The sequence below is a fragment of the Primulina huaijiensis genome, chromosome 13 (genome assembly GCF_012295235.1).
Source record: "Primulina huaijiensis isolate GDHJ02 chromosome 13, ASM1229523v2, whole genome shotgun sequence".
Classification (NCBI taxonomy): Eukaryota; Viridiplantae; Streptophyta; class Magnoliopsida; order Lamiales; family Gesneriaceae; genus Primulina; species Primulina huaijiensis.
Window position 1 is genome coordinate 1137686 of NC_133318.1, and position 71441 is coordinate 1209126.

The window sequence follows — 71441 nt, forward strand, 5'->3', positions numbered from 1 at the left end:
TCTCATTTAGCAGCGACGGGTAATATGCAATTACTCTTTCATTCTCAATCTTTAATTTAGTCACTTCAGCTTTGAGATCCTCATAGCCATCTTTTTGTGAACAAATGAACTTATTAATCTGATCAGTCAAGTTCATATTTTCAGTTTTGACTTCTTCGAATAATTAAGACAACTTCCTGTATTCCTCAATCATGTCTTCCAATGCATTAACAAGATTAGTACGTGTAAATTCTTCGGAATCAAATTCAAATACCTCAGTAGTGGATGTATCAAGTTTAACATCAGCTATCTAACATTGAATTTTTTTAGCATCACTTTCATTGGATTGGCTTTCCAAGTCAGAATACTCAAAGCTGGAATCTACCCACTTACTTTTACTTTCTTCAACGACCATTTTCTTTCTATTCTTGCCAGACTTCTTGTTATATATTTTGTGTCATTTCTTCTTGTAATCATCTTTCCTGTGATTGGAACACTCAGTAGTGAAATGTCTAGTCTTTCCGCAAATAAAACAGGCCACGTCATCAGAGGGCGCTACTTACTGTAATTCCTATTAGGCTTATGAATGGTTCAGTGACTATTATTCTTAAACTTGGAAAACTTCTCGATGAACAATGACATCATATCAATTCTAAGTTGTGCAACAGTATTTGATGGATCTGTTCTGGCACCTGTGAAGGTGATTCAAGCACAATATTCTCCATGAGCTTTAATAGCTCGTGTTCTCAGAATGTAAAGACCGATGAATTAAATCGAGTTTGGTGTTAAACTAAGCAGAAAATACTCGAAGTAATCCTTCGTTAAGAAAGCTGAATAATTTGAAAGCAATTTAACTTGTGTAAACTGATTAACTGAAATAAGGGAAATCAGTTCTTGCATGTATGAGTTCAGTTATGGTGAGAACTGAACTGATAACTGCTTGAATGAATCAAATCAGTTTGAAAACAAGAGTTAAACAGTTAAGTACACAAGATATGTTTATGGATGTTCGGAGACTTCAACTGCTCCTACGTCACCCTTTCTACCACCTCGGGTAGGATCCACTAGAAGACTTTGATTTATACAATGCCTTGTACAAACCCACTCAGCTTAGTGCTTACCCTACTGCCTAACTGAATTCCTAGCATAGATTGAAGGCAGTACCTTCCAGCCAACACTTGTTTAACGACTATGTTTTAAAGACTACATACACAAGTTTAATGTCTTTGTGCGAGACTCACTCAGCTATTCAATAAGCTTAACTCTCTGTATATGTGAGTGATTGTGTGTGCGTGTGTGTGAGAACTGATATGAATACAACACGAAAGTGTTCTCACACACTGAGAGGAAAATATTCCTAAACTAAGCTGATAACACTTTGGAGTGTTCTCTTCAATCTGGGCTGATTGCTTCTGTAAGCAGATATGAGTTGAGCATGCCCTTCTTCTTCTCTCTTATTTTTCTGCACACATGTGTATTTCCACACTTATTGATTGTTTTGTCGATATTCTTGATATTGTATTTACAGTGGCAATGTATGACCGTACACCAAGACTCATCAAATATGTTCGTTGCAATTTGAATCTTTTCCTCGAAATATGACTGTATTTTCCGACAGCCATTCTGAAACATTTTGGCTTTAAGCTCTGCTGCAACGTCCATTATTGTCCTTTGACTGGACAAAATCTTTTTCCTTAATGCGCACAGCTGGATTCCATTGAATAATCTTGTCGTGTTCTGCAAATTGATTGATTCCTAACTGATGTTCTGAACTGATTTTGAGCTGGTTTGGTGAAATCACTTGGCTCGTCAGCTGAACTGATTTCCCTACTTCAGTTGAACTGGTCAACTGGACTCTTCATCAATTGAGCTCTTCATCAGCTGGCCGGGCTTCTGAAGGTCTTCTGCTGAAATGCCTATCAGCTGGACAATCAGTTGAATTGATCTTTGATATATCAGTTCTAACTAATTCAGTTTGGGAAATCAGTTGATGCTTTCAGTTTGCATCTCGATAGCTTCAGTTTTGGCTCGATAACTGATCAGTTCGAATCCTGATCAGTTCAAGTTACTGCGCACTTAGGTAAATTAATTAGAAACAAAATAACAAGTTTTGTTAACATAAAAATCAAGATTGAGAACATGAAATGTTCCAACAGTATTTTCTTGAATGGGTTTAGGAACGATGATAGTAAGAGCTTTGGTCCTATTATTAGAGGTAGATTAATCTCCGCTTCTAGTTTCTAACTCAAACTCATACGCCTTTGGATAAGCAAACAAGTCGTGCAATTCCAACATGTTCCAATCTTTAGATTCCTTCATTGCAATCGTTTTTAAGGCACATTCCCTCGGAAAAACTCTCATCACTTTCAATTCTATTTCTCTGTTGGTATACTCTTTTCCAAGAGTTGCCAACTCAATGTTAATACTATTGAATCTCTCACCAAAATTATTTAGAGATTTTCTAGGCTTCATTTCAATGTTCTCAAATTTATGTGTTGCCATCGTGAGTTTATCTTTCTTTATCTGATCATCAAGTCTCATATAGCTGAATCAGATTTTCTCAAATCTCTTTTGTTGTGTCATACATCTTGATCTTATAAAAAATTGTAAGCATTAATATATGCTTATGACATAGACAAAACAGTTTCTCCTTATATAGCGTACTGAACATCCTCGAATGTTTGATTTGCTAAATTAATTATTCACCTTTTAAAGAAATAAATATGAGCTCATAAATCACCATTGACACAATTCAGCGGAGAGTGATTATTTAGTAAAGGTTGTTCATTCGATTCGGTAGACCTTAGATAGCTTCCAGATAAATAAGCGGGTAGTTTTCTGAACTTTTTGGCTACTGAAGTTGCTTGGTAAGCTGAATTTTAGTGCTCTTGAATTAATAACTTACATTAAGACACATCATCAAAACTTATAATTACTCAACAATAACGTATCCTAATGAATATTTTTATCTTTATCTATATTTTGAACTTTTAAAATTAAATAATCATTTAACTTGTAACATTAAAAATTACTATAAAAACGTTTTTTAAGTTTTAAATTTTAATGTAATCTCTCAAATTCCAAAAAAAAAAAAAAATTTACCCCAAAAGTTTTAAATTGATGCGTGCAAAATAACACTAGTACTTAATTACATTTCTAATAAAATAGAGAGAGAGGAGAAAAAGAATGTGAAAAAAATAAATATGAAAAAATAATAATAATAATAATTTTTATAATTATGATATCATTTTTATTAAAATAAAAATCAATTTAATTATAAAAACCAGTCCACTAATGCGTGTATATATATATAATATAAATATTATATAGTCACTTGTCGAAGTAGTTGTGGGCTTATGGTTGCCCATCCTCCACGGCGGCACCACCGTACAACCCTCCCTCCTCCACCACACACACAGCGGTCCTTTGCCTTAGAAAGTCGTACTTCTCAGTTGGCATGCCGCAACAAAGCGTCAGTTTTGTAGGTTTAAATAATTTAATGGCCCCCCCACCAATTATATATCTCCGTTCATTTCTCCAATTTCATATACATAGAATATATACATTTTTTGCTCAATTTATATTTTTGTATTAAAAGAAGAATCATTCTTGAAAGTTCGTTCAACGATAATGATTTTTGTCCGTTGTGGTAGATCACCGTCGCAAATAAAAATAGCAACGGTCGTTATTTCTACCCGTCGCTAATTTTAAATTAGCGACGGTTTAATTTAAAATTAGCGACGGTAGCAATCACGACCGTCGCTAAATTTTAGCGACGGTCGTCTTTCAATAGTTTCGCCGCTAATTTGTTTCGAAAAATAAAAAAAATACTTTTAATAAATTAATAAATCTAAAAGAAACTAATAATCCAAACTAAAATCGTGTAAAAGAAAAAAATTTTAAGTGTTATGAAGTAGTAAAATCGTGTAAAAGATAAAAATTTTAAGTGTTATAAAGTGGTTAGAAAAATTTTACGTGTTGTGTGAAAATGATAAAATTGTGTAAGATAAAAAAAATTTTAAGTGTTGTGTGAAGTGATAAAATGGTGTAAAAGAGAAAAATTTTAAGTGTTGTGAAGTGTTGAGGAGGAATTAAAACCGTCGCTAATTTAAACTTAACGACGGTTTTAACAAACCGTCGCTCCAATTGACGACGGTTTTTGAAGTAACCGTCGCTAAATGTTGCAACGTTTTCCAAAATCGTTGTTGTTTGTCAAAAAAACCACGTTAAAGTTAACGACGGTTTTTGAAATAACCGTTGCGAATTTAAACTTAGCGACAGTTATTCAAATTTGCGACGGTTTTTGAAATAACGGTCGCTAAATATTGCAACGTTTTCCAAAACCGTTGTTGTTTGTCAAAAAAACCATGTTAAAATTAGCGACGGTTTTTGAAATAACCGACGCTAAATATTGCAACGTTTTCCAAAACCGATGTTCATTGTCAAAAAAACCACGCCAAAATTAGCGACAGTTATTTTAAAACCGTCGCGAATTTAAACGTAGCGACGGTTTGTCAACAGTTCATAGAACCGTTGTCGTTGACCCAAAAAAACGCTCAAATACAACGTTTCTATATAACCGTTGTCTTTGATCCCAAAAATCATTGTCTTTGACCCCAAAAAGACAACGGTTTTCGATAAAACCGTTGTTAAAAAACATACGACAACGGTTTTTGTGAAAAACCGTTGTCGTATGTGCATTGTTGTATGCAGAATTTCTTCACAAAAACCGTTGTCGTATGTGTATTGTTGTATGCAGAATTTCTTGTAGTGAATGCGAGTTTCATGGCTCCGTCGAGCACGAGCTGGCTAACGTCGCGAGTCTTCTAGTGATCACAAAAGGTAGAATGAGCTTCAAACTTTCGGAACTGTACGATGGAGCTTGGTAATAAATTAGTTATATATAGAAAAAAAAAGAAGGAATAATAATAACAATAATTAGCCTTCCACATGCATTTCTCGTGGTTCACACACACATTATTTTTTGTTCCAAAAAATATATAAACATTATTTTAAACGGAAATTATAGAACTCGTACTTTTTTTTCTTTTGTCATTTATCTCAAGTTTTATGCTTTTACAATTTTTTTTTCTTTTGTCATTTATCTCAAGTTTTAGGCTTTTACGTACTTTTTAAAATGGATATTTTTAAAAGTTGGGTAGGTAGCTATTAATTTTATAATTCACTTTCTTTTCATTATATCACTAAATCATATATTATTCTCGAGAAGTAAACTACTTAATTACAACAAAAACCTAAGCTAATCCAATTCTCAAAAACTTACAAACCATGGTTGATGGGTATAAGATCAATTATTTGTTGGGTTAATAAAATCAATTGGGTTTAACACTATTGAGGTCCAAAATATTGATTATGCTTGCAGAAGTCCAAGTCCATTAAACGCTTTTAAAAATCTATAAATAGACGAATTTCTGGACAATTCAAGATATGCTATCATTTTTTTTATAAAAGTTATGTAGTTTTCTGAGTTTTCTTTGAACTGCTTACTGACTTAAGTGTCGGAGTATCTACGCCGAGAATCCTCCCGGCGCCCACTTAACGAGTGTTCATGACGTAGGTGACGCCCAGCAAATTAAATGTATTATATATCCTACGTGGATCCGTTTATCAGCCAATTGAGCTCATTTACCGATCAAGTGGACCAGTTTACTAACCAATCGGATCTCACGTACGCAATCTACGCGACTCATTATTATTAGCCACTTTAATTGTAATGATTTTTTTGAAAAAAATTATCTTAAAAGAAGTGTAATATTTTGATGTTTTAATTTAATAATAATTGAATATCGAATTATATCTTGCAAGTGATAATTGTGTATCCCGCGGGAATATATTCATTCAATAAAGGTTGGAATTTTGAGGGTATTCTGAAAATTTGGTTCGTTGATTGGAGCCAATATATTATCATATTACAATGATAAGTTATTTTCAACTATCTCATTTAAAAATTAAATGATTAAGACAAAAACTGAAAAACAACTAGGTCGTCAAATGCATTTCTCTTGTCGATATTAATTCAACAGTGATATTAAACTATAAAAAAGTTAGTGTAATCATTTTTAGAATGTGAAGACTAAGTCAGATTATACAAAAGCTAGTCGATAACATATAGTTCACCATCTAACATCAAAGTTTCAAATTTTAGACGATTATCGGATTCGAGACTCTCATGATATAACAAATCACTCCCCAACTCAATATATACATGTGTGTGCGCGTGATTATCCTCTCTCAATTGAATTTCTTGATATCGAGATTTTAAAACGATTTTTTGAGGTACACTAATGAAAATTTACTGAGCTTTTTAAATGTGAAAATTATTTTGGTAGGTTTTAAAGAAACTTGTGACCAACGTCCGATGAATTCAATAATTGCGTACCTGATTTTATGAAATAACGTAGATGGAATTGTGTGTTTAATGAATCCATGTAATAATAATTAATGTCCACAGATTGATTCCAGCGAAGATCTTTGAAACTTCAAGTCTTATCTTTCTTTTGTTTTTATATCCTTAATTAATTTTAAAGACACCCCACATCTGTCACCGCACACACGTAGTACCATACATTATTACAATCTTTCAATAATTCGTGTGAGACAAAAAGGTGCATGGATATAAATTTTTTTAAGTATTACTATTATTAATTATCATAATAATTATTATTATTCGATTTTAAATATAATATGTTAGTTAACAATTTTTTAAAATAGTCTTTTATAACTTGAAAATCCTAAATGTCTTTATTTTTATTTTATATCATTTTCAACACCTCAAAAAAGTATAAACCACGACTCATTTTTCAAAATAATTGACATAAATTTATTTCATTATGCATTATTCTTTTTCTCAATGAAAATCAATAATAAAAATAATTTATAATAATACAAATTGTTAGATTAATTAAGTTTTGGTAAATAAAAAACAACTGATTTTAAATATGACAATTAAAAAGGCCTAGCCGGACTAAATTCATAAAAGAAAAACTGATTATTCATATGTTAACGTTTTTCTAAACCAAACTGATCACTAAGCCAAACTGAAATTGAGTGTAACTGTTTATGAGAATATAATTGATTATCAAAGGTCTCTGATTCAAGGCGAATTGATCATTTATCTTATTGAATTAGTCAGACGTTTTAACAAACATTATCTGAAGATTTCCATAACATTCTTTTGAAGAACAGAGCCCTGCAGACATATCGAATAATATCTTCATTGCACTTCTTCAGTCCGTTAGAATGTCAGAATTCATGTGCATTACCAGAGTACTATATGTCAGAAAGAACGATGACATAGCACAACGATATCTCTATTTGGAAACGATAATCAGATTTAAAGAGTCGATTGTTGGAACTTTTGCCTATAAATAGATCAGTTGTTTGGAACTTCAGCTCTTCGAAAATTATGAATCACTTACATTATTATGAATTCTTGAGATTTCAACTTATCAAAGTATCTCTAGCTCGTGCTTAAGTTGTTTTATCTTATCACTGATGATTAATTTGTGTTAGAGTTTTATATTAGAAAATCGTTGCAATTGACAGTCTTACTACTCATTTTTGTTTAAGTTTTGAGATATTTATGAGATTTAGTACGCCAAAGATAAGCCATGATGAAGTGAATTGTTAATTATGTGTAACCATCAAAGTCTTCTAGTATTCTTCTTGAGTGGAAGAAGATGTGACGTAGTAGTTGTTCAAATTTTCGAGCATCCAGAAACAATTGTTTGTATACTTATATTTAATTTAAGTTTTGTTAGCCTAATTGATATTTAGCCTTGTAATTTTTGGTGTTCAATCATTTCAGTGAGCCTATTTCCGCATAGTACTCAACTATTGACATATTAAATATTAATCGACAAGAATTTCAATTCAATGTTGATAACTTAACCGAATTAATTAGAGAATTGTTGAGATTATTTATGCACTCCTTCTAAATCAATCTCCCGATCCTAACAAATGGTATCAGAGCGGGTCGATTCATGTCTCTGAACATTATACATAAAATGGCATCTTTCAGTAATATTTCAACAAGATTAAAATACACTCAACTGTCAAAGATATTTGATAAAAGTTGATTAAGTTATATGAGTGTCATGATCAAACAAAAAAAATATTGTCAGTAGTAATACAGAAATTTGATAGTATCAAAATTAAATTTGGTGAATCAATGATGAGAGAGTCAGTAACACAATAATTGAATCGTATGCTCTCAGAAAAGAATATGAAAATAGAGAGATAATCTTGAAAGTTATTAGAGAAATTTCCAAAAAAAAAAGAAAAAAGAAAAAAGAAAGAGATGTAATACGAGAATCTAAAGACATGAACAATCTTGAGTTACGTTATCTTTGAAATTTCAACTCTTCTCTCTCTTTGCATTTTAAAAAAAAAAAAAAAAAAAAAAGGGTCTTATCTCTCTTTTGTTTTTATATCCTTAATTTTAAAGACACCCCACATCTCACTGCACACAAATAGTACCATACAATTATTACAATAATGAGACAAAAAGGCACTTGAATATAATTTTTTAAGTATTATTATTATTAATTTAATAATTATTATTCGATTTAAAATATAATATGTGTTGTGAAAAAGTAAAAATTTACGGTAAAAAAGTAAAAATCTCAAACTCTCAAAATTATCACACTACACACTTTATAATATTTTTCTCTCAACTCAATTGTGATTTTCTTCACAAATGAGAGATCTATTTATAGAAAATTTTTACAAATAATCCAAAAATAAAATACATCATTACCTACATCATCACACACTAATTTTCAATATTCAACACCTAATTTTACCTAATTTTCAACATTCAACATTCACATTTTCAACACAAATATTTAACACATTTTTAAATAATTTTTCAACACTCCCCCTTGTGATGATGATCATAATGATTGTATACATTACGTGTTTTTATACTGCCTCGTTAAAAACCTTACTAGGAAAAACCCATTGGGATAAAAACCATAGTAAGGGAAAAAGAGTGCAGTCACGTAAACTCCCCCTCATGTTGACACGAACAATTCTTCACAAATTTCGTAGATTGCGCATCCCAATATTATATATGTGCTTTCTGAATATTGTCGTAGGAAGTGCCTTTGTGAAGAGATCTGATGAGTTTTCACTTGATTGAATGTGACGAACATCAATACATTTATTCTTCTCAAGCTCCTTGGTGAATGCGAAGAACTTAGGAGGAATATGTTTAGTTCTGTCGCTTTTTATGTATCCTTCTTTCATTTGAGCAACACATGCAGCATTATCTTCATATAGTATCACAGGCTTCTCGTCGAATGATAATCCGCATGAGATTTGGATATGTTGAGTCATTGATTTTAACCACACACATTCACGGCTTGCTTCATGTAGTGCAATAATCTCGGCATGATTTGATGAAGTTGTTACAAGTGTTTGTTTCTGTGAACGCCAAGAAATTGCAGTGCCTCCACGAGTAAATACATATCCAGTTTGAGAACGTGCTTTGTGTGGATCAGATAAGTATCCAGCATCGGCATAACCAATTATACTTGGATTAGCATCTTTTGAATACAAAAGTCCCAAGTCTGTCGTTCCTCGTAGATAACGGAATATATGTTTAATTCCGTTCCAATGTCTCTTTGTTGGATATGTGCTAAATCTTGCCAATAAATTTACGGCAAAAGATATATCAGGCCTTGTACAATTTGTAAGATACATAAGGGCACCGATAGCACTTAGATATGGTACTTCTGGACCAAGAATATCTTCATCATCTTCACATGGACGGAATGGATCCTTTTCTATGTTTAATGATCTAACAACCATTGGAGTACTTAAAGGATTTGATTTGTCCATATTAAAACGTTTAAGGATCTTTTCTGTATAATTTGTCTGGTGAACAAATATTCCACATTCTTTTTGTTCAATTTGTAAACCCAGACAATACTTGGTTTTTCCAAGATCCTTCATTTCAAATTCTTCTTTCAAGTATGACACAACTTCTTGAATTTCCTTATTTGTTCCAATGATGTTTAAATCATCAACATATACAGCAATAATTACGCATCCGGATGTTGTTTTCTTAATGAAAACACAAGGGCATATTGAATTATTTACATATCCCTTTTTCATCAAGTGATCACTTAGCCTATTATACCACATTCTGCCGGATTGCTTCAACCCATATAATGATCTTAGTAATTTCACAGAATAACATTCTCTGGGTTTTGAACTTTGTGCTTCAGGCATCTTAAATCCTTCAGGGATTTTCATATATATATTACTATCAAGTGATCCATATAAGTAGGCTGTAACAACATCCATAAGACGCATTTCTAAATTTTCAGATACTGCCAAGCTAATCAAATACCGAAACGTAATTGCATCCATCACAGGAGAATACGTTTCTTCATAATCAATTCCAGGCCTTTGAGAAAAACCTTGTGCAACAAGTCGAGCTTTATATCTTACTATTTCATTTTTCTCATTTCGCTTTCGAATAAAAACCCATTTGTATCCAACAGGTTTTACACCTTCAGGTGTAAGGACTATAGGTCCAAAAACATTACGTTTATTTAGCGAATCCAATTCAACCTGGATGGCATCTTTCCATTTTATCCAATCCTGCCGATTTTTACATTCACCAAAAGATTTTGGTTCATGATCTTCATTATCATTTATGATGTCGATTGCCACATTATAAGAAAATATATCATCAATTTCTTCTATATCTTTTCGGTTCCATATTTTTCCAGTATTAATATAATTGATAGAGATTTCATGATTCTCGTCAGTTTGTGGTTCTGACAAAACATTTTCATCATCATGTGTTTCTTCAGGAACATCATTCTCTATTTTGTGATCATTATGTGTTTCTTCAGGAACATCATTCTCTATTTTGTGATCATTGTGTTTCTCTATGAATTTTCTTTTTCGAGGATTTTTATCCTTGGAACCAACTGGCCTTCCACGCTTCAGGCGTTTAATGACATCATGACTATCTTCAATTTGTTTCTTCGGAATTTCAATTCGAGCAGGGGCATTTGCAGCATGTATATATGATTTAGTTACCCCTTTTGTGTCTGCAAATGCATCTGGTATTTGATTTGCTATTCTTTGCAAGTGCACAATTTGCTGTACATCTTTTTCACATTGTTTTGTTCTTGGATCCAGATGTAACAATGATGATACATACCATGTAATTTCTTTTTCGGTATGTTTCTGTTCTCCCCCTAACATTGGGAAGATTTCCTCATTAAAATGACAATCAGCAAAACGTGCTGTGAACACGTCGCCTGTCTGTGGTTCAAGATATCGAATGATCGATGGACTATCATAACCAATATAAATTCCAATCTTTCTTTGAGGTCCCATTTTCTTTCGTTGAGGTGGTGCAATAGGCACATACACCATACATCCAAAAATTCTCAGATGAGAAATGTCTGGTTCTTTACCAAATGCAAGCTGCAATGGGGAGTATTTATGATATGCACTTGGTCTGATGCGAATTAATGAAGCAGCATGTAAAATTGCATGTCCCCATATAGAAATAGGGAGCTTTGTTTTCATAATCATTGGTCTAGCAATCATTTGCAGACGTTTAATCAATGATTCAGCCAATCCATTTTGAGTATGTACATGAGCAACAGGATGCTCAACAATGATTCCCATAGACATACAATAATCATTGAAAGTCTGGGAAGTAAATTCACCAGCATTATCAAGTCTAATTTTCTTGATTGTATAATCGGGAAATTGATTCCTCAATTTTATTATTTGAGCAAGTAATCTTGCAAATGCAACATTTCGAGTTGACAATAAACATACATGTGACCATCTGCTGGAGGCATCAATCAATACCATAAAGTATCTGAATGGTCCACATGGTGGATGGATTGGTCCACAAATATCACCCTGAATACGTTCAAGAAACATTGGTGATTCAGTTTGGATTTTGGCTGGTGATGGTCTTATAATAAGTTTTCCAAGAGAACATGCTTTACATTGAAACTTATTATTCTGAAAGATCTTCTGGTCTTTCAATGGATGACCATGTGTATTTTCTATAATTCTTCGCATCATTGTTGAACCAGGATGTCCTAATCGATCATGCCAATTGGTTAATATTGAAGAATTATCAATTACCATGTTTGATTCAATGGGACGTATATGTGTATAATGCAATCCAGTAGGGAGCATTGGTAGTTTTTCAATCACATATTTCTTTCCTGATTTATATGTGGTAAGACACATATATTTCTCATTCCCTTCATTCATTGTTTGAGTATCATACCCATGGGAATATATATCATTAAAACTCAACAAATTTCTTTTCGATTGTGGTGAATATAAAGCATCATTGATCAAAAATTTTGTACCATTAGGTAACAAAAATTGTGCTTTACCACATCCTTTAATCAAGTCTACAGGACCTGATATTGTATTCACCGTTGTTTTTGTTGGTTTTAGTTCCAAGAAATATCTTTTATCTCGGAGGATAGTGTGCGTTGTACCACTATCAGGTATGCAAACTTCAGCTTGGTTCGTAGCATTTTCCATATTTGAACTTCAAAAAAATATGCAATGAAATAAAATTATTGACAATAAAATACAATACAATATAACACACTATAAAACATTATCATACGAATACATAAAAAATAAAATATTTTACATATTTATTCCACCATCAAATTGATCATTATCTGAGAAATCAATCAGAAAATCTCCAGCATCAAAATGAGTTGAACCACTCAAAGGTTCACTGTGTTCAGTAAAGTTGGTCTCCTTTTCTTTCCCCTTTATTGATTCTTTATAAAGTTTACAAAGGTGCTCAGGGGCTCGACAAATACGGGACCAATGTCCTGGAGTACCACATCTGAAACAAGAACTTTCAAATCTTTTTGAGTGATTCTCATTAACACTCATATTCTCTTGATGCCTTTTCGGTGGGTGGTTTGGGACGTTCTTTTGAGATGAGTTATAGAAATAACTATCTCGATTATTTTCAAAACCACGGCCGCGTCCACGACCACGACCACTTCCACGTCCACGTCCACGTCCACGACCACGACCACGACCTCGATTTTGTCCTCGACCAAAATCTTGTCTGTAACTTTGATTTTGGTTTCCAGGTTTAAATTCATTTTTGCTTACAGCATTTACTTCTGGAAATGCTGTTGATCCAGTGGGTCGGGACTGATGATTTCTCATTAATAGCTCGTTGTTCTTTTCCGCCACAAGAAGACAGGCGATGAGTTCAGAATATCTCGCAAATCCACGCACTCTATATTGTTGCTGTAGTGTTATATTTGATGCGTGAAACGTGGAAAATGTTTTTTCAAGCATTTCCGATTCTGTAACCTCATGTCCACAAAATTTTAACTGCGAGATTATTCTATACATCGCTGAATTGTAATCACTGACTTTTTTAAAGTCTTGGAATCTTAACATATTCCATTCATCACGGGCGGTCGGAAGTATAACTTCCCTTATATGTTCAAATCTCTCTTTTAATCCTTTCCACAGAGCCATGGGATCTTTTTCGATGAGATATTCACATTTTAAACCTTCATCAAGGTGTCGTCGTAAAAATATTATAGCTTTTGCTTTTTCTTGTGATGAAGATATACCATTTTCTTTAATGGTCTCGCTTAGACCCAATGACTCAAGATGCATTTCTACATCAAGAGTCCATGGCATATAGTTTTTCCCAGTAATATCAAGAGCGATGAATTCGAGCTTTGCCAAGTTTGCCATGGTGGTACTAAAAATTACGATGCATTTTATTAGTTAATGAATATTGCAATACAAAGTAATGGATAAACAACAAGTACAAGTATTCGTAAAAATAAAGAAAACACACGAGGAGGATATTCTCCGATAAATACAAGACTGGTGAGTATGATAACCAAAATAATTAAAAATAACCTCGTGAAAGCCATCTTCTTTTTTTCTTCGAAAATTTGATGAAGAATAATTTTTAGAGAAGAAGAGAAAGTTGGAGTGATTGAATGTATTTGTGAGATTGTATTTATAGAGCAAAAACTAGCCGTTTTGTTACCGTTTATTACCGTTGGTGTATAAGAAAATAAATGTATGTATTTGTATAATTTTATGGTAATAATATGGTGTATATAATATTAGTCATATTTAAATAATTATGTATATCATATCACATTATTATAATTAGGTGTCATAAGTTATTTTGTTTAAAAAACCTTATAGGCTTTTATACTTGTCGTATCCCTTACCGGGAGTGTGGGATGTCGTCTTAACATCCTCCCAGGATTTATAACAAGTTTTTGAAAAAATTATTTTTATTATTTCTAACAATAACATTATATTATATATTACATATATAAACAATAAATAAATAACAGTAAAATAAATATTATTACTTTTGTTACCTTTTTCTTCTGTTCGGAGCTTGGAAAAATATGGAGGACTTTTAGAGCTTCGTGCTGATAACGTGTTGTGAAAAAGTAAAAATTTACGGTAAAAAAGTAAAAATCTCAAACTCTCAAAATTATCACACTACACACTTTATAATATTTTTCTCTCAACTCAATTGTGATTTTCTTCACAAATGAGAGATCTATTTATAGAAAATTTTTACAAATAATCCAAAAATAAAATACATCATTACCTACATCATCACACACTAATTTTCAACATTCAACACCTAATTTTACCTAATTTTCAATATTCACATTTTCAACACAAATATTTAACACATTTTTAAATAATTTTTTAACAATATGTAAGTTGTCAAAAAAGGTTTTTTCTTTTTTCAAAATCACAGTATGTTATAACTTGAAAACCCTAAATGTCCTTTATTTATCATTTTCAACATCTCGATAAACGACGACTGATTTTTCGAAATAATTGAAATAAATTTTCCTCATTGTGCACTGTTATTTTTTAAATTAATAATCGATAATAAAAATAATATGATAATAAACAATTATAAAAAATAAATTATTAATAATAAGAACTAGTTATAACAATAATACTTATGACAAAAGAATAAATCAATTGTTAGGATCAGTGAATGTTTTTAGAGAGTGATGAATAAACAACTAACAAAATTTTTATTATTTTTTGAGTATGATATCAACTTGTGTTAGCAGTCGAAATCAAATCTCGATCTTCTAGGTTCAGTGGACAATTAAAAAATCGATGCGGAAAAAGTTCAACCGAACTTATCAAAAACAAATGAAATCAGTAAACCATGATCAGTAAATGGATAAGAAAAATTATAACAATTGAAAATAAATGGCACAAAGATTATTTATGGAAGTGAGAATGATAAATCTTTTGTACGTCTCATCTTCTTCTGTTTACATAATAATTTCACTAAAAAACGTAACCCACTTCAATAAAACTTACCATTGCCTAATTGAAACTATCAGTATCAACTTTTCACTGTCCGGAAACATGTAGATTTTTTGAGAATCTTCTTATTCAGTATCTTCAAATATTAAAATAATATTTTGGTACCAGATCTAGCTGAGTCATGTTCGGATTAGTCTTTTCAAGACCCACACTTGAATTAGCCTTATCGGCTTACTATTGTGTGCATCCAAAAGAGTACGAACTTGTGCATAAACTGGTGAGTTTGTGTGATGTGCTCTCTCTCACTGTCATCGATTGTTGTTTGAGTCGTTCATTCTCCATGTTCAGTCTGTATCTCTTTGGAACATGTTTGCAGTTATGGTAACAGTTGGACTTCCTCTTCACATAGTAATGTTCAGTTGGACATGGTTTTCTGCATAACCCGTTCGAGCCATTGTGAGCGGCTAGACTTGGTTTGCATTTAATCTATGTTCGGTTGGACTTATAACTATCCGGTTCAATATAGCCTAAACCAAGATAATTTCCCCTGTTTTCAAAATTTACAGTGGGACTGGGTTGAACTTCGGGCTGATCATGTTCATATATCGTGCTAGACCAAAATTTATCATTTTAGATTTGCTTTTGTCCAGACACGATTGAGTTTTTACCGCATAAGTAATACATTCATTGTTGTCAAACCCAAGCCCAATTATGTCATCGGGTGATTTTTGCAACTGATGTATCTTCTTGGTGGAGACAGAATATTTGTTCCAAGATTTAACAAAAAGTGTTAATCGTTAATCGTTATTTTCATTTAAAGTTATTGGAACAATCTATGCATATCATCAATTTCACCAGCTTCCAGACTGATTTTCACTTTCAGACTATCAATTTTCTTTCTCTGTAAAAAGCTAGAGTTGGTCGACTTATCTGACAACTTTTTACTTTCTGCTTTCGATTCATCAAATGATTGCAAGTGTCTTTTAAACTCAACAATCATGTCATGCAGTGCCATGATAAGATCCTTCCGTGTAAATTCATCTGAGTTAAAGTTAAATATCATATCATCGGTAATTTCCTGCTCAACACCTGAAGTATCCGGATCAACATCTGCCATCAGACACTTGACTTTCTCATCATCACTTTCACTAAAAGATGCCTCTGAACTGGACTAACATGAATTTGAGTCAGCCCATTTGTTCTTTGACTCCTCAGCAACATCTAAAGTACTATTTGGTCTATTTTCTTAATTTTGGAATTCTCGAACTTCTAGATTGCAACGGTCATCTTGTTCTCATTAGTTTGATCATTGCTCTCGCACAGTTGGTTCGGTTTCTCTCAGATCTCTTTGACTGTTGTACAAGTCTTGAACTTGTTAAACATGATTTTGTCCAGGATTTTATATAAAATATCATTGGCCATGTTGTCAAGGTTTTCTTTCATCTTGTCATTAGTCGTTTACTCTGACTAGTGTTTCTCGATCATTTGTGGAGCACCATCAGATAATGCAATGATTGTATTGACTTGGAGCATTTTTATTGGACCGTCAATGATGATATACAACATATCATCATCCTTAGCAGCTAGATGTACATGCATACATATTTTCTAGTCGTCAAAATCTTCTTTAAAAAACATAATAATTTTGTTAAATGATGTCATTAAAAAAATATAATTATCATAGTTCAAAAAAACATTATCTTATACAATTTATTGGGATCAGATTAGCGTTTAAAGGAGAGATGGATAAACTCTTTTAATTTTTAATTTTTGTTTTTTGTTTTTGAACCGTTCTTAACTGTTTTCAGGCTGTTAAGAAATATTTTTGAACGATTTGATATTTTGAACCACTAAATAGTGTAAGTGTGAAAACGATCCAACTTGACTAGTGATATATTATATTTGGCAATTTAATAATAAACGGATTGAAATGAGATTTGCAGAAATATAAGTACGTAATTTAACACAATTATTTTTATAAATGTTTGAATATAAAATTTATGTGTCATCATTTCTTCCACTTATTAAGATTTTCACTAAAGACTTTGGTTTTACAATGTTTTGTAATAACTCATTTCGATTAGGATTTATCATTGTCTAACTTAAACTCTTAGTGACCAATTTACGCTTCTGGATATTTAAGAATTCTCAGTTCACCAGACAACAAATACCACACTCAACCGTCAAACTTGATGGTTAGAGTTGTTGGTGAGACACAAGTTGATCATTGATGATCTGATATAATTCTTAACAAAAAGTTGCTTTGACTTTGGACATTATTAAATTTTTTGTCATATCGAGAGTTGGTTGGATATTGTTATGGTGGTTGAATAACTAGAAAATGAAAGATCTCTCGTGCAATGGAGCGGCTGGATTTGAATATGTCATTTGAGCGGTTAGATATTCCATCAGATGTCGAAAACCAGAAATACAAAATAATATAACGATTGATTTCCTATAATAACTTGATGCTATTTTATCAATCACCAAACCATAAATTTTGTAAATATTGAATTTGAAATGTATAATATAATATCTTATTTTGATAAATATTCAATAGTTAAATTGTTCATGTCATCTGGTAAAGTATTGAAAACTACGTGCATATGTCAAACTTGTTGTCAGATATAAAAACATAAGAAATGGTCCCCAACCACAAGGGGAATCATCTTAATTCACAAGAAATGAATCAGTGATTATGACCTTTATCACGTATCCGACTATGGCTGAAATTAAAAGTCAAAGATCTTATAAATCTTATCAAAGAATCTGTGACTTAGTATATATACTGTGTGCCTCTACATGTATTTCATGTTTGTATAATCGATTTTTTTTATAAATATTTTTGTTTAAAAAAATTAAAAATTAAATTCAAAAATTTCTAATTTTCAGTAATTTTTGATTTTTTTTTTTACATAATTTTAGTTTTCATGCAGTAAAACAATAAAAATGGAGATATAAGCGTACTTTTACTTTGATGTAATTCGACGATATTAATAGGGACATGTGGCTTAATAGATATTAGTGATTGAGCATGTATTATGTAATTTTTGGTTTTGGAATGATAATTCGATAACGTAATCCAAATCCAACTGCATACAAATATAAGGAAAATGACTAATTAAATGGTTCTAATTGCATGAATTAAATATGGTATACATGTTTAAAATGTAGTTTTATATTAGAATGCATAAAACCTTGTTTTTAAAGGTTATTCGAGACGCGATCGAGGAACGGAGACAAGGGACCATATGAGGGAAAATATTTTATTAAATAATTATTTTTAATTGTTTAATGTGTGGTATATTTTAAATGAAATTTTTGAAAATGAGGTGTTTTGATGTGTTTTTATACGCCAAGTCGTATTTTAAACCAGTAATCGATTTTCGATGAAAATAGAGACTTTTTGAAAGCTCGGCTAATATTTTCACAAACTTTCCTAAACAAAATATTTTAAACATTAACTAATGAGCTTAATGGGCCTATTATACTAGGTTAATGGGTTTAAACTTGCACTATGTATTTTATATCAAATTTTAACAAAAACCCTAACCCATAAACCCTTCAAACCCACGCCCCTCACCCTAAAATAATACTAGGACTCTTCTTCTCCATCAGTAACACACACTACACGGGATTTTGAGAGATAAGTCACGAAATTTTGAAGGAAAATTCAGCAAAGATCCATCTCCGCCAACATTCCTTGCATCGCAAGCCGTTTTCCGTGTGTTCGCCTTAATATTCTTTCAAACATCTTTCACACCATATTATGTTGCATGAAAAACATGATGCGCCACTTGTATGTTCGATTTTATGGCTTTATGTGCATAAAATTTGAGTTTTTTTTATAAAAAAAAAAACTCTTTCTAACGATGCATGAAGGGGCTGCCATGGTAGGGATGCCAAAATGGATGAATTTCAGAGGGTTTAGGAGGCTTAAGTGATGCTGTATAAGGGCTAGACGCTAGGGCTTCCTTAGGGGGGCACGACCTTAGCTGCTGTTAGGGCGTAACCAGGGGATTTAATGGGACTGCAGGATGGTCCTAAGGTGTTAGCCTGAGGGTTGGCTCGAAGGCTAGAGTGATCGCGTGAGGCTTGGACGCGAGAGACCCCTAGACGACGGGTTTGAGGGCTGCAAGGGTATAGCTTGATGGGACTGGTCCAGTAGGTTGTCTAAGGCTTGGTCATGGTCCTAGGAAGGTGGTCTAGGGGCTGGTCATTTTGGTTAGTGGCTGAGACCGAAGGTTTCATGGGTAGGGGACTAGGGTTTCGAATTTTGTGGAAAAAAATTCAGCAGGTGCCTAGTTTTGGTTCTATGGGTTTTAATTGGCTTGGGTTGGGATGAAAAAGGTTTAGATAGGCGTTAATAAGCCATGGTTCAAATTTGGTAAGTTTTGGTTAAGTTTCGAGTCCATTTGGGTCAAAACTAAGATGTACGTCTAAGTTTAAATACGAGTTGGGAAACTAGTCGAGAAGCGTAAGTTTACGTCTAAGAAATATTTATGGGTGTATTTTAAGATGTCATGTTAAGTTTTGAATGATTTGGGTCGTCGTTTTAAGGTCTAAGGATAAATTGAGAAAGTTAGGGTTTCATGGGCAAAACGGTCATTTTATACCTGAAAATTGTTAGACGTACTGCAGTGCCCTGAATGCTGTAATATATGTTAAAATGTTTATGGAATTTTATGATGAAACGTTAGTGCTAAAAGACATGTTGCATTATTGGTTTAAAAGAAAAATGATTTATATGTGCATGAATTTTTATAAGTGATGGAAATATGAGAAGTTGAAGGAGGTGAATTAATTATGACTAATACGATGATACGATGATATTTAAGGCCAATACTCAGTTGACGGGTGAGAGTGTCGCTCGCCGCCCGGTACCGTGATGATACGTAGATGGATCCATCGACCTACAGCTAATACGAAGTCACAATTGATGATCTGAATTCAATAAAAAGATAAACGTATAAGTATATGATTAAAAAAAAGTATATGATGAAAGAAAATATGTTTAAATTTATGTTCATGAAAAGCTATTTTTCTAAAAGTATTTTTACTGTTGTTTGTGAATGTATATGTATTACTTGTTATCATGATTAAAGTTTGCTGAGTCAATAGACTCACTAGGTGTGATCGATGCAGGTGAGCATGATATTGATGGAAGACTTGATGGTTGAACTAGATGGACTGAATGTGCACACAACCCGAGGACCGTCGCTATTTTTCACAAAATTACGTTTATGATTTAGGATTACTTCAAAGATTTTATGAATTTTGTGCTTTTGAGAGATTTTTGAGAGGACGTCAGAGTTTAGTTTATTTTTGAAAATAATGTTAGCTTAGGGATGGTTAACGTTTACGCTTTTATGTTTTAACTACATTCTTTTGGATTTTCAAATAATATTTGATTGGTTTATTTTTAAATGATGTCAATATATATATATATACACACACACACACACACACATTTCAGTATATAAAATTTTTAAATTTTAAAAAGAAATTCTAATACATTTTAAAGAAAAACGAGTAGTTGACATTTTAGATAGTATATTTATATATACATTTCAGTATATAAAACTTTTTAAAATTTAATATTATTAGATCATACACTTTATCATTATGTCAAAAATTACAACTTGTTAACGGAGATATAATTTTATTTCTTTATAATATGTCTGTATCCATGCTACGTGATGGGTGAACATGTGTATGTGCACCACGTGGAGGTGCAGTCGTGCAGACACACCCGTCTACGAGCGGCTTCATCGATGCTGCCCCATGGGGTACTGCCCTTAACCATTTATTAGCTGCCAAGTGGCAATTAATTTCAAACTTTTTAAATAAATAAAAATTTATAAAAACTTAACCATGGTTCAATTTTTTAAAATGATTTATTTTTAAAAAAGCATTTGACCTTCATTCATTCTTCCGCCGTCATCTCTCAAAAAATAAGAACAAGACTTCCACCACTTTGCTCCATTTTGCAACTTTCTGCACAAGATTAGGTTTTTATTTTTTATTTTTTATTCTTTATCCTTGTTAATCTAATTTTGTATGTAGGTAATTTTTTGACTTATTATTGCTTCTTGCTTTTTGCTATATTCGATGATTTAAGGACCAAATAAGGGGATTTTTTTATGCATTTCTTCATTTTATATTATATTATATTTTGCTAATTAAGTTTTAATGATTGTAATTTTTTTAAAGTAAAATACAGTAGATTAAGCTCTTGTTTATGTCCATATTTTTGTAATATGTGGTGCTTGAATACATGTATGTTTCCTTCATCTAATTTGTTTTTTTAAAAAAAAAAATTAGATCCAGTTAGTTTTTTTTTTGGAAATGGAAGATGACAAATCAAAGGCACTTGAAGAGTTGGAGGAAGACTACGGGGAAGAAACGGAAATTGATCAGATTCCAAAAATGTAACCTCGACCCCGTAATTTTTCTATGCAAGAAAATGGAGAGGTACAAATTGAAAACTTCATTGTCGATATTTTGAAGAGCAAACTAGAAGTGGGTAAGATTGTGAACACTCTTGAAGAAGCTTATTTATTATATTGTCAATATGCACATGACAAGGGATTTAGTGTAAGGAAGGGTGAACAACGATGTTTTTCCCATACTGATGAACTTCAATCAAAGGAATTCAATTACTCATGTGAAGGTTTGAAAGATGAAAAAAGATCTAGTAAAAAGATTTCAATTTATCAAAAACTACTCACTAGAACTAATTGTAAAGCGAAATTGAAGATTTCAAGAGAAAATGGGGGTCAATGGAGAGTGAGTAGATTTGTGGAAGAGCATAACCATGAGATGTTTGCACGCAATCAAACTCACTTGTTAAGATCGGCACGCAATATATCACATGCAAAAAAGTCTACTCTAGAAGCTATGGTAAATGCTGGAATATCTGTCTCTGCTGCTGTTTCTTTCATGGAAAATGAAGCATGTGGGTCAGAAAATTTGGGTTTTACTAGAAAGGATGCATATGATCATATGAGTCAACTAAAAAAACATATCAAAGTTGAGAATGGAGATGCCACTGCGCTTATTAAGTATTTTATAAATACGGCGAATAAAGAGAATTACTTTTACTGGAACGTGCAATTGGATGATGACGATAGGGTGATGAACTTTTTCTTTAGGGATTATAGAAGTGCGGTTGATTATGAAAATTTTGGTGATGTCTTGTCGATTGATACGACATATAGAACAAATAAGTATAATTTGATATGTGCTCCATTTGTTGGTATAAATCACCATATGCAGAATGTGATGTTTGGCTTGGCCTTTATGTCAGATGAAACCGAAAGTTCGTTTGAATGATTGTTTACAACATTCCTTGATTCTATGAATGGAAAGCAACCTCAAACTATTTTTTCAGATCAATGTCAAGCTATGATGAATTCCATTGAAACAGTTTTTCCACATTCACATAATCGTTTATGTCAGTGGCATATAAATCAAAATGCTCCTTCACACTTTGGGAGTTTAAATGGAAATTTAGCTTTTAAACAGTTATGGTATAAATACATGACTTATTGTGAATCTGAAGATGAATTTGAGGCCACATGGAAACATATGATTGATACATATAATTTGGATGATCATATATGGTTGAATGGGATGTACAGACTCAGGGAAAAATGTGCTACTGCCTTTAGTAGTGGAAGGTTTAGTGCGGGACTTTTGGCTACTTCGAGGAGTGAGGCCACAAATATGACTTTGAAAAAGGCATGTAACAAAATGAGTTCTTTGTATGAATTTGTGATGAATTATGCAAAAATTCAAAATAATTGGCGGAATAAGGAAAAGACAGAGGATACTCGTTGTCGTCATGGTAAGCCTGCACAGATTTTGAAAAATCATCCATTGTTGATTAATGCTGCTGAGGTTTACACGATTTCCATATACCAGTTGTTTGAAATTGAATTGGTTAATTCTTTGAATTGCAAATTTGTTGAACCACCATCTTGTTTTGGCAATGATTGGAATTGGCTTGAGGTCAAAGTAAAATCTCATGATGAAAACTAGAGGGTTAAACATGTGTTGTTCAATAAGCAGAGTCATGAAATAAAATGTAGTTGTCATAAGTTTGAGACAATGGGGATTTTGTGTAAGCATGTTTTGATGATGTTTAACTGTATGGATGTAACTGTTTTGCCGAACAGTTATATTTTGAAAAGGTGGATGAAGAATGTAAGAAATAGAGTTAAATATGATTTTGAAGAATGTTGCAGTGGTGGTGGTGGTGATCATGTATCTGAGATGGTGTTTGTCAACCAAATAATGAGATCGATGTATGATCTAAATCAACTGAGCAAACCTCATGAGGATGCGAGGAAAATATTATATAGATTGGTTGACATAGCAAAAGATGAAATCTCTAATCTTGTCCAGAATTTGAGTGTCGATGATGAGACACCGTGTGATGATATTACAAGTAATGGTTATATAGATAAAGTATGCGTACGTAACCCACTTACTGTTAAAGCAAAAAGAGTTACAAATGCAAATATCACACGACACTGGGATGCTAAGAGAAACAAAAGAAAAGAAAAGAGAAAAACTAAAATTTCAAGTAAGTTTTCATTTCATATACTTCTTATATAGTTAATCTACTTTTAAGTTTGTAATTTTCTTCTATTTGCTAGGCACAAAAGGAGCCAAAAGAAAGGGGCAAAGTTCACAAGATGCCATCAACATACAGGAAAGTAAATCTATACCATCACAACAATATTCAAATGTCTCACTATCACAATATCCGTTTGCATATCCTCAATTTCCATCTCAATTTGGGCACGATCAACATTTTTTCCAGTATTCAAATCAAATGATAACCGAGTTTTCTTTAATTTTTATTATTGAAGAAAAATGTGCATTATATCCTTTTTTTTTGTATTTGAATTGCAGAAAGACAATACAAACTTCTATTCAAATGGTATGATGAATTTATTTTCGTATCAATTTGGGAGTCATCATTCATCACAAGTAAGATATTTTTTCAAGAAAATTAAACGTTTTTACAAATTGCTTTCTCATAAAAAAAATTTATATTGTGCAGGGACATGATCGTGATAATTGAAGGAGCATGAGATTATTGATGCGCATACTATTGCCGAATATGATTGTTTTTGTGGCATTCACAATTTTTTTTGGATTTTCGATGAATGATCGGTCCACAATGAGGTAAACGAAATGAAAATCTGTTTGACAAATTAGTGGAAGATCGGAACTATTATAATTAATGTTTTATAAAATCGTTAGCAACAATTGAGCATTTTGATAGTAGACTTAGAAGATAACTATCTAAACTGCCACACCATCATCTAAACTGCCACTTGATCGACCATGAACAACCTGAATAAAAGAAAGAAAGTTAAAAAGAAGAAAGAGCACGTTATTTTCTTGTGGAAATTGAATTTTTAGAAAATTAAACATTTGTTTATAAACGCAAAAGATGTTATTCGAAGAAAATTTTGATTGTTGAACAATAATATAATCATATTTTGTGTCTATTTTCCCGATGAAATCTGTTTTCTTACCAATCAAAATCTTAAGGTTCAAAAAAACAAACCTTTCATTAAAAATTATTGAATTTGTCGTCATAATTATTTTGCCTTATTTTATTTTCTTTTTATTTATATATTAATATTAACAAAAAAAAGATTGGGAAAAAACGTGAAAATAAAGGTGGAAAAAGGAGCCTCGAATTTGAAGAGTTTTCATTTTAAAAAATTGAACCATGGTTAAGTTTTTATAAATTTTTATTTATTTAGAAAGATTGAAATTAATTGCTGACAGCTGATAAATGGTAAAGGGCAGTATCGATCAGACCTCTGGGAGCACACAGAGAATAGTTCGACGGCGACGATGGACACTCCAACAAATTTTATCCCTTCACACAAAAATTTTGGGTAACTTTCAGAAGTTTGACAACAAGAGGAGTCGGGTTTCCCCGCAAGGAAAAATCAGCATCTTTCTTTTGTTCCATGCTCTTAATTAAAAGACCCCACACCCTGTTGTCATTTTCTTTATCACCGTGACTGCTCCAACAAACAGTCTAATAATACTGCTACCTTAAAAAGAATACTAAATTACAACCCCCATTCTAACACCAAATGCCTTAAAAAAAGAAAACAAATCGACGTAAACCTTGTAATGAAACATGTCGAATTCTCCCAAATCTCATCATGCCAGAGATTTCCTTTCCACTCCACACCTCTCCCTTTCTCTTGTATGTGTACTCATTATTTTTCTTGAGTTTTCATACATTTGTATTCCACTGTATATATATTTCTTGTTCTTTTGCATGAAGCTGGTTTACTTTTTTGACCCTTTTTCTTGTTTTGTCTGGTTTGCGAAAAAGGCTGGGATTTTCAGGGATGCTGCAGCGGCTGAGGAGGTGGGGGATAGGGAGAAAAGGGGCGGCGGAGGGAGGAGGGAGGAGACGTTGGAGATTATAAGCAGGGAAAATTCCAGCCCCGGGAACGATGATTTTGAAATGGCGGAAGGGGAGCAGCAGCGGCATATTGAAGAAGACGATGAAAGCAAGGAGAAGAAGAGGAAGAAATATCACAGGCACACTCCCAGCCAAATCAGAAAAATGGAAGCGTATGTTTTTTTTAAAAAATATTATTTATTTTTATTTTTTTCTTTTTCCCTGCTAAACAAAATTGAAAAAAAAATCTACATTTTATAAATTATTATTATTTTTTTCAAAAACAGGGGGAAAAAATGAGTTGTTTACAAAGTTTGAGGTACAAGAATGGATTACCTTCTGAAATTAACCATTTTTAAGGATAAGAAAACATCAAATTTGAGGTTTTTGTTAAATTTGTAGCCATAAATCCAGGGCTACCACAAAATTTTATACTCTTTCTCCCCCCTCGAAATAAAGGAATTTTCATTTAATAAACATTTCTTCTTAGAACAAAATTAAGTTTAGTTTTAATTCAAAAATGAAGTGTACATAGTTCCTAAAAATGTTTCTACGTATGTAACTATTTATATTGCATCATATTACGTATACACGTAAGTATGTATATTATATTGTATGTATTAGCACATTTTTCTTGTGTATCGTATTATTTTATATTATACTGCATATTTTATCAAGTGATTTGTCTTAAATGGTAGAAGGTACATCACTCATGAATTATTGAATCTCAACTTGTCCGTTATTGATTGAATGAATGAATGAAGACACATTTTTGGGTGGCTAAGAGGTTGGTAGAGTAAGTCTCACGGATTTTTATTTGTGAGACGTGTCAATTCTATCAATATTCACAATAAAAAGTAATACTCTTAGCATAAAAATTAATACTTTTTCGTGGATGACCCAGATAAGATATTCGATCCACGAATTGATCCGTGAGACCGTCTCACAAAAGTTTTTGTGGAGATTGGTACGAGTTGGGTCTACTGGTATTTGAGCTCCATTTGTAACACATTACCGACTCGACTTATGATTAAAATTTAATAGATTTGATTCATTAGATCTCTCAGATAATTATATTCAGAATATTTTTGATATGTGTTTTTTTTTTAAATTTTTAACTGAACATTTATGAAGAAGATCGAGTTAAAATAAATCAAATCAATAGATTTGAATTAACGTTTTTCCTATAACAAAACCAATACGATCAAATTATTTTCATACAAGTCTTCTTCCATATCAATTATAGATAAACAAGTTGATAAATTAGTGATATTTGAATTTCATGTTAATAAATAAAAGAATTATGTAAATTTTTTAGAATGGCATATTCTAACATATTGTAATAAATGTAGAACGCAATTATAATTTTCTTTTACTCATATTTAATATTGTGTTAGAAAATATAACCTTACTAAACATGTCAAGTTTCAGTCTGGTTCTATAAGATTCGTTACCCGATCCATACGCACACAGAGTAGAAAAATCAAACTACATGAAACTAACATCTCTCTTTGACGATATTTTCAAATGTTATTTTGACAAGTTGATTTAGTTGCATGTAATAATTTGTAGTTTGTTTAAAGAATCGCCTCATCCAGATGAGAAGCAAAGGCTCCATCTAAGCAAGCATTTGGGCCTTCATCCTAGGCAAGTCAAGTTCTGGTTTCAAAACCGTAGAACCCAAATCAAGGTAATTCGTTATATCTTCTCTACTCACAGTTGTTCGAAGTGTATCATGTAACTTGTTGACTTGTTCAAGTTATGGTAAACTACTCTAATTCTGAGTAGCTTAGGAATTGAACCAGCTCAAGAGATTTCGAGTCGACTCATACGTAAAATGAGCTTGCGTCGGATAAAAGATTTTGTGTTCTAGCTTAAACATTGAAAAAATAAGTGATGTTCAGTCTGATTCGGTTTGCTTGCACCCGTAGAGGAGATCATTGAGCAGTTGGTCTCGAGTTTGGTTCCAGTGATTTGCTAAATCTTCGAGATAGAGTCGAAATATGACCAAATTGCTGGCTTGTTTATCTTATTCGGTAATCTTATGAAACTGGTATTTTCTTCTTTGAAATTTTACTTGCACATGGTTTGTTATATTTCTTGCAGGCCATACAGGAACGCCACGAGAGTTCTTTACTTAAAACAGAAATCGAAAAGATTCGACAAGAAACCAAGACATTAAGAGAAGCCGTTAAAAAGTCATGTTGTCCTAACTGTGGATTCTCTAGCTCCAACAAGGATGCTACAGCAGCAACAGGAGAAGAGCAAAAACTAAGAAATGAAAATGCTAAACTCAAAGCCGAGGTTTCTAATAAATTGGTACTTATCAAATCACAATTATAGGTTATGAAAAATTTACCTAAAGTTGTTGCAAACATGACCGTGATATGTAGGTTGAAAGGCTAAGAATTATGATCGGGAAATACTATGGCGGGACATCTCCGAATAGCTCTTCACATACTTCGGAAAATGATCAGGGAAACAGAAGCTCGTTGGAGTTCCATAAGGGTATTTTTGGCTTTGAGAAATCAAGAACTGTGGATGCTGCAAATCAGGCGATGGATGAGTTGCGAAAAATGGCTACTTATGGAGAACCATTGTGGGTTCGAAGCTATGAATCGGGGCGTGAGACGCTTAATTACGACGAGTACAGGAAACAGATTTGCCCCGAAAACTCCAGCAGCAAAATGCAGGCAAAAAAATCAGTAGAGGCATCAAGGGACAGTGGGGTTGTGTTTGTTGATCTTCCATGGCTGGTTAAGAGTTTTATGGATGCTGTAAGAATATTTATTTTGTACGTTATGTTTTATTAATACCCAAGTGATATATTTTTTAATGCCATTCTATTCATTGGCAGAATCAGTGGAAAGAATTGTTCCCAAACTTGATCTCTAAGGCAGCCACAGTGGATATTATCTGCCATGGAGAAACTAACAAAGATGGTGCAGTTCACTTGGTAAGATGAATTATCATTTTTCTTTGATTTTCTATGCCTTAATTGATATCTCAAACCGAGCCCCAAAACCCACGACATCCAACTTTTTTAAGTTCGGCTACTTTAACAACTAGACGTTTCACAAAACTTTCCATTCATATTCTATATTTGAATTTTTATAGCAGATTTTTGCAGAGATCCAAATATTAACACCAATGGTGGCTACTAGAGAAATGTATTTCATTCGATACTGCAAACAGTTGAGCGCTCACCAGTGGGCTATTACAGACGTCTCTATAGACAAAGTTGAAGATAATACAGACACCTCTGTACTGAAATGCAGAAAATGCCCATCTGGCTGCATCATTGAGGATAATTTCAACGGCCACTGTAAGGTCGTACTTGAATATCTAAAGTTTTCTTGTCTATAAATTCATGAATTCACCAGGCATTTTGATCCTCGGCTGCCAATACAGTATACACACAGAAAGATATATCCTGATTAATTGAACATTTCAAGAAAAAATTACTAACCTCTTTGATTTTCATTTTCAGGTAATTTGGGTAGAGCATTCGGAATGCCAGAAAAGCACGGTCAATTCTCTGTATCGTTCCATAGTTAACAGCGGCCAAGCGTTTAGCGCAAAGCATTGGATTTCAACGCTGCAACAGCAATGTGAGCGACAAGTGTTCTACATGGCCACAAATGTTCCCACAAAGGATTCAAGTGGGTATTAATCCTTTAGACTTCTGCACTTCTAAATATCTTCTCAAATATGTCAAATCAAGATTAAAAAGTTGTTGAACAAAACAGGTGTTACAACACTTGCTGGGAGAAAAAGCATTCTTAAATTGGCACAAAGAATGACAGCGAGTTATTGTAGAGCACTCAGCACATCTAGCTATAACTCATGGAATAAGATAGCTAGTAAAACAGGAGAAGATATTTGGGTAGCCTCCAGGAAGAATGTTAACGATCCTGGAGAGCCTAATGGTGTAATCTTATGTGCAGCTACTAGTGTATGGTTACCTGTGGCTCACCATGTGTTATTCGACTACTTGAGAGACGAAAATCAGAGGAAAGAGGTCTGTTAAACATGCTCCTCCCTAATATACAACACCCTACCTTGTTATGTCAATGGATAAAATCCTATTTATAGACTTTAATACCATATTTTCTGTCAGGGAGCAATAATTGCTCCCTCGATCCTCTGGCACACGGCACTTCTATATGGTAACAACAATCAAAGTGTGTCGCTTGGTCTGCTGCACAATTCAAAAGATTTGAGTTATATGGTGGACAGACATTAGATACACTTTTGATATTGTGCAGCAAGCCCTTTTCCCTACATTTTCACTCACTTTCTTGTATGAAATTGCAGTGGGATATCATGTTTAATGGAAACTCAGTTCAATCAGTTGCAAACATAGCTAAAGGGCAGGACCGAGGAAATGCCGTAACAGTCCTGGTAAGTTCTACCCTACCAACACGAAGCAAATCTTACCAAAATCTTTAAGCGTCGATTTTCAAATTCCTTCAGTTCTTTTTAACCGGAATACAGGCAAAGAAAGATCATGAACTCAACATGTGGGTACTTCAAGATAGCGGCACAAATGCATATGAATCAACAATAATTTATGCCCCTGTGGACATCAATGGCATGCAATCAGTAATGACAGGATGTGACTCAAGCAACATAGCTATTTTACCTTCTGGTTTTTCAATTATTGCTGATGGGGTTGAATCTAGGCCTTCGGTAATCACTTTTATGCCAGAGGAGAAGTGCACAGAAGGTGGATCGTTACTAACAATTGCCTTTCAAATCCTATTAAGAAACTCTCCCACAGCGAAACTTTCGGCAGAATCTGTAGAATCAGTTAACACCCTGATATCTTGCACATTGCAGAACATAAAAAGAAGTCTGCAGTGTGACGATTAACAACATTTTCTAACATTATCGTTTAGGTATAGGTTCAAAGACTTGATTTGTGTTTAAAGCATTCTTTCTTTCTTTTTTTCCCTAAAAAAATTGTAGTAGTAGGAAGATAGGTGAAGAATCAGTTTTTTCTTAGCCGTGGGCAAAGAAAATGTAAAAATATTATTTTGATAACATTGTTACATTTGTATTTGTTGGCCATGGATTGGAATATAGCAAGAATATGTTTAAACCTTGGAAAGCTTGATGACGAATCCAGAGTGTCTCAGCAACGTATAAGCCTAAGACGCATACATTCACTAAAAGCACCTCCCCCTTTATGATCGATTAACAAGAAACAGGACAAGGCTTAAAAGTTTCATAAGAGAAAAATGATCAGAGAAAAAATTATAATAAATCTCAGTTATCTTAATCGCTATCATGTAATGAGATCTTGACAAATACCGCAACTCATATGAAGTTGTAGTGCTGTGGCTTCTAGCATTAACAACAAGAATTACATTTGTCTGTATGGAACCAAGGAACGTTGAATATTTCAAACACGAATACCGTTCATGTTCTATCTCATGGTTGAGTTAGAATCGACCATCATAACAAACTATCAGACTATCGAGCTCAGACTTGAGCTCCGGTGCTCGAGCTAAGGCAGCTATCTTCCAATATAATAACATAGACTATCGAGTCTGTGCTCGAGCTAAGGCAGCTCATGCTCGTCTACTATTCGAACATAGAAAACATATACCGACGAATTTCACAGCCAAGATGCAATGAAGAAATCCAGTTGTCCTAAATTCGGTAATTTTGCACCTGAATAGAATGGTATGCTCAGATTAAGTTGTATGCCACATTCAGATTCCACAAATATCCCCAAATCAAGATTCTGCCTTTACGCAGTGAAATCACACACGCTAATGAACCATAAACAGTAACCACGTATGTGGCCATGAATCATATGAAACAAAATTATATCCCATCACAATTGACATGACAAATCAATTCAAAATACCAAAACAAAAAAACAAACAGTTTTACTTCGTTCAACTCTCAGACTCTAATGGAATCACCAGTTCCTGCGGCGCTTCGGCGCCATCCTTGGAGCCAGACCGGCCAGGTACAGGGACGGCCCAAAACGTCTTGGTCTTGCTAATGGGGCGGCTTTTTTCCAGTTGAACTAAGTCCCCAACTTGGAACTGGTTCAACGGGTCATGGGCCTGGAATGTCTTCTTCTTCCTCACCCGGCGCTTGTACTTTGGGTGTGGGGCTAAACGCAAAACCTCCACGGCCACAGTCCTGTCGCTGGCGTTGCACACGACTTTCCCTTGCATCGTTCTCATGGCTCTGATTAGAGGCAGCGTGGCGGCGGACGGCTGAACGGAGGGCAGCGAGCTGGGCTTTCTGCCGAGTTGGGTGGTCGCAGCGCCGGCCCCATGGAGGAACGGAGTGGCAAGGGTGAGGGATTTGATTTGGAGAACCGGTGGAGAGATCAGAGACATTTGTATTGAAGTGAGTTTTCGGATAGGAAGAGGATGCAAGTTTGTATATTGTACAGCGGGCACGTTGCAGTTTTTTATGCCATTGTTTTTATTAAAAAAAAATTCATTTAATATAAGTTTGAGGAAATATGACATTCTAATTAATTAAACATTAATTAAACTTCAACTGTTATAAAAATTGTGAAATGAATTTTTTACGAAAAAGTATGAAATGATAATTTTTTAAAGTCCAAAAATTGAGTAATCAAACGGTGGAATGAATTTGTTTTGAGTATTTATAAATTTAACCAAAAAAACCCAGTATTTAATTTAAATTTTTTAACCACCAATGGATTAATAACACCAAACAATGCTACTTCAAGGGTCAATGTTGATACTAAAAATTATTTGAATATTTTGGCCACTGATCCTCCCTTGCTATCACATTTATTTCATTTGTAAATTTCATTTGTAAGTGATTTTTTTTTTTTAGAGTTTCTCGATTTTTAAAATTTTAGAGGGTTTAAATGTTATAGTGATATACTTATCCAACTATGATCCCACGTGGCATGATCTCACGAGGCTAAGATAAATTGTTGTCCACGTGGCAGGCCGAGAAAATCAACCAACTCCAAACACTAATTCAGGGGATCAAGAATCTGAGGAAATTTTAGGAGCTTAAAGAAAACTATACTAATTGAGAAATGGCATCCATCGCAACCTTTGTCGCGGTCGGCCCACCCCACCGCGGCCAATGGCCTCGCCGGAAGCTCTCTCGGCAATCTCGTTTTAAATTCAACAGGTTAATTTTCAATCTTCCAAATTTATTGCATTTGTCATGATATAAAAATGTCTGTAATTGAATGATCTAATAATACATAATTATTGTTATTCTCTTAATAGTGTAAGAGATTGTAATTGAAGCAATATTAAAGTATAAAAGTGTCAAACCAACTCTCACAACTTTTGGGTTGTATCATTTGATTTCAAGATGCATCTATATCAATTATTTACTAAAAGTTGCATTGTTAATGGATGTATAATTCATGGAAAGACACATTCATTAATGGAAAGACACATTCATTCATGAAATGAAACAACTCGGGATCAAGAATCTGAGGAAATTTTAGGAGCTTAAAGAAAACTATACTGATTGAGAAATGACATAACTTTGGAGGATTTGCAAAAGCATTTGAGGATCGAAGAGGAGACTAGATCTCGTGACTCTAAGGGAAATATCCATGAATCCTCTAAATTTAATGTTGCTGAAGCAAGTAAGTTCGAAAAGAATTTCAAGATAAACAATGGTAAAAATTTCAGAAGTCGGGAAATGGCCAGAAAAAGTTCTTTGGAAAATGTTTTAATTGTGGAAAGAAAGGTCATAGACAAAGTGACTGCAGGTAGAAGAAAAGAGGTCAATGTCAATAAAGACAATGTTGTTGAAAATCAACATGAATATATTTGTAATATGATTTCGGAAATAGAAATTGACATGATTACCGAAACCAACATGGGTGCAACAAAGTCCAATGATTGGTGGATTGATTCAGGTGCTACCATTCATGTTTGCAATGAGAAGAAATTATTCTCACCATAGAAAATTGAAAAGCAAGAGCAAACATTTCTCATGGGGAATAATAATGCAGCAGTGGTTGCTGGAAAAAGGAACAGTGCAAATTGAATTTTCATCTGGAAAGAAAATGACTTTAAAGAACGTCTATCATATTCCTGACATTAGAAAAAATCTTGTATCTGCTAGCCTCATGTGTAAGCATGGATTGAAGGTTGTACTTGAGGGCAATACATGTATCGTATCTAAGAATGGGTCTTTTGTAGGAAAATGTTACCTATGTTATGGAATGTATAGTATCAATGATATTAATTAAACTATGAATTCTGTTTATCTCGTTGACTCTTTTGATATTTGGCATGCTCGTTTAGCACACTTAAATTTTAGATCTTGAAAATATATGTCTAAACATGGTTTAATTAATTGTAAAGATACAAAATTTGATAAGTGTGAAATTTGTATACAAGCAAAAATGACTAAGAAACCATTTCCAAAGGCTGGACGAAACACTACAAATATTAAATGTCATTCATACTGATATTTGCGAATATAATGGCATTTTGACTAGAGGAGGAAAAAGATATTTTATCACTTTTTTATTGACGATTGTTCTAGGTATACCTATGTATAGTTTGATTAGAACAAAAGATGAAGCCTTTGATAAGTTTAAATTATTCAAGGTTGAAGTTGAAAATCAAAAGGACAAAAAGATTAAAATTGTTCGAAGTGATAGAGGTGGTGAATATTTTTTCAAATGAGTTTGATGCCTTTTGTGAAGAGCATGATATTATTCACCAAAAGAGAGCACCATATTCTCCTTAACAAAATGGTTTGGCCGAAGGAAAAAATAGAATTTATACGGATATGATTAATTCCATGCTTCTTAATGCTAACTTGCCAAATAACTACATGTACGGGGTTGTTTGGCCTTTTATCAAAGTTAGGTGCAAGAGGAATTAAAAGTGTATTTGTGAGATATGTTGAAAATTCCGAAGCATATAGATTGCTGAATCTTGATTCTAATGTAATTGTGGAATCGAGGGATGTTGAATTTATAAAAAATAAATTCAGCTTTCATTTTACCGATGGCTTGGAATTTATTAATCATCAACTATATGAAAATATTCATGGTACATCTATTCACAATAGAAGGAAAGAGTCTATGAAATCTGTCGAACCAAGGAGAAGTCAATGTGAAAGGAGATAAAAGAATCTAGGGTCAGAATTTATTTCATCTCAATCTTTAATTTTTTTGGATGAAATAGATAGAAATAGTGTACTTAATAAACTTCCTTTATTTTTTAATATCGAAGAAGATCCAAAGACATTTACTGAAGCCATGTCATCAAGAGATGCCTCCTTTTGGATAGAGGCAATAAATGATGAAATGGATTCAATAATGTCTGACCAAACTTGGATTTTGGTTGACCTTCTTTTGGGATCTAAACCAATAAGCAATAAATGGGTATTTAGGAGAAAGTACAATTCTGACGGGTCTATACAAACCTTGAAGGCTAGATTAGTAGCTAAGGGTTTTAAATAAATACATGATATAGACTATTTTGATACGTATGCTCATGTAGCTAGACTAACATTCATAAGAGTGTTGTTTGCCATAGCTTATATTTATAAGTTGCATATACACCAAATGGATGTGAAGACAGCATTTCTAAATGGTAATTTAAATGAAAAAATATATATGGAGCAACCTGAAGGGTTTATATTACCTGGAAATGAAAAGAAGGTCTGCAAGTTAGTCAAGTCGCTTAATGAATTAAAACAAGCTCCAAAACAGTGGCATGAGAAGTTTGATTCCTTTATTTTATCTCATGGTTATAGACTCAATAACGCCGATAAATGTATATATTCAAATTTTACAAGTGATTTTGGTGTTATTTTATGTTTATATGTTGATGACTTGCTTATCTTTGGGACTAATATGCAAGGGGTAAAAGATACTAAGAAGTATCTGATTTCACATTTCAAGATGAAAAATCTTGGTGAGGTAGATAATATCTTAGGTATAAAAGCGATAAATATTAGTGGGGTTACTCGTTATGTCAATCTCATCATGTTGAGAAGATGTTTCTTAAATTCAATCATTTAAAATTTAAAGAAGCTAATACCTCGTACGATACTAGTATGAAATTACCAGAGAATTCAGGTCGAGCAGTAGCACAACTAGAATATGCTAGTGTGATTGGTAGCTTGATGTACGCTACACATTGTACAAGGCCAGACATAGCATTTGCAGTATGCAAAATGTCAAAATTCACGAGTAACCCAAGTGTTGATCATTGGAATGCAATTGAGAGAATACTTGATTATCTTAAAAGAACTATAAATATGAGTTTGCATTATAATGATTATCCTACGGTACTAAAAGGATACTTGGATGTCAGTTGGATAACTAATGTTGGCGAAAATAAATCCACAACTGGCTGGATTTTTACAATTGCAGGAGGTGCGGTATCTTGAGCTTCCAAGAAACTAACATGTATAACTCACTCAACAATGGAAAGTGAGTTTATGGCACTAGCTGCTGCAAGAAAAGAAGCAGAATGGCTGAGAAATCTGTTATATGATATTGAGTTGTGGCCACAACCGATGTCATCGATTTCTTTATATTGTGATAGTGAAGCTACATTGTCTAGAGCTTATAACAAAGTCTATAACGGAAAGTCTAGACATATTAGCTTGAGACATGAATATGTGAAACAATTGATAACAAATGGTGTTATCAATGTGGTTTATGTTAGGACCAATAAAAATCTAGCAGATCTCTTAACAAAGAGTCTTTCGAGAGACTTAGTCAAGGAAACATCTAGTGGAATGAGACTGAAACCTTTTGAAAGAATCACCAGTGATGGTAACCCAACCATGTAATAATTATACCGCTATTCCATAGTTAAATGGGTAAGAACAATTCATTGTTATGTGATCGATTGACACCAAGAAATTTATTAATCCCTTCTAGGATGCTTGGTGTAAATAGCTATGCGGTTGAGGTTGAGTACATGGTACTCTTAATGAAGTTCAAGTCTTAATTAACTAGAGATATAATTTGAAACTTCACCTATTGAACATAAGAAATGGTGCCGTTTCTAACAAGACTGTGGTTTAGTATTGTAAATGTTCATGAATCCAAGATCAAGCACAAGGCCATAATAGTGCTAAATGTTCTGAACATATTTGAAATCTGAGATAGTTCATATGTGATGTATTTCCGGTATTTGCTCAAGAGACGAAGTTCAAAGCACATGCTCACTATCGTCTTGCAAAATACTTTGAAGTACTTCACTAATTGAATGTTAAAATCGAGAGATACCTTCTTGTATGTGTGAACTTATCAGAAGTAATATCGAGAAAATATTACAATCTAGTGGGGGTTTGTAAGAGATTGTAATTGAAGCAATATTAAAGCATAAAATTGTCAAACCAACTCTAACAACTTTTGGGTTGTATCATTGTGTCTCTCGATTGTATCATTTGATTCAAAAATGCATCTATATCAATTATTTACTAAAAGTTGCATTGTTAATGGATGCATAATTCATGGAAAGACATTCATGGAAAGACACATTGATTCATGAAATTACACAACTCTCCATTGCAATTCTTGTCTATCTATAAATATATGTTCTTCAATACAATATGATTGCTACATTATTGTATTGAAGGGTTTGTTGTATTTTGGGGGTAATTTGCTGTCAAAACTCATTAGCAAACTTTGAGAAGTGAGAGCAAATAAAACCTTAAAGGAAAGTATTCATAATACGCCTCAAACCCGAGTTTTTCCCTAAACTTCTTTTTATTCTCTATTGCAGATTGTTTTCTTCATGTTGACCAACAAATAGTGGTTGCAAAGTATGTGACAAAAGTGTGTACTTTCGATTTGGATGATATATTGGCAACACCACAGGCCAACGGGACTTGTATGGATCCGACGCACCTTCGCCATAGAACTCCCTTCAGGTATTAATATAGAATATACTTCTTCTTTCCCATATCCCATATATTGGGGTCATACATGTTTTCACGCTCTTTAAGAAAGTTAATGAAAAAAAAGTTGGAAAAGTGAAAATTTTTATTATTTAATAAATATTTTAATATAATAAATATATATATATATTGAGACGGAAGGATTATCATAATTAAAACAACAAACGGGAATTTTTATGCTAAACTTCATAAATGCAGAGCAAATTCTTCGAGACATTTGTTGCTCCATTCACAAAGAGAGGCTTATTGCTCAAGTTCTTGACACTGAGAGGTGGCTCTACGCAATGGCGGAACCAGAAATATAGCTCTACTTGAGTTAAAATTTTAAACCCTAGAAATTGATCTATCCGGGCTAATATCATATTAATCGAAAATTATAAAAAATTTAAGTATAAATTTTTTTAAAAACAATTGGGTCACCCGGACTTTGTCTTACCATGTGGCTCTGCCACAGGCTATATGCTTGCTTTTGTGAGCTACCAAGCTACCGGGGACGTTCTACCGATCGTTAAAGGTCCTCAACTTCCTCCCAAACCCGGGCTCCGTGGCAGAATCGAAGTCCTAGCTCCGCATCTGTGCTTATTTCTTTCACATTTTATCGTGCTTGATGTATTGTGTTAAAAATATTTCGTTAGCATAAGGACTATCGAGTTATTTAACCCTGTTATTCATTGTTGAATCATTCGACTAGTAAAATAGCAGAAATGTTCTGAGTACAATTGACTCGGAACTACTACAATACGGGGAAGTCATTTTAATTATGGGAAATCCCGTATATATCTAAAAGGCATCCCTGTTTCAATAGAAGCTAGATACATACATGTATAACTCTGATAAGTAACTCTAAGATATGACCATTTGGTATGTACATCCAGGCTTAGGTTCTTGCTAAATTTTCTGCGATGGAATTGTGCTAGTGTCGTGCACGTGGGCTCCTTGAACCGCCTAGATTCTCTAGCCGTTCTATGTAGGAGACTTTCTTGTTTGTGTTTATCGGTTTGCAGAGGTTGTCTGAATCAGCATCTCTGGGAATCCTATCGGTAGAATCTTTTCTCGTTTCTGTCTCTCCTTGATCCATATTCCACCCCATGAAATCCGACAGTGTCATTGACGATGGTGCTTCCGACGAATTCAACTTCTCTAATTCTTCCTGAGCATTAGGGAATTTCTCTTGGACTGAGTGATCTTTTAAAGGGCACCTTTCGAGTTCTGCGTCAGGGTTTCTTGCGAGAGAGTCGGCATGCATTACATCGTCTATTCTTGATATCACTGTGAAGGCTAGGCTCTCTATGATTCTCGAATAGCTTTCCAAGATTGCATGCCCCACATCCTGAGACATCAAAAAGGTTCGAGTTTAGCCTAAAAATTGAGGATACGATCCCAGCATATAAAAAAATATCTCTTATTCTCCAGTAAATTGAAATTGTGTACTCTGTTGAATTGGATCTTGCTGATGTCTAAACCAGATTGAGGAGTCCCGGGAAATCGATGCTTCAAGATCAGAAGAATAGTCTTCGCTCTATCTTCGAAAAGCTCCCTCTTCTCCATGCTCACAGCTGAACCCCAAGAAGATTTGCTGTCTTTAGCATTCATCTTCCTTTTCCATATCACTACCGATGCCTCAATCTTATTTTTAAGGTCAAGAATCTTGTGTTCTGAGGACAAGTCTAGAGTTGAGAGAAGGCTATTGGGATCAAAGTGTTCGTCTGTGATGCTTTTGTATATCGAGTCTCCAAGGCTCGCTCTCCCATTCTGTGGTAATAAAGTCGACAATAGACTGTCAGAGCTCGGAAATGAAAACAATTCTAGAACATGGGATCAATACTCTATCGAGTTCATTGTACCTTAGGGAGAGACTCGATGTAACTTTCAGGAATCTCCATTTCAGATAAGACCTGAGCATTGATAGCCATAGCTGCTTTGAGCACTTGGTTCACAGAATCCTTCTGAAACTGCAGCCATTTCCTTGTAACTTCGGACAATCCGTTTGGTGGAACTTTAGGCGTTGGAATCCACCATTTATCTTCTTGTCTAGCTTTATCAGAATCATCATCGTTCTTTGATGTGTAGTAGAACTCATTTTGATCTTTGAAGTTCTCCAGACAATCCTTTTGGCCAAAGATCGGAAAACACATGAGCATTGTCGAATGAAATGAACCCTTTTGACTTTAACCAAAAACCAAGAATTAAAAAAAAATGACATGTTTCCCTTACAAGGAGCATTGCGTCTAGTTTTCGTAACGCCGGAATGTTCATGTGGAGATCAGTTCTCTGATTCGTCACCATTATCTAACGAAGTACACGAACTCTTGTTAAATATCGATCAAACACGAGCTTTATTAATCTGAAGGAGGAGTAGAGAAGTCGTACCTCCATGTTGGTTCCATCTTTGGATTTTTGGTTTGAAGGGACAAATTCAACAATGTGGTCTGTGACAGATAACAGCCAATCAATCTCTTTTCTCCATCTTGCTTTGGTCTCCACTGCCATTGGCTCTAATCTTTTTTGTTCTCCAAAAGCAGAAGCTGCATTAATAGAGGGCAAAAAAGATGAAATTTTAACATCTGAAATCGCTAAACAAACATAACGTTGAAGCTCAAAGAATCCGATGTTCTTCAAGTCTTCAAATTCTTTTTCTCAAAATATGATAACAGAACAAAGTAAAGAAAAACCTAAATTTAAGCATCATGCAAAATGCTTTATATGATGTATTTTTTGGTTATATATAATGAAAAAGCTGATCTACCTGCAAGATTTGTGATAGCATTTGACAGAGCCAGAGCAGATGAAACACCTTTTCCCCCACCAGACATATCCTCTCCCAGAAGCAACTTTGTAAATTTCTCCTTCATAAGTTCCATATCTAAAAATCATACATTTAAAAAAGGCTTAAAAAAAGCAAAATGAAATGAAAATAACTCAAGAAAATGAAAGATCATTTCTTCACCGGTTTCTTGCCTGAATGTTGCCTGTCTCTAGCATTAGAATTGGCTGCACTTCCATCCATGGACAATCTGGACGTGATATTCTCGGTCCTATTAAGAGCACATCCGATCTTAAGCTGTTGATCCAAAGGCTGATGATCGTTCAAAGGAATGGAAGCATGACTTCTTGATGTCACCCTGTCCTGATCAACGGGTGATAATGAATTATCGCTTTCGAGGATTGAACTCCGGGTCTTTCTCCCCTCATTTTCGTGCATTCCCTTGAAATATCCTAGCCTGAATTTGTAAATTTCTCGTTCTTCTTCCAGGGCTCGAACCATTTTAAAACTTTCGAAATGATTCGAGACTAGATACAAGGTATTATACAATGGAAATGGGAGAAAAACTCATATGAGACGAATGGAGAGGGAAAGATATTGACAAGATTATTATTTTTCTCTCCCTTTCCAAGGATTTCTTCAATGGAAAGAGAAGGAAGATGATTTGTTTTGCAGTTGCAGATGAGAGAAAATGAAAACTTAGAGACTATGTTATGTGTCTGGTTTATAATTAATCTTTCATTACAGTTATTATTCGCCTTGGTTTGTAAACAAAATATGGAATCTTGGAGGAACGTGAGGTGCATGATGTCAGAGAATGAAATAGAGAGAAATTTGTATGGCTGTTAATCATTTTAAATTTAATACAATTTATACTTATGTTTGTATTTTAAATGTTCTTTGAGTTGATCGAGTAGATATTATATTTGTATTTCAACGTGATTTACTCGATTAAGATATAAATTAAAATTTTAAAAAATCAAATAAATAAATTGATGGTATTAAAGATTAAAGAATTTTGGTCAAAGGAGCTGCGCAGATTCCTTGTAACGATTTTGGCCAAATAGGCGAGTTGAGACGCATCGCAGCCGTCCATCTGTCGCACTCGCGCTCCCATTCTCATTCTCTATATATAAACAAAGATAAATTTCTCACCTCTGTTTCTCCACCACTCGAAGCCAACCTCACCTTCCGTTGACGCCGTGTTCATTAAATGGAGGGGATCGGAGTTCTGTTAATTTGTCCAGCGAACAATTACTTGGAGCAAGAGCTGGACAGGCGTTTCAATCTCTTCCGGTACTGGACTCAGCCTCGGCCACGCGATTTCCTGGCTCAGAACTCCGATTCCATCCGCGCGGTTGTCGGGAACGCCTCCGCCGGTGCCGACGCGGATCTGATTGACGCGTTGCCGAAGCTGGAGATAGTTTCGAGTTTCAGCGTGGGATTGGATAAGATTGATCTGAACAAGTGCAGGGAGAAGGGGATTAGGGTTACCAACACTCCTGATGTGCTGACGGATGACGTGGCCGATCTGGCGATCGGATTGATGCTGGCGGTCTTGAGGAGAATTTGTGAGTGTGATAAACATGTGAGGGCTGGAGGCTGGAAATTTGGTGACTTCAAGTTGACTACTAGGGTATGCTGGTTTACCTTTTTAGTTTGAATTTTTGATATGGGGAATCTCTGATATCGATTTTATGGTGATTTAGTGACAATTGAGACAATGGTTCACTGAGTTTTTTGAACTCGTGAGAGGGTAAAGGTTGTCTCTCTCTCTCTCTCTCTCTCTCTCTCTTCCTTTAGATTAGAAATATTGCGCATCGTATAGCTTATTCAAAGCACAGATAGAGCACTTTTTAATGGTAAATGCTGTTGATATCATTGTTGGATGATCTTCATGTAATCTTGAAGATTTTATGATTAATGACCAAGTTTCAATCTTTCGTATTTTATATTATCAGTGTATCATCAAAGGTGGATTGAATGGCGTAGACCAATGGGAGCTTCCCCATTGCCAATCTTAATTTCTTATAATTTTCGCATGCATTAGGTTACTTACTGCCGACTGGAATTTATCTTTTAAATCCAGGGCTGGGTAGGGGAGCAAGAAACACCTAGAAGAGATGGCCCTATATATTCTTTCCATTTTTCTTCCATCTCCTTCCAGCTAACCATGATCCATCATCAGTGTATTCAAACTTGCGTTTTCATTGTGGAGCCCAACTCATTCCCATGGTAGCTCCATCTATTTGGAGGTGCTTCCCCTCAACCTCCAGAATTAGCTCATACTTATAGACCTGGTAGGCTGCAGACTGGCATACGAATGTCAAGACGTTCCATCATTTATTTTGCCTTCCCTGTTTTTCATGTTTAGAGAACTATCCTGCTCTCCCATTCCCATTTCAGTGTATTTATGTAGAAGAATGCTAATGCCTTCTTGTGGTGAACAATTTCAAATTTTCCATTCCTTGGTCCCTGACTGTTACGTTGTCTAGCAATGTCTTCAAATTTCTTTGTTAGTGGAGCTGGTGCAAAGAATGATAAATATCGCTTTTCTAATTATATACAGCAAATTTCTTTGTTAGGTTTGCTGTATATAATTAGAAAAGCGATATTTATCATTCTTTGCACCAGCTCCACTGGACCAGAGACCTGGACGGGTAAAGACAATAGGTGGGGTGCACCATTTTGAGAGGGGTAATATGTGCTTAAATTTTTGTTAAATACTCATCTTTTGGTATTTGAAGTCGAATTTATGTTTGGTGCTCCAGGACACGAGTACGATGTGCGAAGTATTGTTCTTGAATTATTTTGTATCGTCTCCTTTACTCTTTTTATTCCCCCTTTTTTCCTTCTTGTAGTTCAGTGGCAAGAGAGTGGGCATTATAGGATTGGGCAGAATCGGGTTGGCAATTGCCAAGAGAGCGGAGGCCTTTGATTGCCCCATTAGTTATTACTCAAGATCCAAGAAACCAAATGAAGACTACAAATACTATTCTACTGTTGTTGACTTGGCTTCAAACTGTGACATCCTAGTCGTGGCATGTGCACTGACTTCCGAAACGATTCATGTTGTCAATCGAGAAGTGATGAATGCATTAGGCCCTAAGGGAGTTCTCATCAATATTGCAAGAGGCCCACATGTTGATGAAGCTGAATTGGTCTCAGCTCTTGTGGAGGGCCGTCTGGGTGGTGCTGGACTTGATGTATTCGAAAAGGAACCCCACGTTCCGGAAGAGCTCTTTGGCCTGAAAAATGTCGTCCTTTTGCCTCATGTAGGGAGTGCCACAGTGGAAACACGGAAGGCCATGGCTGACCTTGTTCTTGGGAATTTGGAAGCTCATTTCGCCAAGAAGCGGCTGTTGACTCAGGTCGTTTGACAATGTTTGTACGGTATGAAAACTGTGAATACATCGAATACTGGATATCTCTGCATTTGAAATTTGCTCCTGAATTTTGCCAACTATTTCATATGAAGGGAAGAATTTCCTAAATTTTCCGTGTTGCTGAGCTTATTTACTTGGCTAAATCATAATGCATATTGACGATCGCAATTCCACATGCATACGTAAATAAATGATACATGAATTTTAAAATATTTTCCAATTAATTCTAAGATTATTTGCACTAAATTTATATCTATATCTCAAGGCATCTAAACTTTTAACCTTTCAGTAACATTTTTCAATGTAACCTATTGTACCATGCTATTTTAGTAAACAGATCATGTTTTAACATATATGGAGACAAGATTAGTAATATTCTTCTATATATAGAAGCTCCAAAATGATTTAAGTAAGCTTCGAGAGTGATCTTCCGGAGGCTTTGTTTCTTGGAATGGCACGGCGTTTCTCGACAACTCTTGAGCACATTAATTGCGGTGACTCTATCTCGTCTTGTTCCATTACCAGAATTCTTGCATCAGCTTACAAAAATGACTTTGTTTCGTGACTTTCAAATCTCGTCTATGTATTCAGTCACTGATTATGTGTTAATATATGATTTATAACACAAGAAACTTGTATACCCACCATTTACAAAATTAGAAAGTGAACAGAAGAACCTCAGCAATCACCCCATCTTTTTCCGATACATATCTTACATCTTTAGCAAGAAGGCCTTGAAGAGGCACCTTTGAAGATGAGGAAATTGAGGGTTTCTACTGTAAAATATATGAAACTCCCTTTTGTGTGTGTGAAAAAACAGCCAAAGTTGGATCCCACCACGCACTGCCATCCATTCCCGTATCTTTTATCAAACTCCTGCACCCCCAATGCAAATTATATTGATTAGTTTCGCCACGAGTCATTTAATACATAGGGACGGTCATTTTCAGGTTGGTTGAGTCTAAATAACCAAATATCCCGTTTCGGCACCAACTTTTTACTCCAAAGAGACTAAACATATAATACATAAAAGGGCTTCTTGAAAACTCGGATAAGGTTAGTTAATGGCAAGAAAACTAACAAGAAAAAACAGAATTTGCCACCTTCTTGATATGGGCAGCGAGGGATTCGCAGTCCAAAACATCATAAAGATCCAAAGCTCGGGAAGCAGAAGCCATGGCTTGAATCTGCATCTTCAATGGCATATCTGTGTCCTCTATCAAAGCTTTTCCTTCCAACATCTTTGAATTTATTCGATTAAACCGACAAAATCCCTCTTTCTTTTTTTTTTTTTTTTTTTTTTTTTTTTTTTTTTTTTTTTTATATATATATATGCTAAATATGAAAGCTTGAGGTACTCGAAAGGAGAATTTGGTTCTGTTTTCTGCCAAGAAAAGGATAGATATTAGAATGCTTACACGTTAATGTACGTCGAGTCCTCCATGTGTTGAGGAGTTATTTGGTGCCTTCTTAGCCTTTGCCACTTATATATATATACACACACAAGTGATCAAATTCCGTAGTTTTAATAATTATTATTATTATTTTCACCCAAAAAAATATACTAATTATTAAAATATTAAATTTCTTGGGTTGTACTAATCACGAATCTGAGATAAGGATGGATTATCTCAACTTCAAATATCATTATTTGATTATAACATTTTATATTTTATTTCAATAATATCCAAATATTAACTTAACTCCAACAATAATTGTTAAGAAAAGTTTATCGTAGAAGCAAACATCACATGCATATAAGTTACTAATATATATTATTATTATTATTATTATAATTAAGGTTGATATCAGATATGCCACTAATGGACTTAAAAATATAAATAATTTTAAAGTCCCAATTCAATGATGAAATAGATTTTCTTGATATTTAAAGAGAAAAAGGTCCAAACTTTTTAATTATGAGTAGGTCTCTTGTGATTTGGTCTCACGAATCTTTATCTGTGAGACGGGTTAACCTTACCGATATTCACAATAAAAAGTAATACTTTTTCATTGATGACCCAAATAAGATATTTGTCTCACAAAATACGACTCGTGCGACCGTATCACACAAGTTTTTGCCTTATTTCAAAAGATTTTTGTTATCCAATTTTATTTTTTTTTAAAAAATAAAACTAAATACACCTAAAACTTCCTATTCATTCAATTTATAAATTTTCAGTGTGGGGCGCCTATAAATAAAATATTCTCTTGTTTGGAATCAAACGAGAAAAATATTTTTGATTCACTTTTGGACTTCCCTGTAGGGCAACGGCGTCCATATTTCTATTTTATGAGGATAAACTCTGTTTAGGATAAAGCTGGTGAGGCCTAAAATCATTCAACCATATGTTTGCCTGAATTTTAATTGTCGTTTTCTTGCCAAAATGTTACAAAAAGCTAACTAAAATTCCTTGATCCAAACAAAGGGGAACAGATCGACCAAAAATGATATTTACATTTTAAAACATTACATTTAGATTATAATAAAAATAAACACACAAAACTAATACAGCTCGAGTAAATCGTATTAAACAAACTCACTTAAGAAAAAATTAGTAAAAAGAATCATGATTATTGGTCAAAAATTCGTTTATTTCATCAACTCGAATACCTGGTTATTTTTATTATTTGAAATTGTATTAGAATATCAGCTTTTGTTATTTGAGTGATTAATTAACCCATCAGATTCTTTTCTTAAAGAAAAATAAGGATCTTTTTTGACAACTCGTCAGTTGTCTTCTTCTTGATGGTGACAATAATGTTTAGCGCGTTAAATTCAAAATAAATAAATAAATAAATAAATTCAGATATTTTGAGAACATTTCTATTAGTTCTGTACTTGAAAATGTATTCATCGCGAGATACTTTGTTCTCGGTGGTCTCACTCACTTTCTCCCGGTAAGTGGCTTAAGTTCAAGCTCTCTCCATCCCGTTTAGGATTTATTTAAAAAAAAAATGTATTCATCAAAATTTATTATATGGGACGAAAACGACTCAACTATTTTAAAAGGTTATTCATGAATTTGAATATTCCTAAAAAAAACAATTAATGAATTTGAATATGAGTATCTACAATCTAAATAAAGTCATATTAAAATTTTCCGAATAACTTAGTTTTCTTTAATGAAAATTAAATTTTCGGAAATGAATTTACGATTATAATTAGTTTCAACTGATTACTTTACTAATTTTAAATTACAATTTATTTGTTTGACTATAAAAACTACATAGACTTTGATTCAATATAATAAAAACTAGAACTAAATTCAAATAGTTGATCTAACTTAGACATTATGGACACTTAAATTTAATGAAATTATAAATTATTTTATTTTATAAATATTTATTTATTTTATGTGACACTGAATACTTTTTTATATGCACTCTATACTCATTATCTCCTCTTTTTATCAATTTTTTTTTTCATATTTTAGAAACTTTTCAAACTACAAGTTTTAAAGTATTAGATTAAAAAATTATAAAACCAAGGTAGAATGACCAAGAAGGCATGAGAGCACTGCACACGAAACCTAACATAAGCGACATAAAACCTACCATAATCCCACTGCAGTTGCTATCCAACATGTACTTTGGCCGAATATGAATATATTCGATATTGAAATAGACGATCGAAACATATTGTTTGAACTGTTGTACAATTTAAAATATTAGAAGCTATAACTTTTGGTAAGACGACAAACACTCGATCCTACAGTTAGTATCAGAGCTGATAATATAGTAGTCAGACTTCTAAGCCCCAGCTGAAAGTCATCTCAAGCTATTCTATAGCTCTGAACTGATGATACATGTTTTAACATAATATGAGCGGTCAAATATCCTTTAAATATTATTTAATCAATTTATTTAACTTTGACTAAATCAAAATTAATTTTCAAATTTACTTTTCCATGTATATTTATTTAACACCTTTTTGATGTAAGAATAATAATTTTTTGAATTTTCAAATTCCTTCCACGAACATGCTGATATGTGGCCTGATATGTTTGTCCCTTCACGACCATATGCATGTTCATTATATTTCATTGATTCATATTATTGTATCCATATCCATTTCCTTGTTATCCTTAGCACTTATTCTCTTGGCGCTCACAATTATCAATCTCAAGTTTGAAAATGTCTTCATTCACCAGCAACGCTCTTCAAGAAGACTTTTATATTGCCAATCTGTTGCAGGACGAGGGAATGCTTTCCATGTTCCGACACTCAAATCTTATTGTCTGAAAGGCTTTCTACATTTATGAAGAATGACTTTCTCAATTATTTGCCTTTGCCACCATTGAACATCAATATGTGGCATGCACTGTTGGTGGATAAAACATTTCTCTTGATCAAAAGTATTTTGTTGAGACCTTCATGTTGTCATGTGAAGGAATCACTGAGTTCAACAAACTGCCTCCAGTAAATTTAGAAGAGATGAGCTCAAATTTTCTCAAACTAGAGCACCTATCGAGTTGTCTGGCAAGAAGAAAGAGATGAAAATTGAGTACAAACTTCTGAATGATATTGTGGTCAAATCCTTGACTTCTAAGGTCGGATCACTTGATGCTTTCACTGTTGAATGGTTTGAGCTAATGGTGGTCATCTCATTTGGCATAAAAATCAATTGGTCTATCTTTCTATATGATATTTTTGTCGCAGTTATTTCTACTTAAGACAAATAGCATTAAGGATTTGTTGTACCGATTTTTTGAGTACTTGAAAGGTCACAAGTGCATATGGGTTTGTCTTCTTCACTGCATGTACACAAGGTTCTTAATGAAAACTCCATTGCAATATACAAATAAAAAACATCATTAATATTACGAAATATGATCTACTTCAAGTCAAGAATAAAATGGTTAATAATAAGTCTCCTTGCAAGGGACCAATTAGAAGGAAGTTGGTTGTTGACTCATCCGACTCAGACAGCACAGACACTGAATGTGAGAAGTTTCCGCTGACTAAGGTCTTTTCTCCATCCATTCCAGAGAATAAAAAGAGAAAAAATAAGCTTAGGCTGGTAAAGAACTTCAATGAACCAATCAGATCAGCTCCGATTCTTGCCATTCCCACCAGCAAAGTGCAACCAGGAATCAAGATTGCTTAAACAAATGTGATTTCCGCTGAATCTGGTATGCTTCAGATTGGTCCGAAGGCAAATGAATTCTTCTTGAACCAACTAAATCAATCTCATCCGTTCAGACAGCGATCAATCTGACGATGCAGAAAGTAGAAAAGAAGAGTACACATCAAACTAAACAAGTTTGACAAGTGGGTAAATAACAGGACGATCATTCACTTTTCTCTGATCAAGATGTTAAAGAAGTTAGAGATCCTTACAACTATTGAAATCATATCCTGGAATGCAATGAAATTGATTTGATCTCAGAAGCCTTGGAAAGAAGAGGCTTTATGACGATGATGAGGAGAGAAAGCACGTTGCGAATCTTGCTGAATAAGAACAGGGAAAACTTCAACCCTCACTGTCCAACAACACGAGATGATGTCTCTATAATTAGTCAGCTCGAAATGGATGCCCTTAGGGTGTCTATGAATGTAAAAGTCATGAGAGAAGATACGAAACTACCTCTTCCGTTGATAGGACCAACTATTGACGAAGTCGAACAGATAGATCTTGAAGCTCAACTTGATTAGCTCGATCAGTCCAACAAACATGATTATTCGATTCAACAATCAGTGGCTGATCCTAATCCATCTCACACTGAAGTAGTTTCTTCAAAGCATCATCAACAAGATGAACCTCGGATTGAGCATATACAAAAACACATTTCTGTTCCGACTGTTATCTATATGATACTCGTTTCTGAAAAGGAGCAGCAACAATGTTAAGTCGAGGCAAGGAAAAAAACCTTTTTCCGCAAGACGAAATTGCTCGTATCAAAGTGCTATACGTCGCAAGCAATCGTCCCCAAGATACAACGACTTCAAGTTAAAACTTTTCAGCACTACAAATTAAGTCTCGAGCGCAGCGAACAAAATATATGCAGAAGCTTTCAAGTGCCAAACAAAAAGATGCAACAATATGGTATGATTATGAGCAAAAATTGCAAGAACAAGTGTAGTGAATTCTCCAGCAATTTTCGAAAATGAGTGATGGGAATTATTTATAATTGATCATCGGTTGCGTTGAGGAGACACGTTTCTCCAGACCGGATGCGTAGAAGAGACACATTTCTAGTCAAGGAACACAATGTTTGGTGCAAAAGCAGCCAAGAACAGGTGCCAAGATAGCCAAGGGACACGCATGTTTTCCAAAACCAGCGCTGCGCAGAATTCCAGAAAGGCTCGCGCATATGCGCGCCTTGTTCTTGGCCGCAATGCATATTTCCAGAGAGGTTCGCGCATATGTGCGTCCTCATCCGCGCATATGCGCGACTTGTTCTTCCCATGTGCGAAGAAAACAACAAGTCACGCGCATGTGCGCGGATTCTGGGCGCGCCTGTGAATGCACGCTGATTTCTGTTTCGGTTTCGTGTGTAGGTACTGCCAACAAATTTATTTTCAAATAAATTTTGTCCAAAAAGAATAATACGGTCAAAAGACCACACCACACCTCACCTCACCGAGCCGAGCCGGGCGGGCGGGCGGGCGCGTGTGTGTTTAGTTCACCGAGACACAACCTATTAGCGTCTTCCCCCGTCTAAAAACTTCAGGTACCCCTTGGGGCCCAAACCCTTGTCTCAACTTGGAGCTTATTAGGGAGACTTTATTTGGTTATTAACTCAATGTGGGACAAGCTACATTTGAGACATCCCACTTCCCTTTACAACTCCTCACTCTTCCTCTTCTTCTCTTTTCATTTATCCAACAATCCACCACATAAATGAAATTAATGCATGTATGCTTATTTACTTGAAAGCTCTAGTGAATTATTATTGCATTAGGATAGGTAGTTTTTGACTTTGAACCTTTCTTAGTAATATATCATAGGATTTACTAGTTGAGTAGTGACATGATGTCTTGAACTAGTCAACCGTTTATGTAAACCAAGTCAATAGTATTTACACAATAATAATTCTAACATATTCTTATTCTCTGTTTATGTCCATTTCGGCCCTGGACCATATCTTAGATTCATAAGTGTTTTCCATTGAAGTGGCCATTACTTCTCACTTATATAGGTGATCTCCTATCTAGAGTATCCTGCCATACTCTACCTCTTAGGTATAGGAATCATTAAAAGAAACTTAACCTCACCACATGTTGCAGGTCTTTTCTACTTGGATTTTGTAGGAATGAGCCTTTTATTTATTCCAAGTACTCAAACTAATATTTATAACTTAGTTGTCCCATTGAGCCAAGGTCATGGGATCTCCACTTCACAAGGTCGGGTTACCGCTATAAATATTTTATTTTGTGGGTTTTAAGTTCATTCCTCTTAACAGTTTGTACATTTGATCTCTATTTATTCCTTTAGTAAACGGATCCGCTAGGTTTTCTTTTGATTTTTTATATTCAACAGAAATAACCCCATTTGAGATCAATTGTCTTATGGTATTATGTCTCCGTCGAATGTGTCGAGACTTACCATTGTACATACTGCTTTGTGCTCTTCCTATTGCCGATTGACTATCACAATGAATGTTAATGGAATGCACTGGCTTGTTCCAGCAGGGAATATCTTCTAGGAAGTTTCTTAGCCACTCGGCTTCTTCCCCAGCTTTATCTAATGCTATGAACTCAGATTCCATAGTTGATCGAGCGATACATGTTTGTTTGGATGATTTCCATGACACTGCTCCACCACCTATTGTGAATACATATCCGCTAGTGGACTTGGAGTCTTTTGTGTCAGATATCTAATTGGCATCACAGTATCCTTCTAAAACTGCAGGATATTTAGTATATATCAAACCATAGTTCAAGGTATATTTTAAATATCCAAGCACTCTTGTTAAGGCTTTTCAATGTTCCTTACTTGGATTACTTGTGAACCAACTTAACTTGTTTACTGAATATGCAAGATCAGGACGAGTACAGTTAGTCAAGAACATTAGACTACCAATTATCCTTGCATATTCAATTTGTGAGATTGGATCTCCTCGATTCTTTGCTAAATGAACACCTAAATCTATAGGTGTTCTAGCAGGACGACTGTTCAAGGTACTAAATCTTTCAAGTACCTTTTCAATATAGTGGGTTTGTGATAAAACAATTCCATCAGGTATTCTAGATATTTTAATCCCTAATATAATATCACATAGCCCCAAGTCATTCATATCAAATGACTTTTTCAGCATATTCTTGGTATTTATAATCAACTCATGATTACTTCCCATAATCAACATGTCGTCTACATAGAGGCACACAATAACATAAGCTTTTGCATTACCTTTAATATAGACGCATTTATCACATTCGTTGATTTTGAAACCATTTGACTTCATTGTGGTGTCAAATTTTTCATGCCATTGTTTAGGTGCTTGTTTAAGTCCATATAGTGACTTGACAAGTTTACACACCTTCTTTTCTTGTCCGGAAACGACAAATCCCTCGGGTTGTTCCATGTATATTTCCTCTTCCAGTTCTCCATTCAAGAAAGCTGTCTTCACATCCATTTGGTGAATCTCAAGGTTATGCAACGCAGCAATAGCTATGAGAACACGCATGGATGTAATCCTAGTAACTGGAGAGTATGTGTCAAAGAAGTCATATCTTTCTTTTTGTTTGAACCCCTTAGCCACCAAACGAGCTTTATATTTATCTATAGATCTATCTTCTTTGTATTTTCTTTTAAGGATCCACTTGCATCCTAAAGGCTTACAACCCGGAGGGAGGTCAGTCAACTCCCACGTATGATTATGCATGATGGAATATATTTCATCATTTATTGTTTTTTTCCAGAAAGGAGCTTCTGGATTGGATAGAGCTTCTTGAATAGTTCTTGGTTCACCATCTAACATTTAAGTCATAAATTCAGGACCAAAAGATTTTTCAATTCTTGCTCTCTTTCCACGTCTTGGTTCTTCATTGATTTTTTTAAAATCAATAGTAGATTCATAAAACCGTTTATTAGAACCTTCATTTCTTTCCTTACTAGGAAAGTTGGATTCAAAGAATATTGCATTCCTTGATTCCATAATTGTTCCTTCACTTATGTCAGGAATTGTTGACTTATGCACCAAAAACCTATACGCACTACTATTATAGGCATATCCAATAAAAATGCAGTCAACAGTTTTGGGTCCAATTTTAACTTGTTTTGGCTTGGGTATCTCTACTTTAGCCAAACACCCCCACACCTTTAGGTATTTGTAAGATGATTTGCTACCCTTCCATAATTCATATGGACTTTCATTTTTCCCTTTGTGTGGTATTTTATTAAGAATGTGGTTTGCAGATAATATTGCTTCCCCCCACAATTTTTGAGGTAAGCCAGAATTTATTAACAACGCGTTCATCATCTCCTTAAGAGTACGATTTTTATGTTCTGCAACTCCATTTGATTGAGGTGAGTATGGTGCTGTACTTTGATGAATTATGCCATAGTTAGCGCAAAATTCTTCAAATGGAGCAACATACTCTCCACCTCTCTTTTTGTACTCAATTGATTCTCAACCTCATTCTTATAATTTTTGAAAGCTTCTATAGCTTCATCTTTACTTTTCAATAGATAGACGTAACAGAATCTTGTGCAATTATCAATGAATGTTATGAAGTACTTTTTCCCACCTCGAGTTTGCACAAATTTTAAGTCACATACGTCGGTGTGAATTAAATCAAGTGGATTAGTACTTCTTGTCACAGAATGGAATGGAGCTTTTGCCATCTTTGCTTCAACACAAATCTAACACTTTTCTTTTGGATTTCTTTTAAATGCAGGTATTACATTTAAATTTGCAAGTCTTTGTAAGGTGTTGAAGTTAACATGTCCTAATCATTCATGCCATAAATTAGAACTTTCAAACAAGTAAACAGAATCATTAACTTTATTCTTCGCCTCATGGCGGTAACATTCATTACATTCATTTTAAAGAGACCATTATCTTGGTACCCTTTGCCTACAAACACACCACTATTAGTTAGGACAAACTTGTCCGACTCAAACACAAGTTTAAAACCCGCCTTACTCAACAAAGATCCAGAAACTAAGTTCTTTCGAATATCTGGCACATGCAGCACATTCAACAATGTTATCTCTTTGCTGGAAGTCATCTTCAACACCACTTTGCCAATTCCTACGACCTCAGACGTCGTAGAGTTTCCCATAAACAATTTCCTATCACTTACAGTAGTGTAGGATGAGAACATCTCCTTTTCAGCACATATGTGGCTAGTGGACCCGGTATCTACCCACCATTTCCTTGGATTATCCACCAAATTGGTTTCAAACACAACGGCGGATAGATCAAGTTGTGATAGGTCTATTGGTACATTCCTTTCTTGGATGACATTGGCTTGCTTCAGTTTCTGACTTTTGTTGTCTTTCCTTGGAAGACGACAGTCCTTGGCCATATGATTTGGTTTGCCACAGTTGTAGCAAGTTCCTTTGAACTTCTTGGCCTGCCCTCGTTTCTTCTTATTTGTAGGGCGCTTTCTCTTGTGACTAGTGCTAGATTCTGTCAGATTTGCCTTGGCCTCGGCCTCCATTACTCTTTTGTGGGTTCTGGCTTCCGAAGTTCGGCTATCTTCTTCAATGCGAAGCCTCACAATTAGATCTTCAAGTTTCAACTCCTTGCGCTTGTGCTTAAGGTAGTTCTTGAAGTCTTTCCACATCGGAGGCAATTTTTCAATGATAGCCGCCACTTGGAATGGTTCATTGATGTCCATTCCCTCTGCCAACAAATCATGAATAATAATTTGAATTTCTTGTACCTGGCTAATTATAGATTTGGCATCCACCATTTTGAAATCCAGAAATTTGCCAACAACGAACTTCTTTATGCCCGCGTCTTCTGTCTTGTATTTCTTTTCCAAGGAGTCCCATAGTTCCTTGGCAGTTTTAACAGAACAGTAGACACTGTATAATGTATCATCGAGGCCATTGAGTATGTAGTTGCGGCAGAGGAAGTCACTGTGGTTCCATGCATCGAGAGTAGATCTTCGTTGTGTGTCAGCATCGTCCGCAGCAATGACAGGGGAATCCTCCTTGAGGAATCGAGACAGGCTTAGTGTGGTGAGGTAGAAGAGCATTTTCGGCTGCCAACGTTTGAAGTCGGCACCATTAAACTTTGAAGGCTTTTCGCCGTGAGCGGGAGCAACAGGAACAGTATGCACTGGCGCAGGAGCAGTAGGATTCGACATTTTTAGAAACGAGAAAAGAACAGAAAGGATTTCGTCTTGCGATTGTTATCTATATGATACTCGTTTCTGAAAAAGAGCAGCAACAATGTTAAGTCGAGGCAAGGAAAAAAACTTTTTTCCGCAAGACGAAATTGCTCGTATCAAAGTACTATACGTCGCAAGCAATCGTCCCCAAGATACAACGACTTCAAGTTAAAACTTTTCAGCACTACAAATTAAGTCTCGAGCGCAGCGAACAAAATATATGCAGAAGCTTTCAAGTGCCAAACGAAAAGATGCAACAATATGGTATGATTATGAGCAGAAATTACAAGAACAAGTGTAGTGAATTCTCCAGCAATTTTCGAAAATGAGTGATGTGAATTATTTATAATTGATCATCGGTTGCGTTGAGGAGACACGTTTCTCCAGAACGGATGCGTAGAAGAGACACATTTCTAGTCAAGGAACACAATGTTTGGTGCAAAAGCAGCCAAGAACAGGTGCCAAGATAGCCAAGGGACACGCATGTTTTCCAAAACCAGCGCTGCGCAGAATTCCAGAAAGGCTCGCGCATATGCGCGCCTTGTTCTTGGCCGCAATGCATATTTCCATAGAGGTTCGTGCATATGCGCGTCCTCATCCACGCATATGCGCGACTTGTTCTGCCCATGTGCGAAGAAAACAACAAGTCACGCGCATGTGCGCGGATTCTGGGCGCGCCTGTGAATGCACGCTGGTTTCTGTTTCGGTTTCGTGTGTAGGTGCTGCCAACAAATTTATTTTCAAATAAATTTTATCCAAAAAGAATAATACGGTCAAAAGACCACACCACACCACACCACACCTCACCTCACCACACCGCGCCGAGCCGAGCCGGCCGGGCGCGCGCGCGTGTGTTTAGTTCACCGAGACACAACCTATTAGCGTCTTCCCCCGTCTAAAACTTCTGGTACCCCTTGGGGCTCAAACCCTTGTCTCAATTTGGAGCTTATTAGGGAGACTTTATTTGGTTATTAACTCAATGTGGGACAAGCCACATTTGAGACATCCCACTTCCCTTTACAACTCCTCACTCTTCATCTTCTTCTCTTTTCATTTATCCAACACCGACCTCATCTGAAAAACTTTCAGAAGTTCCTCTGACCTCTGCCGCTGAGATACTTACGTCCTTGGAAACTATCACACAATAGCTGAAATGGCTACCATTCCACCCATCGAGCCAATTGAATCAATTTTCACTTCACCTCATCTGATTGAGACAACTGAAATAACTGAGGATCTTACAACTATGACTCCTCCACCTCACATTGAATCAGAAGTTCAGCACAACTCTCCCCTACGTAAGGAAAATATAGTGGAGGAACTTTTTGATAACATCTTTCAATCACATCAAACACCACACTTTGAGGATGTTAAGACTATCGCAGGTAATCAGACTGGTTTGCACATCAGTTTAGATCAACATATGCTTGAACTTGATCCGACCCAAATGTCACCTCCTCATCCTGAACTTGAACTAGAACAGACTCATGACAATCTTGAAGATCCCATTCTCTGCACACTAGATTTAGTAAATCGGTCTCTCACCAACTTAGGTGCTGAAATAGCTAGTCTCCAAGTAGATCACTTGGAATGCACCTTAGATCTCGAGATTTTTAAGATCGATGTAAATTCTTAAATCTCATAAGTACTTAGAGTCGTCATTCTACACTTTGGGAAAATCTCTGATATGAAGGCCACAAATTTCAATCAACTGCCAATATGATTTGCAGAATTGATAAAAAAAAAAAAGTTGTATTATCAAATCAGATCTAGACTATTGGCAACAACTATCTGAAGTTGTTGAATTTCCTCAGGATGATAGGAGTTATTCCGAAAAAGGGGAAAAGAAGCAGTTAGAAAATCCCAAGTCATCTGCTCTTCTTCCTCATGCTCCGTCTCAACACAAGAAACCACATAGCAGTAGTGGTGGTCATATAATTCAAGTGTGTTAGCCAAATTGCTAATAACAAAAATATAGAAGTAGGGAACGAAAGCAATCTCGTAAAGATACAGACAGAGCGGCATCTTCAGAAGCCATTTTTATCTAATTATACTCAATATATCAATCTATAAATGAAAATTTTTCAAATCACTGTCGATGAGTAAGTATATCCATGTTCGACAGAGGGAATTCATCCTTTGGACATGCCTTGTTGAGGTCTCGGTAGTCGACAATCAAAAACAGCATACAAAAATGAGCATACTATTGAAAGTATGAATATCGTGTATAAAATAACAACAATAAAACAGTAAATCAAACGGAGTTGTGTATGAAGTACATTTTCTTTAAAACAGATTTGTCCCCTCCGACGGTGCTTCGAGGAACTTGATGGACAACTGTTTCCCAGAATACAACGGCAAAATCTTGCAGCAACTTAGCACGAAGTAACTACACCGGCGAACCGAAAACGTACTTTCACTTTATCACTGAAATTTAACGGATGCCAAATGAAAGACTAACAATATGAAATGCAAGAGAATGCCTGAAAGAGATCTTGAGTGTTTGTAAAAATCATTTTTATGAATGGAATGAGGAAATGAACACTATTTATAAGCCCCAAAATGCACACCAAGAGTCATGCAAAATTAATTAACTCAATTAATCTTCCAATTACTTGAAGGATATGAAGAGCCAAAAGTCTTCAATTAACTCAAGAATGTGGAAAGTCAAAAGACATTTCTACAATTATGAGCCACAATTAACTCAAGAATGTGGATAGCCAAAAGACACTCCCACATTTATGAGACATAATTATTATTCAATCTTTAAATTTACTTGAAATTTCCAACAATCCCCCACATGAATAAAAATTGATACAAATCTTGGTGCCAAAGTTCTACAGTTGAATCCTGCATAGGATAGGTAAGTGTTACCCTTTGAACATTCCCTTATGAAATATATTTGCTTTACTAGCTGACCAGTACACATGATATTATTGAACTGTTATGCCGTTTATGTAAATTAGGATATATTTCACAAAAGACTCTCCGTGATACTATTCAGTTCTTATGATTGTGTTCTTTTTGGCCATGAACACACGCCTGGTTCTGCGAGAGGGTCTAGAATTGCGCTTTACAATTCTTTCGAAGCGGTCTCACTTCTCTCTCACATAGGTGATTCTATATTCTTCTCATCAGAATCATTAAAAGTAATCTTATCCTCAACATTCACTGTTTCATAATAGAAATGGGCAAGGGATAACCCCCACAGTGATATACCAAATCAGTGCGATTAGGTTGTCCCATTAAACCTAGTACTTGAGATCTCCAGTCAGCGTAGGTTGGGTTTCCTTCAAACCAATTTATTCTATAGGCTTGAGACACATTCCCCTTGACATTTTTGTAACTAACTCTCTGTTTAATCTCTTGATTAGCGGATCCGCTATATTATCCTTTGACTTTACATAGTCAACATAGATAACTCTAGATGAGAGTAGTTGTCTAATGGTATTGTGTCTACGACTATATGCCTAGACTTACCATTATACATATTATTTTGTGTCATTCCAATTACAGATTGGCCATCACAATGTATGCATATAGCCGACATTGGTTTTTTCCATCTTTGACATCTTGTAAGAAGTGACGCAGCCATTTAGCCTCTTCAGCATACTTGTCAAGAGTTATAAACTCAGATTCCATCGTAGATCTGGCTATTACAGTTTGTTTAGAAGATTTCCACGCAATTGCTGCACCTCCTAAAGTGAATACAAATCCACTTGTAGATTTTGAATTTTTCATATCAGATATCCAGTTAGCATCACTGTATCCTTCAATACCAGCGGGATATCTTGTATAGTGCAGTCCAAGGTTACGAGTGTACCTTAAGTACCTTAGCAATCTGATAATTGTTTTCCAGTGTTCAACTCTTGGGTTACTCGTGAATCTACTCAATTTGCTCACTACATAAGCTATGTCTGGTCTTGTACAACTCATTAAGTACATCAGATTTCCAATGACTTGAGAGTATTCTAATTGAGACCTACTCTCACTTCCATATTTTGATAGATGCTGACTGGTACCTATCGGGGTTCTAGCCAATGCAGAGTTATCATTATTGCATTTCTCAAGTATTTTGTCAACATAATGTGACTGACTTAGAACTAGCCCTTCTGATGTTCTATGAATTTTAATTCCAAGGATTACATCGGCTAAGCCCAAATATTTCATGTCAAATCTTGAGTTCAATAAATTCTTGATGGATTTAATCATCTTATCATTACTTCCAATGATAAGTATGTCATCTACATAAAGACATAAAATGACATATCCATTTTCAGTGTTTTTATGTATACATGTTTGTCACATTCACTGAATTTAAATCCACTTTCTATCATGACTTTATCAAATTTTTCGTGACATTGCTTTGGTGCTTGTTTTAAGCCATACAGAGACTTCACTAGTTTACAAACCTTTTTTTCTTGCTCAGTCGCAGAAAATCCCTCAGGTTGTTCCATGGAAATTTCCTCTTCTAAATCTCCATTTAGAAAAGTTGTATTTACGTCCATTTGGTGTACTTCAAGATTTCGCAAGGCGTCAATCAAAAGTATCACACGAATAGATGTTATTCTCGATACTGGAGAATATGTGTCAAAGTAATCAAGCCCTTCACGTTGATGGTAACCTTTAATTACCAATCTGGCTTTGTACTTATCTATGGTCCATCTGATTTCATTTTCCTTTTGAAAACCCATTTACAGCCTAGTGGTTTGCTTCCCGGAGGAAGATTTACTAATTCCCACGTATGGTTTTGTAAAATGGATTCCATTTCGGAATTGATAGCCTATTTCCATAGAGGTCCCTCAGATGAACTCATTGTTTCCTTGAAGCTTTGAGGTTCACTTTCCATCGTGAAAGTGATGAAATCAGGACCAAAGGATTTCTCAGTCCTAGCTCTCTTGCTGCGTCTTGGTTCAAAATCTTGATCAAGCTCTTGTTTTTTTTTTTATCAATTGTCTTATATAATCTTTTGGATGAACTTGGTTCTTCCTTAGATTTGCATGGAAATGTGTGTTCAAAGAACGAAGTATTTCTTGATTCTATTATCGTATTATTGTGAATATCAGGTATTTGAGATTCATGTACAAAAAAATGATACGCACTACTGTTTTGAGCATATCCAATGAAAATGCAATCAACAGTTTTTGGTCGTATACTTACTTTCTTTGGAGTGGGTACAACTACATTGACAAGACACCCCCATACTCACAAGTATTGGTAGGAAGGACTTCTACCTTTCCAAAACTCGTATGAACTTTTATCTTGCTTCTTTCGGGGCACCTTATATAAAAGGTAATTTGCTGTTAGAATAGTTTCCCCCCACATGTTCTGAGGTAAACCAGAACTTAATAACAATGCATTCATCATTTCTTTCAAAATACGATTCTTTCTCTCTGCAATGTCATTTTGCTAAGGAGAATAAAGTACAGTTCTTTCGTGTTTGATATCGTGTTGAGCACAAAACTCAGTAAATGGTGATTCATATTCACCTACACGATCACTTCTCAGCACCTTAATTTTTTTTCTAAGTTGGTTTTCAACTTCACTTTTGTAGTGGACAAAATTTTCAATTGCTTCATATTTACTTTTAAGAAGATGCACATAACAAAACTTTGTGTCATCGTCAACAAAAGTAATTAAGTATTTATATCCACCACGTGTTTGCACACCTTTTAAATCACATATATCACCGTGAATAAGATCAAGTGGTTCACTATTATTTTTTTTTTTGTTGGAAGGAGAAAATTTTTCCTTTTCGAGCTTTGGCCATTCTCGACAACATTTGCCTTGGTAGAAACTGGAGAAAACAATCGTCTTTCAGAACTCTTGTTGTCTTCCTCAATACGAAGTCGAACAACGAGTTCTTCAACATTCATCTCCTTTCATTCGTTCAAAGTCATCCTTTCGGCGTGAATCTCGTGAAGTATCAATTGAATTTCTTGAACCTTGCTGATCACTATTTTGGAGTCAACCATTTTGTAGTCCAAGAATCGGCTATCAATAAATTTCTTGGCCTCGACATCCTCGGTTTTGTATCTCAAATCCAGAGACTCCCACAATTCCCGAGTCGTCTTCTTTTCACTATACACATTTTATAGCGAATCAGCCAAACCATTCATTTTATACACAAGAAATATGAGTGGTGACATGCATCAATAGCATTAGCTCTCTCCACATCTCCGTCAACCACAGCTGGTTTGAGAGCATCCTCGGTGAGAAACCTTGCTAGATTCAAGACGGTAAGATATAATAACATCTTATGTTGCTTCCTTTTGAAATTTGAGCCGTCGAATTTCTTCGGTGTATCAGCATGGCTGGCACATCGACAACAATGACTTTCATAATCAGGGACTAATTTTTGGCACATTCGAGTCATTCGAATCAATAGCCATGTCTTCAACAAATAACATAATGAGTATAACAAAATCTGTTTTAAGATTGTTAGCCAAATTGCTATTAACAAAAATATAGAATTAGGGAACAGAAGCAATCTCGTAAAGATACAGACAGAGCAGCATCTTTAGGAGCCATCTTTATCTAATTATACTCAATATATCAATCTATAAATGAAAAGTTTTCAAATCACTGTCGATGAGTAAGTATATTCATGTTCGGCAGAGGGAATTCATCCTTTGGGCATGCCTTGTTGAGGTCTCGGTAGTCGACAATCAAAAATAACATACAAAAATGAACATACTATTGAAAGTATGAATATCATGTATAAAATAACAACAATAAAACAGTAAATCAACCGAGTCGTGTACGAAGTACAGTTTCCTTAAAACATATGTGTCCCATCAGACGGTGCTTCGAGGATCTTGACAGACAACTGTTTCCCAGGATACAACGGCAAAACCTTGCAGCAACTTAGCACGAAGTAACTACACCAGCGAACCGAAAACGTACTTTCACTTTATAACTGAAATTTAACGGAGGCCAAATGGAAAGCTAACAATATGAAATGCAAGAGAATGCTTGAAAGAGATCTTGAGAGTTTGTAAAAATCATTTTTATGCATATGGAATGAGGAAATGAACACTATTTATAAGGCCCAAAATGCACACCAATAGTCATGCAAGATTAATTAACTCAATTAATCTTCCAATTAACTCAAGGATATAAAGAGCCAAAAGTCTTCAATTAACTCAAGAATATGAAAAGTCAAAAGATATTTTTATAATTATGAGCCACAATTAACTCAAGAATGTGGAGAGCAAAAGACACTCCCACATTTATGAGACATAATTTTTATTCAATCTTTAAATTTACTTGAAATGTCCAACAAAGTGTTGGTTACAGACCTAGCCACTCCGCGCACCAGTTATTCAGAAGATAGATTTTGTTTAAAGTACTGTCATTTGTTGAATTATTGATTTCATTTTATCTATGAAAGTTATATTTTATCTCAATACTCGTTCTTTTGCTCATTTTTGTTTTCACAAAAAGGAGAAATTGTAGAGATAAAATTTGGACCAAGGTTTTGGTGATTATAACAGAATAAAAGATCTGTTGGTTGCCTCATCTAGCTAGTGTCCAAAGGAATTCAATATACATTATTATATTTGAAAAGACGACAAGACCATGTGACATTCTCTACAAATTTTTTGATCATTCAGTACATTATGAGTATCGTTCAAATTTATTGATGTTGGGACCATCTTTTATAAAAGGAGAATTCTTTAGAAATTTTAACACAACATGTGCGACTTTGAATTTTGTATATCGTGGAGCATTTATGAATTTCTATCAGCATCTCTTCAAGTTCTATATTCAAGCTGATTTGCACATGTTTAAAAGTTCAATCAGATCGACTAAGAATCAGTGCACCTTTTATTCTTACTTATCTTTTGTTTAAACACGAGCTATATCGTATAGTGAGATATATTGTAACTGCTAAGAGCGTGTTTCTGAACAGATTAAGTTGCAGTATTGAGACTAAGAATTTCAGGTCAATAGGGTTGGTGAATTGTTCTAGTGGAATCCTTCTGAAATCAAAAGAAAGAGAGACATAAAATATTATATAAATATTGACCTTAAAATGTTAATATTATTATCCCAAGTTTTATTATGGATATACAAAATATTAGTAAATAAAATATATCTTAAAATTTATGATTTGTTGTGAAAAAGTAAAAATTTACGGTAAATAGTAAAAATCTCAAAATCTCAAAATTATCACACTACACACTTTATAATATTTTTCTCTCAACTCAATTGTGATTTTCTTCACAAATGAGAGATCTATCTATAGAAAATCTTTACAAATAATCCAAAAATAAATTACATCATTACCTTCATCATCACATACAAATTTCAATATTCAACACCTAATTTTACCTATTTTTCAACATTCAAATATTCAACATTCAATATTCAAATATTCAATATTAAAATATTAAATTTCAACACTCTCCCTTGTGATGATGATCATAATGATTGTCTTCATTACGTGTTTTTATACTGCCTCGTTAAAAACCTTACTAGGAAAAACCCATTGGGATAAAAACCATAGTAAGGGAAAAAGAGTGCAGTCACGTAAACTCCCCCTCATGTTGACACGAACAATTCTTCACAGATTTCGTAGATTGCGCATCCCAATATTATATATATGCTTTCTGAATATTGTCGTACGAAGTACCTTTGTGAAGAGATCTGATGAGTTTTCACTTGATTGAATGTGTCGAACATCAATACATTTATTCTTCTCAAGCTCCTTGGTGAATGCGAAGAACTTAAGAGGAATATATTTAGTTCTGTCGCTTTTTATGTATCCTTCTTTCATTTGAGCAACACATGCAGCATTATCTTCATATAGTATCACAGTCTTCTCGTCGAATGATAATCCGCATGAGATTTGGATATGTTGGGTCATTGATTTTAACCACACACATTCATGGCTTGCTTCATGTAGTGCAATAATCTAGACATGATTTGATGAAGTTGTTACGAGCGTTAGTTTCTGTGAAAGCCAAGAAATTGCAGTGCCTCCACGAGTAAATACATATCCAGTTTGGGAACGTGTCTTGTGTTAATCAGATAAGTATCCAGCATCGGCATAACCAATTATACTTGGATTAGCATCTTTTGAATACAAAAGTCCCAAGTCTGTCGTTCCTCGTAGATAACGGAATATATGTTTAATTCCGTTCCAGTGTCTTTTTGTTGGATATGTGCTAAATCTTGCCAATAAATTTACGGCAAAAGATATACCAGGCCTTGTACAATTTGTAAGATACATAAGGGCACCGATAGCACTTAAATATGGTACTTCTGGACCAAGAATATCTTCATCATCTTCATATAGACGGAATGGATCCTTTTCTATGTTTAATGATCTAACAACCATTGGAGTACTTAAAGGATTTGATTTATCCATATTAAAACGTTTAAGGATCTTTTATGTATAATTTTTCTGGTGAACAAATATTTCACATTCTTTTTGTTCAATTTGTAAACCCAGACAATACTTGGTTTTTCCAAGATCCTTCATTTCAAATTCTTCCTTCAAGTATGACACAACTTCATGAATTTCATTATTCGTTCCAATGATGTTTAAATCATCAACATATACAGCAATAATTACGCATCCGGATGTTGTTTTCTTAATAAAAACACAAGAGCATATTGAATTATTTACATATCTCTTTTTCATCAAGTGATCACTTAGCCGATTATAAAAAATTTAATTTTGAAGTTATAATAAATCATTAAGAAGACATGAAATTAAAAAATTTTAAAAGTAAGAATGGTACGAAACACAACTTATTTAAACAAAATAGTGAAAATAAAAATAAATTAAGATGAAAATAAAAGTAACTATAATTGTTTAAAGTAAATAATGTCTTAGATAAGTTATTGTAAAAATTAAACTACTGATTAAGAGGGAGAAACAATACTCCAGACATAGGAAAATCTAGTGACGTTGTGATATGTGGAGAGTTACTCCTGGTGGAACATATACTAACTCATTTCTATTGGTGGATACATAATTGATGAAACTTTATATAAATTTTCGTGTCCGAAGTTAAATAATTAGAAAATTGATTCTTCGTATAAATAATCAGTCTTTTGATTATTCAAGACCTTAATTACATGTTTTATTTTATTTTAAAACTCAAATAACTTGATCACATGTAAACAAAATAATTTTCATAATTTATTGGTAATAATTTACGAAAATCATTATATTAAATTCAATCAATATCCATGTTGGAACATTTCATGTTCGCAATCTTGATTTTGATGTTAACAAAACTTGTTATTTTGTTTATAATTAATTTACATAAGTGCGCAGAAACTGTAACTGATCAGGATTCGAACGGATCAGTTATCGAGCCAAAACTGAAGCTATCGAGACGCAAACTGAAAGCGCCAACTGATTGCCCAAACTGAATTAGTTCGACTGATATATCAAAGATCAGTTAAATTGATTGTCCATATGATAGGCAGTTCAGCAGAAGACCTTAAGAAGTCCGACCAACTGATGAAGAGTCCAGCCGACCAGTTCAATTGAAGCAGAGAAATCAGTTCAGCTGACGAGCCAACTGATTTCACCGAACCAGTTCAAGATCAGTTCAACTGACCAGTTCAGAACATCATTTAGGAATCAATCAGTTTGCAGAACACGACAATTTTATTCAATGGAATCCAGCTGTGCGCATTAAGAAAAAGATTTTGTCCAGTCAAAGGACAATAATGGACGTCACATCAGAACTTAAAGACAAAAACGTTTCTGAATGACTGTCGGAAAGTACAGACACATTTCGAGGATCGAATTCAAATTGAAACGAGTATATTTGATGAGTCTTGACGTACGATCGCATTGTCTCTATAAATATCAGACCAAGATCATCAATATATATGTATGGAAATATAGATGTGTGCGAAAAACAAGGGAGAAGAAGAAAGGCACGCTCAACTCTTATCAGCTTACAAAGTAATCAGCCCAGATTTGAGAGAACATTTAAAAGTGTTATCAGCTCAGTTTTAGAGCATTTTTCTCTCAGTGTGTGAGAACACTTTCGTATTGTATTCATATCAGGTCTCACACACACACGCACACACAATCACTCATATATACAGAGAGTTAAGCTTATTGAATAGCTGAGTTAGTATTGCACAAAGACAATAAACTTGTGTATGTAGTCTTTAATACATACACGTTAAACAAGTGTTGGCTGGAAGGTACTGCCTTCAGTTTAGGCTATGAGTTCAGTTAGGCATTAGAGTAAGTCCTAAGTTGAGTGGGTTTGTATGTATAAATCAAAGTCTTCTAGTAGAACCTACTCGAAGTGGTAGAAGGGGTGACGTAGGAGCAGTTGAAGTCTCCGAACATCCATAAAAATATCTTGTATGCTTAACTGTTTAACTCTTGTTTTCAAACTGATTTGATTAGTTCGAGCAGTTATCAGTTCAGTTCTTACAATAACTGAACTGATATATGCAAGAACTGATTCCCCTTATTTCAGTTAATAAGTTTATACAAGTTAAATTCTTTTCAAATTAGTCAGCTTTCTTAACGAATGATTACTTCGAGTTTTTTCCGCTTGGTTTAACACCAAAATCGATTTAATTTATCGGTATTTACATTCTTAGAACACGAACTATTGAAGCTCATAGAAAATATTGTGTTTGAAGCAATTTCGCAGGTACCAGAACCGATCCTTCAATCCACTGATATAAAAATATCTTAATAATTAACAGATTAAGTCTCGGTCCATTTTTTTTAATTATATATATTATTTTTATCAGCTTGTGCGACTTAATTTTCTCAAGCCATGCTATGGGCCTACTTAATGGCTTCTATCACAATCTGGGTTTTTAATAATGGGCCACCCAAACTTCTTATCATAAGACCAGCTGCCTCAGCCCAATCCGTTATACATGTGAACCTCTTACATTCGATGGGTACAATATCAAACATAAATTTGAGAGAAGTTTCCCCTTGGATGCAAAAATACTTTCTACAATATAATTTTTAGATATAAAATTTTTTTCAAATAAAGTTTTATGTTTGGATATGACAAAATAATTATTATGTTTTTTAAAAACTTTCGTTTCAAAAATAAAATTTGCTTTATACTCCATTGAAGTTACTAAACTGGACATAAACATCATCAAAATGAGTAATAAATAGATATCGATAACTTATAACTTATCTGTCACAAAGATGTGAACGAAACGAAACAAAACGAGAGGAATATAGCGAAAATTTTAAAAGTTGGATCCGCCTCGAATTAGTTATATTTGAGTACGAGCTCGATCAAAAGTTTGAAAATTTTAAAATTTTTGGCTCGAATCCAGTTCGAATTAAAGCTCGAGTTTTAGTTCGGTTTGAAACATTCGAAAATATTCGTGAACTATTGCTCGAAAATAAGTACTTAAAAAGACTCAAAATTTATTTATTTAATATAAAATTATATTATATTATTACAATATGAAGATTCAAAAATTATAGAACAAAATAATTTGGATTTGAGTTCGCCTTGAAAAAGTTCGAACATATTTGAGTTTGACTCAAATACAATAAATTCGAATACGAATCAAATATTATTTCGAATTGACTTAAAAAATTTAAAACCAACTCGATTTATTTACATCCCAAATCTGTTACCAAAGAGAGTCTCTCGAGTGCGACGCCAAATTGTAACTAGTGTTTCACTCAAAAATATACTTTAATTAATTAGTTGGCCCTATTAAATTTAATTTTAAAATAAAAAGCCCTATACCAAAATGTACGGGAGAGAATTTAATTTTTAGCTGTTTTACCAGAGTGAAGACGCATATGATTCCCCGAGAAGGCAGATACCTAATGGTATTTGACGTGGAAGTTGATTGAATTAGATGCGTGAACCACCTTTTTTTAGGTGAATTTTTGGTTTGATTCGGCGGTTTGTTTCTCGAACGATCGCGGCGATGATGATGATGCTATTGATGGATTTGGGGGGTAAAATAATGAAATTTTTTGGTTGATTTTTGGATGAGTTTTCGAGTGAAGTGATTTTTGGAAGTACGAAAATGAGCAGCGAGAGACAAGCTGTGAGTGTGCGAGACCTCGTGGATGAAGCTAAGAAGCGGATTGTGTTTCTCGTTATCTGCGTTGTCGGATTATCTTATCTCATGTCATGTGAGTACATTTGTTTGCATCTTCTTGTATGTTTCCCGCAGTTTTGTGCTAATTTCGATGAAGAATAACGATTCTACTGTAGTTTGCTTTTTGTTTTTGTTTTTATTTTATTGAAATTGGAATAGAATGACTTTGCCTGGAATTATTGCGTGCGTGAGAGCATGGGTGAAATGTAGGGAATAGCATGCAGGAATCTAGAATTAGTTTGATGTTTATTTTACCTGATAACTGACGAGATTGTGCTGCTTTGGATCACAAGTTGTAATTGCATCTTTAAGTTTCTACTCATTCTTACGCATGCGCTATGGCGCTTGAAAAACAATGCCTTTTTCATTTTGTGAAATAGCTTCTTGATTTATACTAATGTCGGGATTATCATGCAGGAATCTAGAATTAGTTGATGTTCATTTTACCTGATAACTGACGAGATTGTGCTGCTTTGGTTCACAATAATTGCATCCTTAAGTTTCTACTCATTATTACGCATTCGCTATGGCACTTGAAAAACAATGCCTTTTTCATTTTGTGACATGGCTTCTTGATTTACACTAGGTATTGAGTTTCTTCTGGAAACGGGCAATAAATGTTTTTAGTGGTCTGTCTTTGGTATTGATTACATTCAATATTTGTCTGATGATGTAAAGCTGGAAAGGAAGTTAATTTGTGTAGCTTATCTCATAAGGAATCCTTAAATTACTGCTGCCTTTTTCTCTATGGATGCTTTCTCTTTCAGAAAAGAGAGTCGGATATTAGTTTGTTAGGGGCTGAATGTCTACCTCTTATCTCTTAACATCTGACTTTCTCTATCAGTAACAAGTTCATCACTGATAGTGAACTTGCCCGTGGCCACATTCTTACTAATCAGCCTTCGCTACTTATCTCTGGATCTTGATATGCGAAGGAAATCCGCAACTTACAAATCCAAACCAACATCCTCTGACAATTCTATTGGGAGAAAACCTTTTGAGGATCTCAAAGTTACTGGAAGGGCCAACTGGAAGCACAAGGTGAATTCACCTGTTGTTGAGGACGCAATTGGTCAATTCACTGGACACATTGTTTCAGAGTGGGTGACAGACCTATGGTACTGCCGCATAACTCCTGATAGACAAGGCCCAGAAGAATTAGCGCTGATCATCAATGGTATATTTGGAGAAATTTCAAATCGCATGAGAAATATTAATCTCATAGATCTTTTAACAAGGTACCGAACATTTGTTTCTTTATTCACATTGGTTTTAATGCTTTAACTGGATGATTTTTTGACTGGTATAACACAGGGATATCATCAATCTCTTGAGCAGTAAGCTGGAACTTTATCGTTCTTGTAAGAGCAAAATTGAGAAGCAACAGTCCAGATTTTTGACAATTGCAGAGAGAGATGTCGAACTGAAAGTTGTGCTGGCTGCTGAAAATAAACTGCATCCTGCTTTATTTTCTGCTGAAGCTGAGCATAAGGTTCTTATTTTGGTTTATCCTCTTTGCAGCTAGTATAGGATGCACAATCTTATAACAATGCTTTTTGTAGGCAGAAGCAATTATGCGGTCCGTATGAAGGGTAATGTTTTCCTTTTGTCAATCCTTTGTTCTAACAGGTTCTCCAGCATGTTATGGATGGTCTCATTTTATTTACATTCAAGCCTGAGGATCTGCAATGCTCCCTATTTCGCTATATTGTCAGGGAACTCCTAGCTTGTGCTGTTATGCGACCAGTCTTAAATCTTGCTAATCCAAGGTCAGTGTGCTATTTATTCTGCGTCTTGAAATACAATATTTCCGCTCTTTATGCTCATCACAATTTATTGTCAGGTTTATTAATGAGAGAATTGAATCTTTAATAATTTCTGCTAGCAAGAGTGATAAAGGAAGTAAGGAATCAAGCGCAGCCTCACGAGAGGTAGATGGATCTTCAAAGATATCATCTGATCATATTTCAGGGTTTCCAGATCCCTCTGTTAAGGGTGTTGAACTGGTACCGCTGAAGAAGGACCAAAATAAAAAAGATCCAGAGTATCCTTCATCTAACAATGTGAATGGTGCGGTTCTTTCTAAGGATCCACTGCTTTCCACGGATCCACAATCTGCCCATTCATGGAATTATGTGCCAGAAATTCAGAATAATGAGGGAATAGGAATTCAGCGACATCGCTCTGGAGCAGAATGGGGTGATATGCTGGATGTGTTTTCACGAAGGAAAAATGAGGCTCTGACTCCAGAACATTTAGACAATTTGTGGACCAAAGGAAGAGGCTACAAAAAGGAAGACATAAACCAGCCGGCTGCTCAGTTGCAAAGGAACTCTTTGTTGGGGGTATCTGATTCTGTGGAACAGTCACAAGGGCTTTCTGGGCAAAAGAAAACGGAGTGGGAAACCAAGGGTAGTGTTTTGGAGAAAAATGTTTCTAACTCTGGATATAATGAGTGCCCTGGGGCATCCACTACTTCACTATACGAAGAGGAAAATGAACATGGAAGTGTGCCTTCTGATGGGATCGAATCATGGAGAAGCAGCTGTACTGAGGATGAAGACACCAACAATATTACAGGTCTTGATACTCCTGGTGTTAAAGTCTGGGATAGTAAAAATAAAAGAAATTTCAGTAACATTCATCACCCTCTTGAAACTTTTGAGGCACACAAGAATAGAAAGCCAAACAAAGCGCGCCTTCATTCTAAGAAATTGCACATAACTAAGTCTGCAAAGAAAAGGTCTAGATCAAGTATTCGTGATGAGATTGGCTGGCAAGAGGTTGAAAGAACAAGTTCTTTGTTGAGACGGATGCAGGGTAAAGAGAATTTGTCCTGCGTAAATGTCAAACCTGGAGACTTAAGTGAGGACTCTGAGGCTGAACAGACAGACAGAATTTGTAGTGGAGCAACAACTTCATCATCTATGTCTTTGGCTTCGTTACCTGAAAGTCATAGTTTAGCAGCTAAATCGGCAAAAAATTCAATTATTGCCAATTCGTTTTTCAGGTTAAGATGTGAGGTACTCCATTCACATCATAAACTTTCTGCCAGTCGCACTATGCCAACCTGAATGTGTTTTATGATTGTAGATGTGAAGGATGGGAATTTATTTCTTTATGCAGGTAATAGGTGCCAATATTGTTAAGAGTGGGTCTAAAACATTTACTATTTATTCCATATCAGTTACAGATGTTAATAATAACAGTTGGTCCA

At 34.6% G+C, this 71441-nt stretch overlaps 7 protein-coding genes, 1 long non-coding RNA gene and 1 pseudogene across 16 annotated transcripts in view; 6 read left to right on the forward strand and 3 right to left on the reverse strand.

The window, feature by feature from the left end:
• The first annotated feature begins 21780 nt into the window (after positions 1-21780).
• LOC140991811 (protein FAR1-RELATED SEQUENCE 5-like) lies at positions 21781-23367 on the forward strand. The gene is made up of 2 exons (XM_073461979.1): positions 21781-22645; positions 22754-23367. The coding sequence occupies exons 1-2, from the start codon at positions 21781-21783 to the stop codon at positions 23365-23367; spliced, it is 1479 nt and encodes a 492-aa protein (XP_073318080.1).
• A 1998-nt stretch (positions 23368-25365) lies between these two features.
• On the forward strand, positions 25366-30838 carry LOC140991619 (homeobox-leucine zipper protein GLABRA 2-like). 6 transcript variants are annotated; one of them, XM_073461698.1, is made up of 11 exons: positions 25368-25570; positions 25703-25947; positions 27347-27464; positions 27881-28093; positions 28168-28551; positions 28632-28730; positions 28892-29104; positions 29265-29436; positions 29524-29795; positions 30092-30178; positions 30272-30838. In XM_073461698.1, the coding sequence occupies exons 1-11, from the start codon at positions 25502-25504 to the stop codon at positions 30647-30649; spliced, it is 2250 nt and encodes a 749-aa protein (XP_073317799.1). In that variant the 5' UTR covers positions 25368-25501; the 3' UTR covers positions 30650-30838. The 6 variants fall into 6 exon arrangements, with proteins under 6 accessions (XP_073317795.1, XP_073317799.1, XP_073317797.1 ...); XM_073461699.1 differs by having other exon boundaries at positions 25389-25570; positions 27881-28078; positions 28895-29104; XM_073461694.1 differs by having other exon boundaries at positions 25366-25947.
• Positions 30839-31558: 720 nt separating this feature from the next.
• LOC140991620 (small ribosomal subunit protein uS17c-like) lies at positions 31559-32204 on the reverse strand. Its single transcript, XM_073461700.1, has one exon. It carries the CDS (start codon positions 32137-32139, stop codon positions 31684-31686), a length of 456 nt encoding a protein of 151 aa, XP_073317801.1. The 5' UTR covers positions 32140-32204; the 3' UTR covers positions 31559-31683.
• Positions 32205-32822: 618 nt separating this feature from the next.
• On the forward strand, positions 32823-38681 carry LOC140991813 (photosystem I reaction center subunit VI, chloroplastic-like; annotated as a pseudogene).
• On the reverse strand, positions 38410-41196 carry LOC140991061 (rop guanine nucleotide exchange factor 12). Of its 2 annotated transcripts, none has more exons than XM_073460968.1 (7): positions 40649-41196; positions 40437-40553; positions 40061-40215; positions 39905-39979; positions 39535-39798; positions 39122-39442; positions 38410-39020 (listed from the first exon to the last, which is right to left on the reverse strand). In XM_073460968.1, exons 1-7 carry the CDS (start codon positions 40953-40955, stop codon positions 38604-38606), a joined length of 1656 nt encoding a protein of 551 aa, XP_073317069.1. In that variant the 5' UTR covers positions 40956-41196; the 3' UTR covers positions 38410-38603. The 2 variants fall into 2 exon arrangements, with proteins under 2 accessions (XP_073317069.1, XP_073317070.1); XM_073460969.1 differs by having other exon boundaries at positions 40638-40824.
• A 343-nt stretch (positions 41197-41539) lies between these two features.
• Positions 41540-43948, forward strand: LOC140991468 (hydroxyphenylpyruvate reductase). The gene is made up of 2 exons (XM_073461431.1): positions 41540-42090; positions 43316-43948. Exons 1-2 carry the CDS (start codon positions 41668-41670, stop codon positions 43832-43834), a joined length of 942 nt encoding a protein of 313 aa, XP_073317532.1. The 5' UTR covers positions 41540-41667; the 3' UTR covers positions 43835-43948.
• Positions 42158-43309, forward strand: LOC140991470 (uncharacterized). Its single transcript, XR_012177917.1, has 3 exons — positions 42158-42216; positions 42258-42973; positions 43040-43309. It is a non-coding gene; the product is annotated as an uncharacterized lncRNA (long non-coding RNA).
• Positions 43916-45125, reverse strand: LOC140991469 (dynein light chain 1, cytoplasmic-like). The gene is made up of 2 exons (XM_073461432.1): positions 44944-45125; positions 43916-44716 (listed from the first exon to the last, which is right to left on the reverse strand). Exons 1-2 carry the CDS (start codon positions 45079-45081, stop codon positions 44561-44563), a joined length of 294 nt encoding a protein of 97 aa, XP_073317533.1. The 5' UTR covers positions 45082-45125; the 3' UTR covers positions 43916-44560.
• A 22731-nt stretch (positions 45126-67856) lies between these two features.
• Positions 67857-71441, forward strand: part of LOC140991650 (uncharacterized) — an 11941-nt gene continuing 8356 nt past the window's right edge. The window contains exons 1-6 of one of the 3 annotated variants that reach the window (XM_073461736.1): positions 67857-68258; positions 69069-69462; positions 69539-69716; positions 69854-69993; positions 70068-71247; positions 71351-71441. The exon at positions 71351-71441 is cut by the window's right edge and continues 10 nt beyond it. In XM_073461736.1, the coding sequence (XP_073317837.1) occupies positions 68150-68258; positions 69069-69462; positions 69539-69716; positions 69854-69993; positions 70068-71247; positions 71351-71441 (2092 nt within the window). In that variant the 5' untranslated portion in view covers positions 67857-68149. The remainder of the gene's footprint in view (positions 68259-69068; positions 69463-69538; positions 69717-69853; positions 69994-70067; positions 71248-71350) is intronic. The other 2 variants (XM_073461737.1, XM_073461738.1) reach the window with 2 other exon arrangements.

Excerpts from the sequence above, each read along its gene's own strand:
- LOC140991811 (XM_073461979.1), top strand. The coding sequence starts at position 21,781 with ATGCAAGAAAATGGAGAGGTACAAATTGAAAACTTCATTGTCGATATT. Across the intron at positions 22,646-22,753 it reads TATGTCAGATGAAACCGAAA|TTTTTCCACATTCACATAAT; the intron begins GTTCGTTTGAAT and ends CCATTGAAACAG.
- LOC140991619 (XM_073461694.1), top strand. The coding sequence starts at position 25,502 with ATGTCGAATTCTCCCAAATCTCATCATGCCAGAGATTTCCTTTCCACT. Across the intron at positions 27,465-27,880 it reads ACCGTAGAACCCAAATCAAG|GCCATACAGGAACGCCACGA; the intron begins GTAATTCGTTAT and ends TATTTCTTGCAG. Across the intron at positions 28,731-28,891 it reads AAGATGGTGCAGTTCACTTG|CAGATTTTTGCAGAGATCCA; the intron begins GTAAGATGAATT and ends GAATTTTTATAG.
- LOC140991620 (XM_073461700.1), bottom strand. The coding sequence starts at position 32,139 with ATGTCTCTGATCTCTCCACCGGTTCTCCAAATCAAATCCCTCACCCTT.
- LOC140991061 (XM_073460968.1), bottom strand. The coding sequence starts at position 40,955 with ATGGTTCGAGCCCTGGAAGAAGAACGAGAAATTTACAAATTCAGGCTA. Across the intron at positions 39,980-40,060 it reads AAGATGGAACCAACATGGAG|ATAATGGTGACGAATCAGAG; the intron begins GTACGACTTCTC and ends GTACTTCGTTAG. Across the intron at positions 39,799-39,904 it reads AACTAGACGCAATGCTCCTT|GATTGTCTGGAGAACTTCAA; the intron begins GTAAGGGAAACA and ends TTTGGCCAAAAG.
- LOC140991468 (XM_073461431.1), top strand. The coding sequence starts at position 41,668 with ATGGAGGGGATCGGAGTTCTGTTAATTTGTCCAGCGAACAATTACTTG. Across the intron at positions 42,091-43,315 it reads ACTTCAAGTTGACTACTAGG|TTCAGTGGCAAGAGAGTGGG; the intron begins GTATGCTGGTTT and ends TCCTTCTTGTAG.
- LOC140991469 (XM_073461432.1), bottom strand. The coding sequence starts at position 45,081 with ATGTTGGAAGGAAAAGCTTTGATAGAGGACACAGATATGCCATTGAAG. Across the intron at positions 44,717-44,943 it reads TCGCTGCCCATATCAAGAAG|GAGTTTGATAAAAGATACGG; the intron begins GTGGCAAATTCT and ends TTGGGGGTGCAG.